The 72,089-nt window shown below is 46.7% G+C and overlaps 2 protein-coding genes across 2 annotated transcripts; both read left to right on the top strand.

The window, feature by feature from the left end:
• The first annotated feature begins 21,418 nt into the window (after nt 1-21,418).
• LOC126141536 (GA-binding protein subunit beta-2-like) lies at nt 21,419-21,805 on the top strand. The gene has a single exon (XM_049915249.1). It carries the CDS (start codon nt 21,419-21,421, stop codon nt 21,803-21,805), a length of 387 nt encoding a protein of 128 aa, XP_049771206.1.
• A 2,047-nt stretch (nt 21,806-23,852) lies between these two features.
• Nucleotides 23,853-70,689, top strand: LOC126141535 (ankyrin repeat domain-containing protein 65-like). Its single transcript, XM_049915248.1, has 3 exons — nt 23,853-24,010; nt 70,198-70,468; nt 70,549-70,689. Exons 1-3 carry the CDS (start codon nt 23,853-23,855, stop codon nt 70,687-70,689), a joined length of 570 nt encoding a protein of 189 aa, XP_049771205.1.
• The last annotated feature ends 1,400 nt before the right edge of the window (nt 70,690-72,089 follow it).

The raw sequence follows: 72,089 nt of genomic DNA, 5'->3' as shown, positions 1-72,089 counted from the left end.
GAAAAGGAGAGAAGTTTTGGAAAGACTTTTGATACCAGCAACATATACATTGCATATTTTCGTATTACAAAAGTATAAATTCGAATTGCACCGAACACACCACGTTTCTTTCCGGAGCTTTGAAATCGAGATTGCGAGACCCTTTTGGAAGCCAATGATATCTTATGCCAAGTTACTTTGCCAGCTCATGGCAGCAGATATTCAGTGCATAGGACACGTGCTGTAGTAAGCCTAGAGCGAGATAACTTACGTAGTGCGAATACACAAAGAGGAAAAGTTAATGGTTTACATAAATATACATAGAGTAGCAACAAGAAAAGCCCAGCTTTCTCATATTCTATTGGTCTCTAAGATTAATAAGCTACAAGAGAATCTAAGTTTTCACATGTAATATTGATCTTTTTTGCGTGTGTTATTCACTGGCACATTCATGTGGCGTACCTTAAGTATATGAAATTATGTAAGTGTTTGGTCTTCTGGGCTCGAAATTATTCTATGTGGTTGGTCCTCGACGTGTTCAGTTATAAACGAGAGTCAAACGCTCTGTGATTTAAGAAATTCATCCCACTTTTTCACACGTAACATGATTCATCTTCCATAAAATGAAATTTACTTTGAAAGCAACGCTTTTCAAATCACCATTCACAAAACTATACCGAGACTGTCAGAAATAGGTTCGGTTCAGCAGTTGCCAGAGAGCACCAGAAAACAGGCGTAATTGCGTGTGTGCAGCTGCACTGATATAGGAAGCTCGCATGTTTGTATGTATAAAGCATAAAGAGCTCTTACATTACGCCATAATAGAAAGATGACATCAGAGGATACTCCAAAAGCATCGGAATTCCTTAAACTGTACTAAAGTACATAATTCGGCCAAAAGTGCACATCGGTTTGTCCACATTCACAATGAAGTAGGTTCAAATGGTTCAAATGGCTCTGAGCACTATGGGACTCAACATCTTAGGTCATAAGTCCCCTAGAACTTAGAACTACTTAAACCTAACTAACCTAAGGACATCACACACACCCATGCCCGAGGCAGGATTCGAACCTGCGACCGTAGCAGTCCCGCGGTTCCGGACTGCAGCGCCAGAACCGCTAGACCACCGCGGCCGGCAATGAAGTAGGTCCCACCTGACATTAAGCTTTTCAGTGTGGTTTTTGGGACGTAAGTTTTCTTGGAGTAGCAGTACTGTACTAATCTCATGTTGATTCTTCATTATTGTGAAGATGCTGTTTGCATAGCAACTGCCATAAAGTCACCACTTATGTACAGGGTTACTCAGAAAGATGCAACAGATTTCACAGTTATTGCTTCCATAATACAAAAGACAAACACAGCTGCAGCATTCCTGGAAATAGAAATCTTCAACTTTTAATCCACTGAATGTGAGCACCATGTGTTACACAAAAAATATCAGCTGGCCGTGGTGTCCGAGCAGTTCTAGTAGCATCTATCCGGAAATGTGAAACTGCTATGGTCGCAAGTTCGAATTCTGCCTCGGGCATGGATGTGTGTGATGTCCTTGGGTTAGTTAAGTTTAAGTAGTTCTAAGTTCAAGGGACTGATGACCTCAGATGTTAAGTCTGTAGCGTTGCTCTTGGGGGACGAAAGGAAAAAGAATTATTTTTTTATTTTTTGAAAAATGTCGAAAAAGTGAATATTTTGGTGGGCCACTTGGCAACAGAATCAGGGATTGATTACACTATTATAATAACGTACGTTGAGCATTAAATACCTGAATAAGAGCAGCATATTGATGTATATATATTTGAAATCGTTCGGAAGAAACATTATCATTTTTGTGCATTTTTATAGTCGCGATGTAGTCATACCCGGATCAACACTAAGGGACCAGAAGATTTATAGACTTTAAAAGAAATGCAACACTACACAAAAAAATTGGTTCAGAAATAATAGGAAAACGATAATGTTCCTTCTGCCTCATGCTGCGTTCGGCCCATCAGCGTGATCGTAATTTCTGGTGATGAAGTAACACAAAATAATTATAATTCAAGTAAATGAGGAGATGGAAATCATCAAGGTTAATTTACTAAAATAAGTACACTTATCTTTAACACACGTTTTTTAATGCTACGTACCTTTTCATATTAAATTACAATAGATGACCATTGTGGTTAGATACTTTATACATAACAGTCAAAATGTCCTCTTGACGCTGTCTGTTCGATATCAGTTACTAGAAACTACATGTTTTCTGATTGGAAAAAATAACAATTAGCATATTCACTCAATACTTTCACATAGAATATAAAATACAGTTGCGGAACGCAGCAAGTCCGCGTCCGCCTCTCATGGAATACAAACAGTAAAAGGTGAGGCGCCAAAAACCTCATTTGTCTTGAAACAACAGAATTCTTTTTTACACCATTAATCGATACATGTACATAGAGATTTACTGGCACCGCGCAAGAACGGCAAAGATAAAGAATAATAGATTCTGTCGCTGCTATGCGATGGTTCATGTGTTTGAAAATGGTCAAACAGTAAAGGCAGGAACCAGTCATATCTTCAATAAATAAACGTGCAGTTGAGGATGCTATTCACTAATTTTACTTCCTTCGTGCAGTCATGATTCCTGGAGCAAACACAGAAATCAATTATTTTAGCTTGTGTAGGTGTTTTTCCTTCAAAAACACGTAAACATGTTTACACTGAATACAGTGACAAATTCAAACTTTTAATTCTGATTCAGTGGCAGCCTCTTACCAGATGTCGGTAACATTTACGTTGTCCTCATTACTGATCTTCCTCGTACTCATTCGGCATTGTAGTCTGATGTTTAGTATGGGCCTACTGAGTCAAGTGTGTTGTTTCCTCGTGTCTATCAACACTATTTAGTGGACAAAATTTAAATGTTATGATGACTTTTTAATGACTAAAAGTTTCCACTGGCTTAGCTCCATTCTCTCGTGCCTTATCTGAAATACCTTCCCTGCAAAGTTAAGTATATGCTGTCTTAATGTTTGTTACGTGTGCCTGTTATAGTTCAGTCTTTGGAAATACGTCACTAAAGCAATACTCAAACTAGCTCATTTATCAATGTCCTGTTCAATAATCCTGTCAGTCCAGGAATACTGGGACCTTACATTTACCTTTGGTTTGTTCTTTCTGAAGAATTTTTTGTTTGGTACACTTGGCTGCTGTTACGGAGGAAGTTGGGAAAACCAGTGTATAAACTGACAGAACGGTGGGCTGTTGAGCTCAGGCTCCCCACCAGCATCACAGGCAGCGTGTGTCGTGTAGCCACTGTGGGCAGGCCCCCGGCTGCAGTAAGCAGCCTCCACCGCAGACTGCAGGCCCACCAGCACCAGCCCCGGCACTCAGCCGCCCAGCGACCGCGGCCGCACTCCCACCGCAGCTGCCCGCCACACTCCCCCGCCACCTGGCGACTCGGCCGTCTCCCGCCTGCGGTGAGTACCATCACTGCCAACGCACGACTTCTACATTCACAGTAACTCTCAGTGCCGCATCAACCAAATGTTACACTGAAAAGATCTAATTTAGATTTTTTTAAATTTTCGATGGAAGTAGGATCACATTTGAGGAAGTGGAAAAAATGGTCAATAGATTGCAGTGCAATAAAGCGGCTGGGGTGGATGAAATTAAGTCGGAACTCATCAAATACAGTGGAATGTCAGGTCTTAAATGGCTACATAGGATAATTGAAATGGCCTGGGAGTCGGGACAGGTTCCATCACACTGGACAAAAGCAGTAATCACACCAATCTTTAAACATGGAAACAGAAAATATTGTAACAACTACAGAGGTATCTCTTTAATTAGTGTTGTGGGTAAAATCTTCTCAGGTGTTGTTGAAAGGAAAATGCGAGTATTAGTTGAGGACCAATTGGATGAAAATCAGTGTGGGTTTAGGCCTCTTAGAGGTTGTCAGGACCAGATCTTTAGCTTACGGCAAATAATGGAGAAGTGTTATGAGTGGAACAGGGAATTGTATCTATGCTTTATAGATCTAGAAAAGGCATATGACCGGGTTCCTAGGAGGAAGTTATTGTCTGTTCTACAAGATTATGGGATAGGAGGCAAACTTTTGCAAGCAATTAAAGGTCTTTACATGGATACTCAGGCAGCAGTTAGAGTTGACGGTAAATTGAGTTCATGGTTCAGAGTAGTTTCAGGGGTAAGACAAGGCTGCAACCTGTCTCCACTGTTGTTCATATTATCTATGGATCATATGTTGAAAACAATAGACTGGCTGCGTGAGATTAAGATATGTGAACACAAAATAAGCAGTCTTGCATAAGCGGATGACTTAGTTGTGATGGCAGATTCGATTGAAAATTTGCAAAGTAATATTTCAGAGCTAGATCAGAAATGTAAGGACTATGGTATGAAGATTAGCATCTCCAAAACGAAAGTAATGTCAGTGGGAAAGAAAGAACAGGTGGACGGTTTCAAGTACTTAGGGTGCATATTCTCACAGGATGGCAACATTGTGAAAGAACTGGAAGCGAGGTGTAGCAAAGTTAATGCAGTGAGCGCTCAGCTACGATCTACTCTCTTCTGCAAGAAGGAAGTCAGCACCAAGTTATCTGTGCACCGTTCAATCTTTCGACCAACTTTGTTGTATGGGAGCGAAAGCTGGGTGGATTCAGGTTACCTTATCAACAAGGTTGAGGTTACGGATATGAAAGTAGCTAGGATGATTGCAGGTACTAGTAGATGGGAACAATGGCAGGAGGATGTCCACAATGAGGAAATCAAAGGAAAACTGGGAATTAACTCTATAGATGTAGCAGTCAGGGCGAACAGGCTTAGATGTTGGGGTCATGTTACACGCAAGGGAGAAGCAACGTCACCCAAGAGACTCACGGATTCAGCAGTAGAGGGTAGGAGGAGTCGGGGCAGACCGAGGAGAAGGTACCTGGATTCGGTTAAGAATGATTTTGAAGTAATAGGTTTAACATCAGAAGAGGCACAAATGTTAGCACTGAATAGGGGATTATGGAGGAACTGTATAAGGGGGGCTATGCTCCAGACTGAACGCTGAAAGGCATAATCAGTCTTAAATGATGATGATGATGATGATAAATTTTCGATGAAGCTGAGCTTGGAGCTATCAGGAAAAATTACTTCTTCATTTAATTGGTGTGTTTAATGCCGCTGGGGCTCTTGATGGTGTTGACGTACCTTAAAAATTAGTCCTAAAAGAAGTTAGTGCACTGAAACCTTGTCTTCTCACCGACATTCAACGAAACTTACATGTCACGTGAATGTATTCTCACAAGAAACCTCTTTAGGTGTGAGGTCACAGACTGTCTTTCACTCATTTGAAAGTGTTAAAATTTTTTCCATCAGAAATGTTAACTGCTAATGACTCACCATCTTGATCAGGAGGGTGACAGAAAAATGTTTCCGTGAGGTTCAGAGATCAACCTCCTATATGACACACTTATTACACTTAACAGAATAGACATCATCGACACCCGAGAGATGTTCAGGACAGACCATTAACTTGAACCACGAGCACAAATGATAGGTCACAAAGGCAAACTGTTCAGAACATTCAGCTAAGCATCCACTCTTTTAAATGATACACCTGTAATGGTGTGATAATAACTGATGGAATTTGATGGCACGCAATGAAATGCAAAACAGTTTGTCATGGAGTTTCTCATGAAACTCGCCATCCTTGAAGGTGTACATGTATAGGCACGGAACAAACATACATCTAGAGGCTGAATTTTCCAGTGATACAAATCGTTGTATCACACACCTTTAAGGAGTGTGGTTTTTATATGCAGATCAGGAATTGAGCAAAAGACATTTTAACAAGCTGTTGGTCAGAAGCTGTGCTCATACTATAGCTGTAGTTCTTATGCCCATTTTCTCGCTCTTGCTTGCTTTCACGTAACTATTCCCTGTTATTGGAAATAAGCGACCGACGGTAGCGGTCATAGACAGTTGGCTGTGTAACAAAAATTTGTCTGACAGTGAATTGAAAGGTTTAAAAGATGCATTCATTGGGACTAGATTGACATTGCAGTTCCTTCTTAACTTGAACGTGCTCAATGTACCAGACTAGTACCTGCACGGGCATAGGACGACCAACAGTGTGACTATTCAGCATGCCATTTGAAACTGATCAGAGAAGAATGCAGCAAGACGTTATGGAATAGTGTGTCCCAACTTTCAAGTGGGAAAGTGGGTGCAATGCATATGTTGTAACGTAAATGGCATGTGAAATGTATGAATTGACTTAAGAAAATTCATTGCTCCCACCTATACAGAGATTCAAGGATTTCATAACTCAATTATCTAGAATGGTCAGCCGTAGATATGAGCAATGTGTGGATCTACTTGCAGTGGGTCCCACGGCTACCTATTGTTATCCAATTTAGTTATTCTGTTAGTGAAGCAAGGGTTCCATTGTTCTGGCCACTAAAACCGTCTGTGTTAAGTTCTCTGTGTTCCACTGCCCAGAACCCCATCAGATTCCCTTATTGGCTCAAATGGCTCTGAGCACTATGGGACTCAACTGCTGAGGTCATTAGTCCCCTAGAACTTAGAACTAGTTAAACCTAACTAACCTAAGGACATCACACACATCCATGCCCGAGGCAGGATTCGAATCTGCGACCGTAGCGGTCTCGCGGTTCCAGACTGCAGCGCCAGAACCGCGCGGCCACTTCGGCCGGCGATTCCCTTATTGATTTCGTTCTTTTCTCCTAGTTCAGTATACTGAAACACCTGTTCATTTCCATATATTGGTACGTTTGTTGCATATGTCGCGATTCTCAGCTGCCATTGACGGAAACACAATCTGCCTGTGTGCCATGCCCATCTGCATAGCCCAATAAATGTGCGAACATTCGATACATATAAACTTCTCACGTGGTGAACAGCCTCTTCACTCGCTCCACAGAATCTCTGTGGGATACTGGTAAAATAGCGACACTAGAATAACAACCCTGACTCCACAGGAGTGAAGCCCAGCTTACACTCTGATAGTGAAAGTTACTCATAGCTACTACTGGATTTTACACTAAAATTATTGATGAGGCTAAGATTAATGAGAGTAACGACAAGCTCCATTGGAATCATCACAGTGGCAGTACATGGCAAGGGTTTAACAAGATGTGAGTGCCCAGTTGTTCTTCGTAGGCTTGTGGATGCAGCTCTCAGTGCAGAGATGTCAGGCTGTGTCCGCTGGTGCCGCATGCAAACTTCCACGAGAAAATATCAACATTTGGAGCTAGCATTGTGGTGTTACAGTGAAATATCAGCAAACCCTGTGAGCAACTGTGAGCAGCATATTCCCCAGTAACTGACAAAACAATTCTCAGCCAATATGTTATACTAGTGCTGGCTGCTATTAATTGTCATTCCATTAACTGTCTGGAATTTGTGCTGTTACCCAGTGTTAGTCATGATGCAACCAATGCCTAACCAACACCTGACAGCTTCATGGATTGGACTGTTCCCTAGAAAGCATATATATGCCACGAGCCGATTTCCTTCCTTCTTCTTGCTCAAGTCTCCGAACTTTTTAAGGAGAATGATGAAATGCTTGTTTGGACATGCATGCATGTCTCAAGGAGCAGGCATTGCGACAGCTACATCTGTTATGAACGAAATAATTGATCAACAACACAGGCACTGCCTCGTTGTTTTATCTCCCCACATCAGTCAATGGCTTTCAATCAAAGTGTTCTCCCCAGTACAGAAATTGATGTGTGTATGAGTACAGTTAGTGATGCATGAATGATGACATTTTGGAAGTTTGGGTCTGGCCATGAGTTGTGCATCCATAGCGGAAGTGGCTAAGGCGAGCACTCGCGTAATGCGGGAAATCTGGGGTCGAGTCCAGGTCCGGCATGAATTGTCACTGCCAACATTCCCCTATGGACTTGAAGGCTGTCGTACTCGCATCTGCAAAAGCATTTCACGCATTTCATAATGGCTGCAGCCGCTGCAGCCGCTGCAGTGCATTTTTCTTCGGACATGCACAAATTCGCAAACGAACATTGTGTTGGTCTTCGTAACAACACAGCCACTGCAATACTGTCAATGATAATACACTGATGTGACAAAGTCATGGGATACTTCCTGAATTGTGGTGGACCTAGAATTGGCAGGGACTCAGCAAGTTGTCAGAAGTAGCCTGCAGAGATAGAGCCGTGCTGCCGCTACAGCCCTTTATAATTGCGAAAGTGTTGCCACTGACCTCTCGATTATGTCCCATAAATAGTCCATGAGATTCGTGTCAGGTGATCTGGGTGGCCAAATCATCCGCTTGAGTTGTCCAGAATGTTCTTCAAACTAGTCGCAAATACTTGTGGCCCAGTGACATGGTGCGATGCCAGTCACAAACATCCCATCATTGATTGGGCAAATGAAGTGTATATGAACTGCTCCAGATGGCCTCCCCTAAGTACCCAAACATATCGATTCCCACACAATGTTCGGTTCAGTTTAACCAGAGGACCAGTGCATTCTACATAAACACAGCCCTCACCCCTATAGAGCCAGCACAAGCTTGCATCGTGCCTCGTTGACAACCTGTGTCCATGGCTTCGTGGGATATGCGTCTCACTCAAACCCTACCGTCAGTTCTTACCAACTGAACTCTGGACTAATCTGACCAGCCCACAGTTTTCCAGTCATCTAGTGTCCAGCTGATACAGCCACGAACCCCAGAGAGGCAATGCAGGCGATGTGGCGATGTTGCGCTGTTGGCAAATACACTCGCGTCGGTCTTGTTACCATTGCCCATTAGGGCCAAATTTTGCTACACTGTCCTAATATATGTGTTCTTCATAATGTCCCACATTGATTTCTGTGGTTATTTCACACAGTGTTGGTTGTGGTTGTCAGTTAGCACTGACGACTCTATGCAAATGCCACAGCACTCGGTCATTAAGTGAAGGCAGTAGGTCACTGTGTTCTCAGTGAGGAGAGGCAGTGCCTGAAATTTGTTATTTTTGGGACACTCTTGACACTGTCGATGTCGGAATGGTTCCAAAATGGAATTTCCCATGCATCTAGCTTAGTTGCATGATGAAATGAAAATATATCATTATTGTCTCCAAAAAATATTGATATACTGTTGGAAAATGTGACACTGATATATATCATTGTATCGATATCAAAACAGCAATATCGACTGCTGATATTTCAATTTTATAGTATATTTTTCCACAAATTTTCCAAAAATATATGAAGTATTTTTTTAAATTGTAGTAGGACATAATTTTACTTTCACTGTGTGAAGGGGCCCTACCACATTTTGAGCTTTCATCATTTCCAATCTTTCTGTTTGACACTGTAAAGCAAGTACATGTGGCACAGAACAATTTCGATTGCACGGGGGGTGGTGGTTTGAATGGAGTAACAAGACTGATAAGACGAGTGGTGTTAAAACACAATTTTTGTGGCAACTAGTGTGCTACTACTTCGAATCGATATTCTTTAAAAACAGTTGCTGAAAATCGACAACAAAAATGTAAATGTCGAGAATGGTAGTTGCTGTGGGCGCAGACGTGTGAGGGGAAATGCTGACATAATTGGTGGCCAGTGCTACCAACAGTAACTGCAAATGTTTAGATTCACCATGCAATTTTGACACTACAGCTGCTAGGTCGCTGGCATTTGCGGAAATGAAAAAACAGGTAAGGCGACATGAAGTGTATCAGACAAATCCTATATATGCGACAAAACCGAACGATTGACCCATCAGACGCCTTTCATTGTGCCACTTGTATGGAGTTACCACTTTTAACGAAATGTTTATCAGCATGCGTCAACATCCAACATTTCGTTTCAATTCTCGCTCTAAAGGAGATGGGCAGGTTGCTACCTTGTTGGTGTACAGAATATGTAATAATAAATAGATACTTATACTGCTGGTTTTCGAACTGTAGATTTACAATGTGCAGCCGATATTTTGTCCACTGATAGACACAGGTGCTTCAATATATCAAGAGTCGATATAAACATTTTAATAAATATCCATATATTGGATACTCCATATTCTTAAAAATATCAACAATCCTAGTCTAGCTCTGACTGCCATTCTGCAATCAAAGTCTGCTTATTCCCGTCATGCAGCCATTAAGGCGACGGCAATGTTTGCATGCGAGTCACCTGAGTAAAAGTGACAGCCCAACCAATGCACAGCCCTTTGGTGGTAGTATCGTGCACTCAAGGTACAAATGTATATGTAGACATCGGTATCCCACGACTATCGTCAGCTCCGTGTAATACTTGACCTGTCTTTGCTTGAAGGCACACAAGTACTTTTTTTTGTTTTTGGTTTTAGGGCGCAAAACTTCTATGGTCATTAGCGCCCAGCCCGTGACTTAAGACAGTAAAAATCCGAAATTGAAAACCAGCAGCAATGGGAACAAAGTCATAAAATTGGAGAAACTAAAAGTAGAAATAATGCTTAAAAATCCACTACAGAAAGGGGGTGGTTGTCCCCAAAAAAGCTTCAAATGACTGACGTCATTTCACTGTCACTAATAAACTGGAGAACGCGGTCGGCTGAGCGCGTGTCATCTGCTAAAATCGACGATAGATCAGGCGATAGCTGTAGACGGGAGCGTAACGGATTAAAATAGGGGCATTCAATTAAAAGGTGTCTTACCGTCCACAGCTGAGAGCAGTGGGGACAGAGTGGGGGAGGATCGCCGCTTAAAAGATGTCGATGGCTAAAACGACAGTGCCCTATCCGGAGTCTAGCTAAAATCACCTCCTCCCGACGACGCGTTCGGGAGGAAGAGGTCCAAGCGCAAGGAAGGGCTTTCACTTCCCGCAATTTATTACGGGGAAGTGCCGACCAATGCGCATGCCATAAATGAGCAACTTGGCGACATAAACCGCTCCGTAGATCGGTGAAGGGAAGCGACTGAATAGCTGGCCGAGGAAGAGAGACTGCAGCCTTGGCCGCTATATCGGCCGCCTCATTCCCACAGATACCAGCGTGTCCCGGGAGCCAGAGGAACGCCACCGAGACGCCCCCCAGGTGGAGTAAGCGCAGACAGTCCTGAATCCGGTGGACCAGAGGGTGCACAGGGTAAAGAGCTTGGAGACTGAAGAGAGAGCTGAGAGAATCTGAGCAGATAACGTACTGTATCCGCTGATGGCGGCGGATATAGTGGACAGTCTGGAGAACAGCGTAAAGCTCCGCAGTATAAACCAAACACTGGTCGGGAAGCCGAAAGCGATTTGGGGTGTCGCCAACAATATAGGCACTCCCTACACCTAACGATGTTTTCGAGCCGTCGGTGTAAATAAATGTGGCGTCTGTCATTTCTGCACATAGAGCAGCAAATGCCCGACGATAAACAAGTGTAGGGGTACCATCCTTGGGAAATTGACAAAGGTCACGGAGCAGGCAGATCCGGGGACGGAGCCAAGGCGGTGCTGTACCCCAAGTTGTCAAGAAGGTTTTAGGAAAGCGGAAGGAAAGAGAATGGAGCAGTTGACGGAAGCGGACTCCCGGGGGTAGTAGGGAGGAGGAGCGGCCTGCATACCCTACATCAAAGGAGGCGTCGAAAAAAAGGTCATGGGCTGGATTAGCAGGCATGGAAGACAGATGGCTAGCATAACGACTCAGGAGGACTGCTCGCCGATTGGACAGCGGAGGTTCAGCAGTCTCAGCATAAAGGCTTTCCACAGGACTAGTGTAAAAAGCTCCAGACACTAAACGTAATCCACGGTGGTGGATAGAGTCGAGACGCCGAAGAATAGACGGCCGAGCAGAGGAGTAGACTATGCTTCCATAATCCAATTTCGAGCGCACTAAGGCGCGATAGAGGCGGAGAAGGACCACTCGGTCCGCTCCCCAGGAGGTACCATTCAGGACACGGAGGGTGTTAAGCGATCGCAGACAGCGAGCCGAAAGATAGGAAACGTGGGAGGACCAGCATAGTTTTCTGTCAAACATAAGACCCAAGAATTTAGCGACGTCTGAAAACGGAAGGTTGACAGGACCTAGATGTAAGGAGGGCGGAAGAAACTCCTTACGTCGCCAAAAATTGACACAAATGGTCTTACTGGGTGAGAAACGGAAGCCAGTTTCGATGCTCCACGAGTGGAGGCGATCGAGACATCCTTGAAGACGTCGTTCAAGAAGGCTGGTCCGTTGAGAGCTGTAGTAGATCGCAAAATCGTCCACAAAGAGGGAGCCGGAGACATCAGGAAGAAGACAATCCATAATTGGATTTATGGCAACGGCAAACAGCACAACACTCAGCACGGATCCCTGGGGTACCCCGTTTTCTTGGGAGAAAGTACGGGAGAGAGTAGTGTTCACCCGCACCCTAAAAGTGCGCTCTGCCATAAATTCACGAAGAAAAAGGGGCATCCGGCCTCGAAAGCCCCAAGAGAACAGTGTGAGGAGGATGCCTGTCCTCCAACAGGTATCGTATGCTCTCTCCAGATCAAAAAATATTGCTACCGTTTGGCATTTCCGGAGAAAATTGTTCATGATATAAGTGGAGAGAGCAACAAGATAGTCAACTGCAGAACGATGCTTCCGAAATCCGCATTGGGCTGGTGTTAAAAGACTGCGGGATTCCAGCCACCAAGCTAAACGGTAATTCACCATACGCTCCAAAACCTTACAGACACTACTCGTGAGAGAAATGGGGCGATAGCTAGAGGGGAGATGTTTGTCCTTTCCAGGTTTCGGAACGGGAACGACAACAGCTTCCCGCCACCGTCTGGGAAAGGTACTGTCGGTCCAAATTCGATTATAAAGGCGAAGGAGGTAACGCAGACTATGGGTTGATAAATGCAGCAACATTTGGACATGGATACCATCCGGTCCTGGGGCGGAGGAGCGAGAAGAAGAGAGGGCATGTTGGAGTTCCCGCATGGAGAAAACAGTATTGTAGCTTTCGTGATTTTGAGAGGAGAAAGCAAGATGTCGCACTTCCGCTGCACGTTTCTTCGGGAGAAACGCTGGCGGGTAATTGGAAGAGCTCGAAATCTCAGCAAAGTGCTGACCCAACGAGTTAGAAATTGCGACGGGGTCCACTAAGGTATCATGCGTGACAGTGAGCCCAGAGACCGGGGAGAAACTAGGCGCGCCTGAGAACCGTCGAAGCCGACTCCAAACTTCCGAGGAGGGAGTGAAGGTGTTAAATGAGCTAATAAAGAATTTCCAGCTTGCCTTCTTGCTATCGCGGATGACGCGACGGCATCGCGCACGGAGCTGCTTATAGCGGATACAATTGGCCAAAGTAGGATGGTGACGGAAAATGCGAAGAGCACGTCGCCGCTCACGTAGTGCGTCACGGCATGCCTCGTTCCACCAAGGAACTGGGGGGCGCCGGGGCAATTCGGAGGTGCGTGGTATTGAACGTTCCGCAGCTGTAAGAATAACGTCGGTAATATGTGTGACCTCATCGTCGACGCTGGGAAAGCGACGGTCATCGAATGTCGCTAGAGACGAAAAAAGTGTCCAATCGGCTTGGGCAAATTTCCAGCGTCGCGAGCGCATATATGGCAGTGGAGGCTGCAGTCTAAGGACACATGGAAAGTGGTCACTCGAGTGTGTATCATCAAGGGCGAACCATTCGAAGCACCGAGCTAGCGGAACAGTACCGACCGCAAGGTCCAAATGAGATAAATTTGTCGTGGAGGCAGACAAAAATGTGGGGACCCCAGTGTTGAGGCAAACTAGATCCGCTTGGTGGAAGACGTCTAGCAATAGAGAGCCACGTGGACAAGGATGTGGAGATCCCCAAAGCGGGTGGTGGGCACTGAAGTCTCCAACCAGCAAATAGGGGGGTGGAAGCTGACCAAGAAGATGAAGGAGATCAGCTCGTGCCATTGGTGTGGATGATGGAATGTATACAGTACAAAGAGAGAACGTGTATCCAGAAAGGGAAAGACGGACGGCGACAGCTTGGAAGGAACTGTTTAAGGGGATTGGGTGATAATGGAGAGTATCATGGAGAAGAATCATGAGTCCTCCATGGGCTGGAGTGCCTTCAACAGAGGGGAGGTCATATCGGACGGACTGAAAGTGAGGGAGAACAAAGCGGTCATGGGGACGCAGCTTTGTTTCCTGAAGACAGAAGATGACCGGCGAGTAGGATCGTAAGAGGACCGACAATTCATCCCGATTGGCTCGAATGCCGCAGATATTCCAGTGGATAATGGACATGGGGTGAACAGAAAATGGAGGAATGTGACCAAAGTTGCTGTCAACTCAAAGACTGCTCGGAGCTTGCAACCGGCAGTCTGCCGAAGGCAGAAGATCCTGATCCATAGGTTGGTCAGGAGCAGCCTCTGCCACCAGCGATCGGCCAGTTGACCGGCCACCAGCAGTGCGCCTCGGCGACACAGTAGACGGCCGAGGGCGATTTCCGCCAGGTGGTGCTGTAGAGGGGTCACGCCTTGGCGGAGAAGGGGAGGAACTGGGTTTCTTTGTAGCCTTCTTGGAAGAATGATGTTTAGATGAAGGAGGAACCGATGGTTGTGAAGTTGCGGTACGTAAAAACTCTTCACGAGTATGCTCTTTTTTCGAAGACTTGGCGTCCGACTTTTGGGCTCGAGATTTAGCAGAACCCGACGAAGGGTGAGCCACAGAGTGGGCAGGTGAAAGTGGTGAGGTTGAACGAGCGATCTTGGCGCTGGCCGATCTGACGACCGTGGCACTAAAGGTGAGGTCGCAAGTCTGCGTGGCCGCCTCCTTTGTTGGCCGAGGAGAAGCAAGGACAGTGCTGTATTTTCCTGTCTGAGGCACGGTGGGCTTGCGACTGGCGAATAATTTTCGAGCAGCAAAGGTCGACACCTTTTCCTTCACTCTGCCCCGTTTTTAAGGACGAAAAGCTCATCCAGGAAATCAATCACGAGAGGAAGCAGCGTGGTCACCCATACAGTTGATGCAGTGAGGGGATGGAGGTGGACAAGCACCCTCATGGGCATCCTTGCCACACGTAACACATTTGGCCGGATTGGAACAGGACTGGCTGGTGTGATTGAACCGCTGACACCGATAGCAACGTGTAGGGTTTTCTTTTTTTTTTTTTGTTTTAGGGCGCACAACTTCAATGGTCATTAGCGCCCTGACGACGTTAAGAATGCACCGCGTGGCACAAGTTTAAAACAACAACTAAAAGGGAAAACACGATAAAAGACAGACTGACAGGCATAGGATTAAAAAACAGCATCATCAAATGTCCTTAGTGAGGATTGTCAAATTGATAAAACGAAGAACACGAGCAGCTGCTCGTGGGTCATCCGCTAAAACGGCATCTAAAGTACATGGCAGGTTAAGATCGAGACGCAGTGCGTTAAAATCCGGACAGGACATTAAAATGTGGCGGACCGTCAGCAATTGCCCACATGGGCAGAACGGCGCCGGCGCAGACGTCAGCAGATGGCGATGGCTGAACCGGCAGTGTCCAATTCTTAACCGGGCCAAAACTACCTCCTCCCGCCGAGAAGGGCGTGAGGAGGACGTCCAAGCCACAGAAAGAGGTTTCAAGGCCCGAAGCTTGTTGTCTGTAAGTGCAGCCCAATCGGCATGCCACAGCGACACAATGCGCCGACAAATGACCCTGCTAAAATCGGACGAAGGGACACAACAAGAAGCTGTCCGAGGCTGGAGGACCGCAGCCTTGGCCGCGGCATCTGCAGCTTCGTTCCCAGGGATACCGACATGGCCAGGAACCCACATAAAGCTAACCGGAGAACCGACGTCCACCAGCTGCCGAAGAGAGCGTTGGATCCGGTGCACGAAAGGGTGAACCGGATACGGATCACTGAGGCTCTGGATGTAAAGATCAGCCTGGTAGAGGGCAAAGAGCTCAGCTGTGAAGACTGAACAATGGCCATGGAGCCGGTATTTGAAACTTTGTGCCCCGACAATAAAAGAACACTCGACCCCGCCATTGGTCTTAGAGCCATCTGTATAAATGGAAGTCATATTGATGAACTTCGAACGAAGTTCCACAAAACAGGAGTGGTAGACCGAACGTGTAGGGTTTGGGACATAAGGGCGAACGGAAATTATCTCATAGCCCGCTTTGATTTTCGATGTGAGTTGAACTTTGTCAAACGGCAAGAAGACAGTGCGGGTTGGAATGATGTTCGTGTCAACCCTTTTCATAACTCTATGAACAGCCGTTACGCCCTGGTCAGACAGGTAGTGCTGAATTTCTTCGTCAGACAATCCATCGAGGGAGCGTGTATAAACGACCCCACGCGAGGAATTTAAGGTACGGTGCGGTTCCACCCGGACAGGGAAGGTGTGGAGCAGTGAAGTACACAGTAATTTTTGTGCCTGGAGGGCACTGTGTGTTTCTAACAACAGGGTGCCATTCCGTAATCTGGAACAAGACTTTACAGGACCTGCAATTGCGTCGACACCTTTCTGAATAATGAAAGGGTTGACCATGGAGAAGTCGTGACCTTCGTCAGATCGAGAAACAACAAGGAACTGTGGCAACGATGGAAGAATCGTCTGTGGCTGAGACTCGGTGAACTTACGTTTGTGAGCAGACGTAGTGGAAGATGAGGAAACCATTGCGGAAGAATCCCCCATGATTACCAGCGTCTCCGATGGCGCGCTCCTCCCTTGTGGGGGCCCTCACTGAGGGCACTCCCGCCTTAGGTGATTGTTCACACCTCAGGTCACACCTCCCGACAAACGGACGGAGGGACCAATCGGCACTTTCGGAAGGTATCAGCTCGGGTAATCACCCCTCCCTGGGCCTGGCCGTAACAAGGGGGTACGTACGTGCCCTACCTGTCTACCCGGGGCGGGGAATTACGCGTTACCCGTCACCGGCTACGCATGGAAGTGCGTGGGTCGGCCTTCAGACACGCACAGGGAGGAAAAAAGAGAAAGGGAAAGGAAAGAAGAGGGGTCTCAAACGCTGCAGCGGAGAAAAGTGCAGAGAGAAGCGGGAAGGAAAAGAGAAGGACAGAGGAAGGACGAAAACTTGCAAGTATAGAAAGCAAGGAATTTGTAACAGTTTCGAGCGTCCGTCTCCGGACGTAGGCACAAACCGTACTCCCAGAGGGGGAGAAAGGGAAGGAAAGAGCCAGAGGTGAGGGGGGGGGGCGAAGATGGGGAAGGGGGGAGGAGGAGGAAAGAGAAGGTATGCAGCCCGGAAAGGATGGAGGGCCACATTAGCTCGGGGTCCCGTGCTCGCTACGCACGTGTCCACAAAAGAGTTGTGAACCCCCCTGGGGGCCACACAAGTGCTTGTTAATGGTGGAACACATGCTGTCAGGTCGAAATTATGAACTACTTGCCATTATAAACAGAGACAATAAACTTTGAACAAAACGTTTAACTTATTTGAAGTAACTGATGACTTTTCACCCACAAACTAAATACTTTTCTTAACAAAATGCAGTTTTAAATTTAAGTATGTACTCAAGTTGTGGACCATCCACCTCAGGCCACATGTGGAATTGCTGTTTGAGAAATAGATGAACAGAAGGGGGTCCGTTGGATGATATGCAGTTGCATTGTATGGCGGTTTGATGGCTCATATCATCTGACATAGTTGCAGTTCACTACAGAATTCATATCTCATGCAGTTCACTAAAGACTGCATATCTCAGTGCTCTCCATAGAAAGTAATAGAGGAGTGAAATCAGGGTAGCTTGCCTGCTGATGTGCTGCAGCATTCTATCCTGCCCAGAAGTCAGGAAACTTTTCATTTGGTGGTTGCTTTACAGCAGGAGAAGATTCTGGGCAATGGTCGTGTTCAGACCACATACACTGTCAGTTATCCAGTGGTACTTCATCTGGAAGAATAGGCAGAATGTTTGTAAGAACATGTCCATATGTACTTCCATTTAACCTCCCCCCCCTTTGATGAAGTAAGGTCCTATCATACCACACCATACATTCACAATTCAAGCTCGTTAGTATTGTACCTGATCAAGCCAGCATGGATTTTCAGTGTCGTGTGCAGGCACTGCGGATCAGATAGATATAATTGTATGCTATGTTCAAAATAATGTCCTCGACTGTTCCTGATGTACTGACAGACGGTAGGGATGGCATTTATGTGAATGTGGGGTGCGAATGACACTCGTCTCCCACATTCCTATCAGTACGTCCCATGTTACTGTGTGAACTGACAGGCGTCGTAGCTGGAACAGCGTCTTCAAGTGCTCTGTCAGCCACAGTCTTCGTCCTTGTCCTCTGTGTGATGCTGGAGCTCTCTGTTCGCACCGGTTACCTAATTATTCGTGCAAGGCTCTGGTGCAATGGACAATGATGAAAAGAAGACATTCCTGTTTCAACAGAATCTTTGACATCCTCGAAATAGGAAATGGAAATGTCGTGTGGCTAGGGCCTCCCGTCGGGCAGACCGTTCGCCTGGTGCAGGTCTTTCGATTTGACACCACTTCGGCGACCTGCGCATCGATGGGGATGAAACGATGAGGATTAGGACAACACAACACCCAGTCCCTGAGCGGAGAAAATCTCCGAGCCAGCCGGGAATCGAACCCGGGCCCTTAGGATTGACAGTCTGTCACGCTGACCACGCAGCTACCAGAGCGGACTTCCTCAATATAAAATTAGCATGTCTGACTTCTCATTGGTGTACATATCTGCATTCGAAGAATACTGAAGCACAATAGACTCGCATATAGACTTGGCAGTTCGTGCTAGTTCTAACAGTGCAGTCAAGTAAACAGTGAGGCTAGGCTGCACCACTGTAAGTGACCTTTCAACTATCTTTTGTTCATGATGCAGTGTTGTCTGTCAGTGGAAAGTGGAGTGAGTGAGTGAGTGAGTGAGTGAGTGAGTGAGTGAGTGAGTGAGTGAGTGAGTGAGTGAGTGAGTGAGTGAGTGAGTGAGTGAGTGAGTGAGTGAGTGAGTGAGTGAGTGAGTGAGTGAGTGAGTGAGTGAGTGAGTGAGTGAGTGAGTGAGTGAGTGAGTGAGTGAGTGAGTGAGTGAGTGAGTGAGTGAGTGAGTGAGTGAGTGAGTGAGTGAGTGAGTGAGTGAGTGAGTGAGTGAGTGAGTGAGTGAGTGAGTGAGTGAGTGAGTGAGTGAGTGAGTGAGTGAGTGAGTGAGTGAGTGAGTGAGTGAGTGAGTGAGTGAGTGAGTGAGTGAGTGAGTGAGTGAGTGAGTGAGTGAGTGAGTGAGTGAGTGAGTGAGTGAGTGAGTGAGTGAGTGAGTGAGTGAGTGAGTGAGTGAGTGAGTGAGTGAGTGCCCACTCTGCCTACCCACCTACGTCATGAGATGCTTCTGTGCGCTCTTTCAGAGTGCTGTACCACAGCGCATGTTTTAAATCAGCAGTGACCCAGTGTGGAGACATATCCTGGCAGTGTTTACTTTTATGTAAATGAGTTGACACTATCGCAATGCAGCAGATGACTGCCCACTCCTGAAATGCAACATTATGGAGTAAATTACATTAACATGGGAACAGGAATCAAAAGTCAGGGCTCCCGTATATGTTACAAATATATAACCGAATGCCTGTTCCACTGAATGTGTGTTTGTCTACAACTTCCTCCAAAATTGGCATATATATTCCGTCTGATATGATATTAAACAAAAAACACTGCAGGTATACTGGAGAATTTAAGGCTTTCCTTTGATGGGATGCGTTGAAAGCGACAATTCTTGTGACACGAGCTGTGCCCAAAAGTGACGGAAAACTTGTTTTGCGTGTTCTACAACTCATTTGCATGACTGTCATGTTGGTAAACATTGAAACACGTATCTTGTGTGGCGGCGATGGTGAGGCATTGCACAGAGTCTCTGACCAGAGAGCATATAGTCAGTTCAGGTGCGACAGAGTAATAGCGCAACACAGTTCCAGTGCTGTTGCGAGGCAGTAGTAGTTAGTAGCGAGCCGCGAGAGTATGCAGTCGGTTGCGAGTTTTCAGGGCAGTTGCATGTAAGCACTCTGTGCTAGTAGTACGCGAGAGACAGTCGGTGTTGTGTGTGAGGAGTCGGCGGGCGTCGACATGGCTCTATGGTCGAGATTCAGGACAAGGTATATTGTTAAATAAGGTAATGAAGCAGCTTTGCGCTCAGCTAATAATGTATTGTAATGGATCTTAACTGCAATTAATTTGTTCAAGAATCGCCCCAATAATAATTTTGTTTTTGTTAAACCAAGCATTTTAACAAACAATCCTTTTTTTGAAATAACATTTCCCTTGGATTTCCTTAAAGAAAAGTTTCCCTTAAATTCAAAATTATATTTGCGATGCATTTCCTCCAAGCTATGGCGAAAAATAAGAGCAGATGCAGTTTTACTGAGGTAAGAATTTGAGTTTAATCAGGGCCTAAAGATCGACATTTCGGTCTATTTGCATTTTCATTGTCACTGAGATTTCATTCATTTCTTATTAAGTTGACTTAATAATTTGAAATGACAATTATAATCGTGCTAAGTGTAACCTCCCCACAGAAAAATGTTGTCATTTTAAGAAAATTTCTCTGGGAGGTTACACTATTGTCTTTCTTCTCTCACATTTTTCTGGGGAGGTTACACTTGGCTCCATTTATAATAAAATAATTGTCTTGCGAAATTTTGTGGGGAGGTTTCAACATGTCTCAAAAGTATGTGTACACCAGGCATATAGGATATTTAGTGTGTTGTCAGATGTTGACAGGGTTATTGGTGTGTTAGTAGTAGTGGTGATTACTTGTTTAATGTAAAAGTGGTTAGTGCATTTATATTACATGTTGTTACAAGAACGGAATGAAATCCATCAAGGTTTTAGAAATATTACATACTGCTTTCGGTGACTCTACCATCAGTAAAACTAGTCTTTATGACTGATACCCACGTTTCGAAGATGATGATTACGAAAAGGTTCATAAAAGAAGACGAAACAAGTTTCACGATATGATGTTTGAGCTAACAATCAATCAAATGGTTCAAATGGCTCTGAGCACTATGGGACTTAACATCTGAGGTCATCAGTCCCCTAGAACTTAGAACTACTTAAACCTAACTAACCTAAGGACATCACACACATCCATGCCCGAGGCATGGTGGAGGTCAACCATTGGTTACCAACAGGATTCACAGGTCAAAGGAGGTGACTCTTTGGAGTGAATTAGGAGAAAGTTACAGCTCATTTAGTAATGAGATGGAGTGAACCAATTTTTAATGGGAAGTTGCTGCAGATTTGTATTGTGGGCTACTGGTAAGTATCTGTCAGCGATACGCTGATAGATCTGTATCGTAGAGGGGAGATTTCTAGATTTGTAACTTCTTGTTAAGCAGAAGTGTATTCATGACTGGTCACAGTTTTACGTCTGTGATGGTTTTTTCATTTGGTGTCTGAGTGTTTATAGCAGAGTGTAAGAGTGCTTCGGAAAGCAACCTGCACAAAACAACAGAGAGAGGGAGGAAGCTGATAGAAGCAGCCAAGGAGGGGGCGGTAGAGCAGATGTGCAGGTTGCTGGCGGCAGGAGCAGAGATGGGGGTGAGGGGCAGAGCGTGGTACAGCCGGACTGCCCTGCACTGGGCAGCAGTCTGGGGCCATGTGGGGGCAGCAAGCTGCCTCATAGGGGCCGGTGCGGAGGTTGATGCCAGGGGCAGCAGGCAGACGACGCCCCTACACTTCGCTGCAGCAAATGGCCACACGGCTCTGGTGCAGATGCTACTGGATGCATCTGCTGAGCCAAATGGCAGAGATGACTTGGGGCTTACGCCACTACACTTGGCGGCAAGGTGGGGCCAGACAGGGGTGGCGGTTGAACTGCTGCAGGTGGGAGCTGACAGGGATGGCGGGGGGAGGACCCATCTGGACCTCGCCATGCAGAACAACGAGCAGCAGCTGGTGGAAATGCTGCAACAACGCTGATGTACAGCATTACACAACACATAATTAGTTATACCATGTGTCTTAGTCATAAATAAAGAATACAAAAAAATGATCTTTTGTTCACTCATTTATACCTAATATTTCGTGCTGCATATCACTACTCCGGTAACACATGACAACTGAAACACTCAGAGATAGCTGTAAACTAACATGAGGAACCCTTATTTTGAGGATTCACTCTGTAAAATACTTCACGATAGATTTTTCAAAATCTCAACTGAAAAACACTCCATTATTAATAAACACCACCTCTCTGTCTCATCGCATACAACATATTCAAGTTACTTACAAGGATACAGACAGTACCTATCATGACTGCCTGCATTTTGAAATATGAACACCCAATCTCTTTGAAGACACTAATGGCACAATAGTGTTTATTGTCTTGGACATCATGCAGTTGCATTAACGTCTGTTGTTCGAACCAGTCCCCGACATTACCTGATTACTGGCAGCATGCATGGTGCTATGTTGCACCAGTGTAAACTGCACGATACTCTCAATCAGGCACACAGTTTTGTATGACAGTAGTTAGACTTGAACTCGGGATCTTTGCCTTTTGTGGGCAGGCGCTCCACCAACAGAGCTACCCAAGCGTGACTGATGCCTCGTCCTCAAAGCTTCACTTCTGCCAGTACTTCTGGTAGAGCACTTGCCCATGAAAGGTAAAGATCCCGAATTTGAGTCTTAGTTCGGCACACAGTTTTAATTTGCGAGGAAGTTTCATATCAGTGCACACTCTGCTGCAGAGTGGAAATCTCATTCTACTGTCATACAAGTTGTTCAGTTAGAACGTATCTTCAGTTGCGATCTCATGCTGAGTGTACTTCTATATCTGTAGTATGCAAATACTTGTTGTCTTTAATCACAATCTCACACTTGTAGCAGCACTTCCACCACACACTTCGCAACACTGTACATGGAATGTCACAGATCAGGGTGATTCGTACAGATGACATTATCATGAAAATTAAAAGAAATAAAATTCTCGACTTTTGGCCCATAAGTGAAGTAATTCCAACTGGTGTGAACCTAATAAGCGACTTATTGTTAGGTTAGTTAATTGAACAATAGATGTCTGTGTCAATGTAATTTGCATCGCGTGTCGAACTCGCATAATTTAATAGAATTTTTGAGGAACATCAGTCATTCTGTGTCAAAGCAGGTGACCATCTCTGCAGACAGCAAGCATTTCACAGTTCAGACTGTCGCACTCTCAGTAAAGGCTCTCACGTCGCTCGTCTGCTGCCACAGCGCATTAATGCTAAATGTCACCGCACTGTCCTAATGGATACGTCCGTTGTGTGTCCCACACTGATTGCTGTGGTCATTTCAGGCAGTGTTCCTTGTCTGTCAGCACTGGCAACTGCATGCAAATGGGACTGTCCTCTGTCGTTAAGTGAAGGCCATCAGGCACTACCTGGAATTCGGTTTCCTCTGTGCACTCTTGACGCTGTGGATCTTGGAATAGTGAATTCCCTAATGATTCCCGAAATGGAATGTCACATGCATCTGGGTACAATTACCATTCTGTGTTGAAACTAGTTTTGCCGTCATGGCCGTAATCACATCAAACATAAATTTCTTGGGTACAAGGAATAGTTTCACCAAACAGCTGCCCTTTCATACCCTGTGTGTGCGATACTATTGTCATTTTATATATGCATATTTCTAGTCCGTTACTTTCCTCACTTCAGTGTACAGTGTTTAATAAAAATGACGGAACAACCAGTGGGTATGTGAAAAACAAACCACACTATGACAAAGTTTTACTAGATGTTGCCTTTGACAGCAGTACTACATGATTGGTAGTTACAGAGAAGGAAGAGATAAGTGTCCTGTGTGCAGAGAAAAGGTTCTTTTAAAGCATCAAGTGATGTGAAAGACTCATAAAGTGTTGAAGTCGGAAATGAACTGGCTGAATTGAGCATGTGTGGTTGCTTTTACTATCAACAACAATTTTGTAAAATTTACATTTTAATGTGACACTGCAGCTAATGGAACAGTGCAGAATACACCAGCGGTGATGAACGAGAAGCCGTTTCCCGTGCAGGCGGCTGCAGCAGATTCACCGTGCGGCATGACGATGAGTCAGCTGTGGGTACGCGAGACAGACTCGCAGCCCACGGCCTCTGTGGTTGGGAGCCGCCAGTACTCAGGTGAGAGATCTGGAACTTTCCTTCAGTAAGTATCGGTCATCAGTGCACCTGTGGCACGGTAAGTGGTCATATGTATAACTGCTACATGATGAAATAAACAACTTATACTCAAAACTTCACACCACAATAGAAATAGAAACCGACAACACACTAAGTTTTCTGAATCTCGCCATGCAAAAAGAACAGCCCACATGACTTCACAGTATTTGGGAAACTGACAACTATGAGCATCACCATTCACAATGTGTCTAATCACAAGCAAGCAAGAGAGCTTCAGGTACATGCTCCACAGGGTAAACAGAACATCCATAAGCAAACAGGATCAGACACAGGAGCTAGACACAATAAAACATGTAGAAGAGGAAAATGGTTGCAAGCCCCGTATCATAGAGAAATCAAACCAACATTTGTAGAGAGCGCGCGCGCACACACACACACACACACACACACACACACACACACACACACAGAGAGAGAGAGAGAGAGAGAGAGAGAGAGAGAGAGAGAGAGAGAGAGAGAGAGAGAGAGAGAGAGAGAGAACAAAATTCAAATTCGTTTATAACAAATGAATGCCAACATAATTAGAAAACACAAGAACATTGTAAGAACAAAATTACACGAAGCACATGAGTGTGAGTGTGCAGTGCCTTCATAAAGCAAAAGGAGACTCAGTTACAATAGAACCTGAGTAATAACAAATATGTACGCAAAATATTTTGACACACCAAAATCACGTCGTTTAGGAATCAAGACACGTTAAGTTGCTGATAAACCTCACATTTTCAGCGTTTGTTTGCAGATTACAAGCTATCAGTCCAGGACACCATACAGATGGTCCTGCAAAAAGTGTATTATGTAAAAATCACAGAAGAAGAATAAAAATTTTCTTTAGATGTCACTTTCTTTGTAAAAAGTGAACATATTTTATGTTTCAATTAATCTGTTTCCAATAACAAAATCCCACTGAGATGGTATGGAGGTGCCGAACTATATTTGGGTACCAAGAAACAAGTGTTTTTGCATAAAAGGTGGACCAATTTCCAAAAAATTGATGTATCTTCGCCGTTTACTGTAAAAGTTATTTTCCACAGTTGCAATTTCGGCTTTGGGCACAGAAAAATATTTCATCCAGGCACATATCACAGTGAACTCCTGCCATATACGAGTTGATTTTTAGTAACTTCTTATGTTGAACAGTTTCACCAATTTAAATGTTAACTGTTTTATTGCATTCATTATTAAATGCATTATAATGGCTTCTCTGAATTTATTTCAAATGGGTTAGCTACCCTTACTCTCAAATTACACAGATTGTCTGCTTGCTTCTCAATAGGAATCCATAGTGCTACATTACAAGAACTGCTTAAGTGACTACATCAAGAGACCCATGAAGAACAAGGAGGAGGAAATGCGGTGCTTCAACCCATTAAGACTATACAGGAAATAGTTGACTGTAGCAGTCTTGGGTGGGAAGTAATGACCAGTCGTAGAGTATGGTGTGTACAATTTCTTTTGTTTAGTCATGGCTAAATTTAGGAAAATGTTCAGAGACTGGGTATCAATTGGGGGTCAGCACGTAAGAAAACGTTGGAACAAAGCTAAGGATTAAATACTTGTACAAAGAATGGGTGTGAAAAATTACAAGATGGATACGACCCAGGACAACCAGAAATCTGGGAAGAACCCGGGAATTTTTTCATCCGGTAGAAAACAGTGAAAACCCAGGAATTTTTCATTGTTTTAGTTTTCTGTTAAATTTTTGTTATTTTGACTGGTAAGAATTGATTCTCTAGCAAATAATACTGCTGTATCCTGGCACTGGAGAATAATACTGCAGAAATGAAACATAAATGAAAAAAAATAAATCTTTAGTTGCAATGAAATTATGCTATTTATAACAAGAAAACACTGTGCTCCCACAAGTCTGCAAACAGCCACTGACAAGTGGCCTTAGGGCGAAGACTATGTAATACTTAATAACAATAAACTCCTTTCTATGAGCATGATGTCACAACTGCTTACATCAGGTTCATTTGAGCAGGCCTCGAGGCGGTGTTCTGGGTTACATTTTAACCTATCATATTGGCTTATTATCTACTGAACTGTTTTTAAGACATACGAAATCTGTAGATTATACAAACCCCTGTTTTTTGGCCATTCACAGTTACATTTTTATACATTTTTAAAAATGGATATTCAGATCTTAACATAGGAGACATAAATTGCCTCCCATTGGCTAACACTGATGCTGTTTAACCTCAGCCATCAGCAGCAGTTACACAGCTGAGGTGAACACAGCTGTTCTAAGCATCTTCACTGGCAGCCCCACGTCTGACGATACGTTGTTTCAATGCACACTCTTTTTCATGTTTGCTGACTTCCCTGTGTAAATGAGAATTTTTAATTTTTACCTCTACAGAGCATTATCTGAAAATGGCCTACTTCTAGAGGTGGAAAACGGTCATATCTTTAATAAATGATTGTGTGGTCGAGACATTTTTACAAATTTTGCTTAACTGATATACCGATGTTTCCCAATAATGTTACAATTACTTCCTTCAAAATTTTTAGATAACATCAGCTGTCTGTGACTTTTGCCTTTGAGATGTAGAAGCTGATGTTACTCAGACATTGTCTTTTCAAGAAATCTTGTCTTCAGGCTGAGTGGCAACCTGAACTATATTTACATGTAATCAAACAGTAGTGACGTGTTTCCGTTTCAAATATTAATCATCATGTTAAATTACATAGGAAGATCATCTGTTGTCATATTACAAGAAACAATGATTATAAATAAAATTATATATAAAATTATGCCACATTCCCCTGTACTCCTTCTACATAGTAGAATAAATTGGCTACAAAATTGCTGGCATACGCCATACACATACCAAGGAAATGAAAGACAATTACACAAAGTAAAGTCTGTACTGTAGCAGAAGCATTCAGTGGCAAGAGCATAAGTAACACCAGTGGTGATTACACTGACTGATACATCACACTTCTGAGCATGCAACTTACGCTTTTAGGACGTTGCGTTTTAGTCATCCCATGGATCACACTTCAAGGTACCATTATGCTCCAAATGCTGCGCCCCAAAATACGGATTTTCAGGGGGTCATAATTAGTGTTCCACTGGTGACAGAGACAAGGCATGTAGTGTTTCGGATAGCCCTTAGCCTGAAGGCCATTTGTATACCAGTCAGAAGACATGTCATACTGTTGCTATCCTTCAGTACAGGGTCCAAATTTGAACACCACACACTCCTTCCAGCCCAGGCAAACTGAGGAAATCATCTGGCTATTTTGCATTAGGTGTGGCTCACGCTGGACCTTAGGTGGCTTATGAAAGCACGATTTGTTCATGGGCAGTTCCTGGGAAAGCCACAAAGGACTAAGATTTTTGTGTAGGGAAAGCACCAATTGTGGGGACAGTAATTTCTATTCATGACAGCATCTTTGCCATGTCTTCTTGAGATGACATTTTTCACTAACTTTGAAACTTAGATATCATAACAGATAATGATATCCAAAAAGAGTTCATATTTAGTGTCTATATCCACTCAAAGTATGTGTGTGTTATCCCATCTGAAGTACAAATATAGTTTTAACTGATGTAATGAACACATGGCAAGGGTTTTAGGGCCATTGCATAGGTTCTGAGGTCATGAAACTTGGTTTTACCCAGCATTTTTCCATCAATAAAACCTCTGTATAATAGGCACTTCGCACGTATATAAATAGACGGGAAGCTGTACTACAGTGCTAAAAATGGCCTCATGAGGGTTTTCACGTGTTGAAAATAACTTAAAATTACTGTTAAAAGCTTATATATAACTGGAAAAGCTGTTGATTCTGTAAATTATTACTAACAACATTTTTACGTCTTAAGACGAAAATTTCACTTGATCAAGGTATACAGAAAGAAACCTAAGTCAAATGATTTTGTGTTAACTTCATATTATGCATACTTATTTGTTGTTTATATATGCCAAAGTATGTAAATGTGCCGAAGTACGTAAGTAAACTGTCAAAATGTTGTTGACACAGAATTTGATTGATACATTGCGTACCACCTATACTTTTCACTGCTATTATCTGTGGAACCACCAACAGATACTGATTAACAGCTTTCACGGGTATGAATGTACAGCAGGGGCTCAAGAAAGTAAAAACTATGGGACATTCTAAACTATGCGGAAATATTGGTTTCAACAGAAAGTAGTTGTTATGGCATTAACATATAAATGCCATGTGGCTAGGGCCTCTCATCGGGTAGACAGTTCGTCTGGTGCAAGTCTTTCGAGCTGATGCCACTTTGGTGACTTGCATGTGGATGGGGATGAAATAATGATAAGGACTACAGAACACCCAGTCCCTGAGAGGAGGATATCCCCAACCCATCCGGGAATCAAACCCAGGCCATTAGGTATGACATTCCATTGCGCGGACCACTGAGCTACCAGGGGTGGACAGTAATGGCATTGATTTCATCGCAATGCATCAATTACATCGATAAATTGGTACATGAATTTGACGCTTGAAATGAGCGGAACGTGACATTATTGCACTTTTCGCAATACAAGAGAAAACCACACGTTGCTCGAAATCGCGATGTGATTGAAGTACTATGATACAACAAAGCTGTATTTACGTATTGCTATGTACACTAGACATCTATGTGTTTTCTAGGCCACGTACGGTCACCCACAAGATAAACGAGGGCATGGTTTACTCGTAAGTGCTTCATTGCACTTTCGATACTACTACAGTGCACATAACTGTAAGGAAATACTGGTAACCACCGACCAGGGTAAACAAAATTAATGGCTGTCAAAGGGTCACACAGAGGGATACATGCTATTTGTACATAGTTGTATACCAATTTCACAATGGTACATGCCATGTAGAGGACGTGTCACTGAACATCTTCAATAGTTCAATTGGGTTGCAGTCACTGAAGATCGTGCGACGCTTACATAAATGTAAAGTAGTACCAACAAAACACACATCATCTCTGTAATACACAAATGTACACGCGGTGTGCAGTCACGTCTCACAGCTACAATGGACGTCCAAAGCTATCACTATATCCTTGGCAACACAGCTGTGCCCACTCCGTCACTGGCACTCATGGCTATCAGTGTTTGTGATGCCATTACAGAGCATGCAGCACGAATATAGGCTGTCGTCGTGTTCGTACTTGTTGTTGGGACCTGCTGGTACACCACGTCTTTCACATTTCCCCAGAGAAAAATGTCCATGGGCGTGAGGTCCGGCGATCCTCCTGGAAATCCCTCGATACGATTGCTCTGTCCAATTCATCGATGTGGGGTGGTTAGTTTAGCTCCTACTGTCCCACTGTGGCATTATGTGCAGGGCATCCATCATGTTGGCACCACATTATTTGATGCAAATGAAGGGTAGGTCTTCCATCAGGTTTTGGAGATAAATACGCTGCATATTTTCATATTAAGTATAAATTCGAACTGCACCGAACACAGCATGTTACTTTCCAGAGCTTTGAAATCATGATTGGCTTACGTAAGGGCATCGCAATCTCATCTCATGCAACATGATCTCGGCAGCCGATGATAGATATTCAGAGAATAGGGCACACCCTGTAGTAAGCCAATAGTGAGATCACTTACATAGCGTGAATACACAGTGAGGAAAAGTTAACAGTTTACATTAATATACGTAGTGTGTCAACAAGAAAAGCCAAGCTTTCTCATATAATATTGGTCTCTAAGATTAATAAGCTACAAGAGAATCTAAGCTTTCACATGAAGTAGTGATCTTTCTTGCGTGTGTTATACTTAAGGTATTTCACACAAATGTGCCACTAAATTTGAGATAATGATGTGTCTGGTCTCCTGGGACACAAATTATTCTATATGGTTGGGCCTGAAAGAATTCAGTTCTAAACGAGAGTCAAACGCTCTGATTGAAGAAATTCATCCCACTTTCTCACACGTAACATAATTCATCTTCCATAAAGAGAAATTTACTTTGAAAGTAACGCCTCTCAAACCACCATTCGAAAAACTATCCCGTGATTGTTAGAAGTAGGTTCGATTTAGCAGCTGCCAGAGCGCGCCCGAAAACAGGCATTAATGCGCGAGTGCAGCTGCAATGACGTAGGAAGCCCGCACGTATGTATGTATGTATGTATGTATAAAGCATAAAAAGATCTTACATTACGCCATGAAAGAAACATGACATCAGAGGATACTCCAAAAGCATCGGAATTTTGTAAATTATACTGAAACTCCTAATCCAGCCTGAAGTGCACACTGATTTGTGAACATTCAAAATGAAGTAGGTCCCACATGATGTTAAACTTTTAAGTGTGGTTTTTTGGACGTAAATTTTTTTTCGAGTAGGAGTACTGTACCATCTCATGTATAGTTCTTTATAATGGCATAATACCATACATGTCAAAACATGAGAACGTTGACTTTAAATTCAGTGAACAATTGAAACTAGCCAACACTGTGGCATGAAACACTTTGGTTCAAATAAATTGATTGCCTCAGTGGGAAAGATTAATAAAGCCAAATTTCTTTAGCAAACGGAAGACGGTAACCTCATTGTTCTGCAAAGTGATTAATGCTCGACTGCTAAAATCTTTGAAATAAAATAAAATCCAGAAGACTGAAACTAATATATTTTTGCCTTCCATAATTATGTCAATGTATTTTAATTCGCTTGATAGCTCCCAGCCACAGAAAGACGTTTTATTTTCATTTGACTTGGGAGCTGTAAAAGAAGATTATACAGCAATATCACTAAACGCAAATACGGGTCACGTGGAGGCTAACCCCTCCCCACTACAACTCAGGTAACTCTGCACAATGCGCGAAGCTGGCAGCTATGGAACGTAAGAAAAAATTCTCTCATTAGCATTTTGCTGCTTGCTGCTACTGTTAATAGAGCTACCAGCCGCACTTCAGGTAGCCAGAAGAGGGGAAGCTATTGCTCATATGCAAGTCAACTGCGCATCCGCCCGCTGAGAACTGCTCAAATGAACCTGATGTAAGCAGTTGTGACGCCACACTTACAGAAAGGAGTTTATTGTTACGAAGGCCTTTGATACATTTTTGCTGTCTGCAGATACTTGTGCGTGCAACATGATTTCTTGTTGTAAATGGAGCATTTCCTTCACAGCTAAAGATTTACTTTTTTCCCTCTCGTTTATGTTTTATTGCTGCAGTATTGTTCTCCAGTAGCATTCTTCGCTAGAGAATCAATTCTTACCAGTCAAAATTAAAAAAATTTAACTGAAAACTAAAACAATGAAAAATTCGAGTTTTTCGCGGCTTCATATTGGCAGGCCCTATCCTTTGAGATACCTCCAGCAACGGCCTGCGGTTTTGGCCTGTTATGGAAGTCCACCCATGTGGTCAGTTATTCACGTGTCACAGACACCATGCTGATGAAGTGAGTCCACGGTGATCAACCCATACAACAGTGAACTTGCGTTCACTGAACTGCAGACGGGTGTGTAAAAAAGACCAATCACACACTCAACTATATTTTCGGCCGTGGCCTCTGTGCGTGCGTCTTTGTTTGATTCTGTGTGTGTCTGAAAACCAAAACATTCAGTAAGAAGTCATGCACACACGACTGGTATCGCCAGTCGCTGTGTCTACAGTCTCTTGAGAATCAGAGCCAAACAAACCACTCCTCACACCTCCCTGCCTCTTGTTGACAGCTTCTAGGCTAGCGGCAGGAAGAAGTGGCAGCACCGACTGCAAGTGAGGGGACAGGTGGGGGAGGGAGAAGCAGAAGCAGAAAGAGGGAGGGAAGCGGTGCACGTACTCAGCTGTCCCCCGCCAGTGGCTGCTTGGCACCTCAGTAAACAAACCATTTCATCTACTGGGACCAAAACAAGATATTTCCTGTGTTTATTTTTTTTTCAAATTTCCCTTATTCCCTGACATTTTCGAAATTCCCTGATTTCCACAGCTTGTGGCAACTCTGCACTGACAGTATTCCTGGTGATTTTGAACATAGTCGTTATGGAGGACTATGTACTGCCACATGATACGGGTGGTATCTATGCTGTGCAGAATACATGTCACGCTTTCAATCGAGGAATTCCCACCAGTCACCATTTGGCGAATACTTGCACGAGGCTTTATTGCAGGGATCACTACAACAACTACATCTGTTGCTTCACGTGTGAGGCCCCTGCTGCAGAACCACGTTCATGGACGGATTTGCCCCGTCACACAAAGCCTTCTGACAGTACTTGTGGAGATGTGCCATATTTGTGGCATTCTCTGTACAGTAACATCATGTCAACCATATCCTCATTTTTGAATACCATGTCAAATGCCTAGAACAGATTGACAGGTAAATTGATACCACGATTACAACTGACACCAATCACAGTGTACAGTACACCAGTGCCATGTTCCTGTACATACTTTCACAAAGAACAACCTGCATCACAGTGAGCCATCCCCACAATCTGTATGTAGATGAATACGACATGTATGAGGGGTCACTTATGTAGATATCAATGGTTGTGGCAGAATCCCTTATTACTTCCTTAGGCCCTCATGATAGCAATGTGTGTGTACATTTTGCAGCTTGCACTACAGCTGTAGCGGTTAGAAAGCTAAGTAATGACAAACTTATTTGTCCACTGTTATACAGTTATTAAATTTAATAGTTTTTGGCAGTGTTTCACACTGTTTGAGGCGAAATAACGATTTAATAAACTTTTGGAATAGTTTGCTTGCTGTGTTTTTTAGAGTTTTCTGTGCGTTTAAGTTGCTTAGTAAATTTCGTACACTAGTTTTCACCCAACGTTTCTTACTGTTTCTAGTGAAATACTTCAGTAAAATTTTCATCCGCTGTTTTAACTTCGTTTAGTGTTCCAGTAGCCTTTTGAATTTTTTGGTTTTAGCTAATAATTTTGTGAAGTTTTGTTGGTATTGGTATTAGCTGTTGTGTAGTAGTATTTATAAAAGTAGTTGCTTTCTTAGTAGGCAGAGAATTTCGAGACCTTTATTGTTAGTTCTATAAACAATTCTAGTGGTGTAACTGAACTTTGCTAATGTAGCCATATAGTTTCCCCAGTAATTGTAAAATTTTACCATGAGTGAGGAGTGTGGGTTCTGTCGTAGGTTTGTGAATAGTGGGCTACGGTGTGCGATTTGTTCAAAGTATTTTCATCGGGGGGAATGCAGTGGCGAATCCAGTGGTCATTTTAGTGAGATCCTCTCCTGGGAATGCAGAATCTGTAGTAGAAATAAGTTGATAGAGGAGCAGTTACAACACGCAAAGGAGGAACTAGATAGGTTGAGGCGGGTGAAGGGTAGTGGGGGAATGGGCACTGGCAATTGGCAAGAAGGCAGCTAGGAAGAGGAGGTATTCAGACAGTTTTACTTTGGGTATATGCAATAGATTTGACCAACTGTCAGAGTTGAGTGGAGAGGAGCCTTGTGTAGCTGTAGATTTAGGGAACATGCAGCAGTCCTCAGCAATTAGGAGGCCTAGGTTAGTCACAAAGTCATTTATTTTTATCTGTTATTACTTTTATGTTGTAATTTCGTGTACTGACACGTTCCATGGCCTTTGAGATTTGCTCCTCAATTTGGTCCTACAGAACTTGCTGTATAAATAAAAAAATTAAAAAATTAATGTAAGAACATGCACGTCAATCACATCGTGATTACGAGCAACATGCGGGTCACTCTCGCTTAGCGGGAAGTACAATAACAGCGCATTTCATGCAGCAACTATACGTTTCAATTTCTCGGAATGTAATTTATGTATTGCAATGCAACTAACGCCATTACTATTGTGATTGCTCTTGTTATTCATTGTGTATGGAATAATATGGAGTGTCCATTTAAAAAAAGTAAGTGGGTTGATACCAGTATTTCCACACCATTTAGAATGTCTCACAGAATTTACATTCGTGACTCCCTGCTTTACACTAATAGCCGGAAAAGCCGTTTGTCAGTATGTATCGTGGTTCCAGAGATATTGGCTGTGGAAACTTTAGATCCAAAGGGAAAGACTACCAGGGGAAAAATGCTCCTATCAGAGCATGAAAGGGTGAAAATATTTAACTCTTTGAAAGACTCACAGCAAAGTGGGGAACCAGCTGCCTCAGTCCTCACTGCACCTTCCTCACCAAAAATTTTGGTGTCTGGAAATGCTCAATTTTCTTTTTTTTTTTCTTTTATTTTGTGCTGAAAGAGTAGTAGAGAGAGTTACGGCAAAAGCTATGAAAGACAGTGCCAGTGGGAGAAAAAGAGAGGAGGCTAGGTGGTGGGATGGAGGTGTTAAAGTCGCAGTGAAAAATTGAGATGCATGAAGACAACAGCAATGAAACCATAAGAGATAGATATTGCTGGTCAGTGTGAGACAAAAGCAGTAGAAGTGAAAGAGAGATGGATGGACATGTCCCCAATAGGAGAAAAATGGAGAGATGACAGTGTAAATGAAAAATAGACGCGTGGAGACCTTACACATGCTTTGTGGGTCTGCATCCTAATACACACAAGTATAGGGGGACAGCACATTATGGACCGAAATTTTGAACACATGGGGATGGGAAAAAATTGTTAGAACTCCAAGTTTAACACATATATTTAGGAACGACACAACAACACATATAAGTCACAGAGTAAGTTGACCTGTGTACAAGTCGGCATTCGATTAAACACTGAGTCTCAGTCTAGCGGCCGCTGCTCGGCTGGCCGCTTAGGTGGCGCAGCTGCTGCATGGCTGGCAGACAGCGCCGCACGTAGAGGACGCACGTAACTGCGCGGCGGCACTTTGAATAATCGGCGAGTCACAACACTTTTCCCCCCTATGAAATTGTTGCACTGGTCGTGATGGAGGTGTCCTGGAGATGGCTAACATCCATAGGCGCTGTTTGACTCGCCGTAAAGTCTCGAGGAGGAGGCTTCCCGTACGGACGGAAGTGTCCCCGATGATAACGAGTCGAGATGACAGGAGACGTGGGCGATGTATCTGCGTCCGTTGGAGGAGGAGGCGAGTAGATGTACTCTGACAGTGGATGGTCCTCCGGTTCCTGCATGGGCACGTCTCCTGATGGCGTCCGGTCCGGTCTGGTGCTGGCATCGCGATGACGGTGAGAGGGCTGCGTTGTGATCCCGAGCATCAGGTAGAGCCAAAGGTGGTGTTGAGGCATTCGGAACAGGCGTTGCTGGCACCCGAGGCCGAAGCTGGTCCGATTGACGCACTGCAACACCCGTGTCCGTTTGGATTTCATACAGGCGTCTGCCACGGTGTCGTAAGATGCGGCCCGGGCTCCATTTTGGCCGCCTCCCATATCCCCGTACCCAGACGAGGTCGTCGGCGGTGAACCGGCCAAGTAAAGGCACCCACGGCCGTGAGGTGGGAGGCCGCAGAAGATGAAGTAGCGTGCGAGGCTGTCGGTCATGTAAGAGCTCAGCTGGGCTGTGATCGCCCATGGGGGTGAAACGGTAAGACGCCAGGAACTGGAGAAGTGCATCATCAGCAGCAGAAGAAGTCAGAGGTTTCCGCATCTGAGCCTTAAATGTGCGGACCAGCCGTTCAGCCTCACCGTCGGATTGTGGATGGAACGGCGGGGCCGTGACATGCGTAACGCCGTGACGAGCACAAAAATCCGCAAAGTCCGAAGAGGCAAATTGCGGACCATTATCAGTAACAAGAGTAGAGGGGAGGCCTTCCAAAGAAAAAATGCGGGCGAGAGCACTGGTGGTTGCCGCGGTGGTAGGTGACGTGCAACGGACAATGACAGGTAAGTTAGAGTAGGCGTCAACTACGAGGAGCCAATAAGTACCTAAAAAGGGTCCCGCAAAGTCAGCACGAATGCGCTCCCAGGGCTTCTCAGGCAAAGGCAACGGTGACAAAGAAGACTTCGGGGCAGCGGCCTGTGACGCACAAGGGCCGCAGGCAGCGACCGTGTGTGCTATTTCAGAGTCGATGCCAGGCCAGTACACATGACGGCGCGCCACAGATTTTGTGCGAGACACACCCCAGTGCCCCTGGTGAAGGAGGCGCAAGACCGAAGCACGCAAAGACGCAGGTACCACAACACGCGGCGAAGCAGTGTCAGTGGAGAGGAGGATAACACCATCCCTACCCGTGAGGCGGTAGCGGGTAGTAGTTCCGCAACAGATCAGAAGTCTTAGCGGACGGGTGATCTGGCCAACCCTTCTGAATACAGCGTAAAACCCGGGAGAGGGTAGGGTCAGAACCCGTAGCAGCCGCCAGCCTGTCCCCAGTGATGGGGAACCCGTCCACAACCTGCTGCTCAGCAACATCCAGGTGGAAACACAAAAGTTCGTCCCTATCGAATGCCTGATCAGGACCCATGGGAAGGTGAGACAAAGCATCAGCATTCGCATGTTGATCCGTGGGCCGGAAATGAATCTCATAATTGAAACGGGACAAGTAAAGAGCCCAACGCTGGAGGCGGTGTGCAGCCTTGTCGGGAAGTGACGTTGATGGATGAAACAAGGAAACAAGTGGTTTGTGATCCGTAACAAGATGAAATTTTCAGCCATAGAGAAAAACGCCAAACTTATGAAGAGCATAAATGATGGCCAAAGCTTCTTTATCAATTTGAGAATACTTTTGTTGGGCATCCGTGAGCGTTTTGGAGGCATAAGCGATGGGCTGTTGGTTGGTTGGTTGGTTGGTTGGTTGGTTGGTTTGGGGGATGAAAGGGACCAGACTGCTATGGTCATCGGTCCCTTTTTCCAAATACAAAGAACACCCACAGAGAATAAAAACGAGGAACAGAATAGATCACAGACGATACAGAACAAGAGAAACGGAGACAAGGACAAGACAAAACGAAACGAACTAAAACCACACAGAGAGTGACAGTGGTTGGCCGACCATAGAAATAAAAAAGGAAAAGCCAACCACTTAGAAACACATTAAAAGATCAGTTTAAAATCATAGGCCAAAGGCCAGAATCAAAACAAAAAATAAAACAGAAACACTCAGATGAAAGAATAAAAACTCCCTGCCCTAATAAAACGTAAAACTAAGGCAGCCATAACAGGGTCATCGGATAAAACGGCAGGGAGCGTATCAGGCAGCGCAAATGTCTGCCTGACCACAGCTAAAAGGGGGCAGGCCAACAGGATGTGGGCCACCGTCAAAGCCGCCCTGCAGCGACATACAGGAGGGTCCTCCCGGCGCAGTAAATAACTGTGTGTTAGCCGGGAGTGGCCAATGCGGAGCCGATAAAGGACGACTGAGTCCCTGCGGTTGGCTCGCATGGAGGACCGCCACACAGTCGTCGTCTCCTTAATGGCACGGAGTTTATTGGGTTTAATCCGATCGCGCCATTCAGCGTCCCAAAGCGCAAAAACTTTTCGGCGGAGGACTGCCCGCAAATCAGCCTCTGGGAGGCCAACATCCAGAGATGGTTTACCCGTGGCCTCTTTCGCCAGGCAGTCAACATGTTCATTGCCTGGGATACCGACATGACCGGGGGTCCACACAAAGACCACAGAGCGGCCGCAACGCGTAAGAGTATGCAGGGACTCATGGATAGCCATCACCAGACGAGAACGAGGAAAACACTGGTCGAGAGCTCGTAAACCGCCCAGGGAATCGCTACAGATAACGAAGGACTCACCTGAGCAGGAGCGGATATACTCTAGGGCTCGAAAGATGGCGACTAGCTCAGCAGTGTAAACGCTGCAGCCAGCCGCCAAGGACCGTTGTTCGGAATGGTCCCCTAGAGTTAGCGCATACCCGACACGACCAGCAACCATCGAACCGTCGGTGTAAACAATTCCAGAGCCCTGATACGTGGCCAGGATGGAATAAAAGCGGCGGCGGAAGGCCTCTGGAGGGACCGAGTCCTTCGAGCCCTGTGCCAAGTCGAGCCGAAGGCAAGGGCGAGGAACACACCACGGGGGTGTACGCAGAGGCGCCCGGAAAGGAGGTGGAACTGGGAAAAACCCAAGCCCGCAGAGAAGCTCCTTGATGCGTACGGCGATCGGACAACCCGACCGGGGCCGATGGTCTGGCAGATGGACGACTGACTGCGGGAACAGGACACGATAATTTGGATGCCCGTCAAGCTTAGAACATGGGCAGCATAAGCGGCCAGCAAACGTTGGCGCCGGAACCGCAGTGGAGGTACAACTGCCTCCACTAGTACGCTGTCCACAGGGCTGGTGCGGAAAGCACCAGTGGCAAGGCGTATCCCGCTGTGGAGAATTGGGTCCAGCACCCGTAACGCAGATGGGGATGCTGAACCATAGCCAGGCTCCCATAATCCAGACGGGACTGGATTAACGCCTGGTAGAGCCGCAACAGGGTAGAGCGGTCGGCGCCCCAGCGGGTGTGGCTCAAGCATCTCAGAGCGTTTAGATGCCGCCAACACGTCTGTTTAAGCTGCTGGATATGAGGCAGCCAAGTCAACCGGGCATCGAAAACCACCCCCAAAAACCTGTGGGTCTCCACCACAGCAAGAAGTTCGTCGGCAAGATAAAGCCGCGGCTCAGGATGGACTGTTCGGCGCCGGCAGAAATGCATAACGCGGGTCTTGGCTGCCGAAAACTGAAACCCATGCGCTACAGCCCAAGACTGCGCCTTACGGATAGCGCCCTGTAGCTGACGTTCAACAGCTGCAATGCCAGTAGAGCTGTAATAAAGGCAGAAGTCGTCAGCATACAGGGAAGCAGAGACAGAATTTCCCACGGCCGCAGCGAGCCCGTTAATGGCTATTAAAAACAGGCAGACACTTAAAACAGAACCCTGTGGCACACCGTTCTCCTGGACGTGGGTGGAACTATAGGAGGCTGCGACTTGCACGCGGAAGGTACGATACGACAGGAAATTGCGGATAAAGATCGGCAAAGGGCCCCGAAGACCCCATCCATGAAGCGTAGAAAGGATGTGATGACGCCATGTCGTATCGTACGCCTTCCGCATGTCGAAAAAGACAGCGACCAGGTGCTGACGGCGGGCAAAGGCAGTACGGATGGCCGACTCCAGGCTCACCAGATTCTCGGCGGCGGAGCGGCCTTTCCGGAACCCACCCTGAGATGGAGCCAGAAGGCCCCGAGACTCCAGTACCCAATTTAAGCGCCGGCTCACCATCCGTTCGAGAAGCTTACAAAGAACGTTGGTGAGGCTAATGGGGCGGTAGCTGTCCACCTCCAGAGGGGTCTTTCCAGGTTTCAAAACGGGGATTTTTTTTTTTGGTTGTGGTTTTAGGGCGCAAAACTGCTATGGTCATTAGCGCCCAGCCCGTGACTTAAGATAGTAAAAAACCGAAATTGAAAACCAGCAGCAATGGAAACAAACTCATAAAATTGGAGAAACTAAAAGTAGAAAGAATGCTTAAAAATCCACTACAGACAGGGGGTGGTTGTCCCCCCAAAAAAAACTTCAAATGACTGACGTCATTTCACTGTCACTAATAAACTGGAGAACGCGGTCGGCTGAGCGCGTGTCATCTGCTAAAATCGACGATAGATCAGGCGATAGCTGTAGACGGGAGCGTAACGGATTAAAATAGGGGCATTCAATTAAAAGGTGTCTGACCGTCCACGGCTGAGAGCAGTGGGGACAGAGTGGAGGAGGATCACCGCTTAAAAGATGTCTATGGCTAAAAAGACAGTGCCCTATCCGGAGTCGAGCTAAAATTACCTCCTCCCGACGACGCGTTCGGGAGGAAGAAGTCCAAGCGCAAGGAAGGGCTTTCACTTCCCGCAATTTATTACGGGGAAGTGTTGACCAATGCGCATGCCATAAATGAGCAACTTGGCGACATAAACCGCTCCGTAGATCGGTGAAGGGAAGCGACTGAATAGCTGGCCGAGGAAGAGAGACTGCAGCCTTGGCCGCCATATCGGCCGCCTCATTCCCACAGATACCAGCGTGTCCCGGGAGCCAGAGGAACGCCACCGAGACGCCCCCCAGGTGGAGCAAGCGCAGACAGTCCTGAATCCGATGGACCAGAGGGTGCACAGGGTAAAGAGCTTGGAGACTGAGGAGAGAGCTGAGAGAATCTGAGCAGATAACGTACTGTATCCGCTGATGGCGGCGGATGTAGTGGACAGCCTGGAGAACAGCGTAAAGCTCCGCAGTATAAACCGAACACTGGTCGGGAAGTCGAAAGCGATTTGGGGTGTCGCCAACAATATAGGCACTCCCTACACCTAATGATGTTTTCGAGCCGTCGGTGTAAATAAATGTGGCGTCCGTCATTTGTGCACATAGAGCAGCAAATGCCCGACGATAAACAAGTGTAGGGGTACCATCCTTGGGAAATTGACAAAGGTCACGGAGCAGGCAGATCCGGGGACGGAGCCAAGGCGGTGCTGTACCCCAAGAAGCGGCAGGAAAGAGAATGGAGCAATTGACGGAAGCGGACTCCCAGGGGTAGTAGGGAGGAGGAGCGGCCTGCATACCCTACATCAAAGGAGGCGTCGAAAAAAAGGTCATGGGCTGGATTAGCAGGCATGGAAGACAGATGGCTAGCATAACGACTCAGGAGGACTGCTCGCCGATTGGACAGCGGAGGTTCAGCAGTCTCAGCATAAAGGCTTTCCACAGGGCTAGTGTAAAAAGCTCCAGACACTAAACGTAATCCACGGTGGTGGATAGAGTCGAGACGCCGAAGAATAGACGGCCGAGCAGAGGAGTAGACTATGCTTCCGTAATCCAATTTTGAGCGCACTAAGGCGCGATAGAGGCGGAGAAGGACCACTCGGTCCGCTCCCCAGGAGGTACCATTCAGGACACGGAGGGTGTTAAGCGATCGCAGACAGCGAGCCGAAAGATAGGAAACGTGGGAGGACCAGCACAGTTTTCTGTCAAACATAAGACCCAAGAATTTAGCGACGTCTGAAAACGGAAGGTTGACAGGACCTAGATGTAAGGAGGGCGGAAGAAACTCCTTCCGTCGCCAAAAATTGACACAAACGGTCTTACTGGGTGAGAAACGGAAGCCGGTTTCGATGCTCCACGAGTGGAGGCGATCAAGACATCCTTGGAGACGTCGTTCAAGAAGGCTGGTCCGTTGAGAGCTGTAGTAGATCGCAAAATCGTCCACAAAGAGGGAGCCCGAGACATCAGGAAGGAGACAATCCATAATTGGATTTATGGCGATGGCAAACAGTACAACACTCAGCACGGATCCCTGGGGTACCCCGTTTTCTTGGGAGAAAGTACGGGAGAGAGTAGTGTTCACCCGCACCCGAAAAGTGCGCTCTGCCATAAATTCGCGAAGAAAAAGGGGCAGCCGGCCTCGAAAGCCCCAAGAGAACAGTGTGCGGAGGATGCCTGTCCTCCAACAGGTATCGTATGCTCTCTCCAGATCGAAAAATATTGCTACCGTTTGGCGTTTCCGGAGAAAATTGTTCATGATATAAGTGGAGAGAGCAACAAGATGGTCAACTGCAGACCGATGCTTCCGGAATCCGCATTGGGCTGGTGTTAAAAGACTGCGGGATTCCAGCCACCAATCTAAACGGTAATTCACCATACGCTCCAAAACCTTACAGACACTACTCGTGAGAGAAATGGGGCGATAGCTAGAGGGGAGATGTTTGTCCTTTCCAGGTTTCGGAACAGGAACGACAATAGCTTCCCGCCACCGTTTGGGAAAGGTACTGTCGGTCCAAATTCGATTATAAAGGCGAAGGAGGTAACGCAGACTAGGGGTTGATAAATGCAGCAACATTTGGACATGGATACCATCCGGTCCCGGGGCGGAGGAGCGAGAAGATGAGAGGGCATGGTAGAGTTCCCGCATGGAGAAAATAGTATTGTAGCTTTCGTGATTTTGAGAGGAGAAAGCAAGAGGTCGCACTTCCGCTGCACGTTTCTTCGGGAGAAACGCTGGCGGGTAATTTGAAGAGCTCGAAATCTCAGCAAAGTGCTGACCCAACGAGTTAGAAATTGCGACGGGGTCCACTAAGGTATCATGCGCGACAGTGAGCCCAGAGACCGGGGAGAAACTAGGCGCGCCTGAGAACCGTCGAAGCCGACTCCAAACTTCCGAGGAGGGAGTGAAGGTGTTAAATGAGCTAATAAAGAATTTCCAGCTTGCCTTCTTGCTATCGCGGATGACGCGACGGCATCGCGCACGGAGCTGCTTATAGCGGATACAATTGGCCAAAGTAGGATGGTGACGGAATATGCGAAGAGCACGTCGCCGCTCCGCTCACGTATAGCATCACGGCATGCCTCGTTCCACCAAGGAACTGGGGGGCGCCGGGGCAATTCGGAGGTGCGTGGTATTGAACGTTCCGCAGCTGTAAGGATAACGTCGGTAATATGTGTGACCTCATCGTCGACGCTGGGAAAGCGACGGTCATCGAATGTCGCGAGAGACGAAAAAAGTGTCCAATCGGCTTGGGCAAACTTCCAGCGTCGCGATCGCATATATGGCAGTTGAGGCTGCAGTCTGAGGACACATGGAAAGTGGTCACTCGAGTGTGTATCATCAAGGGCGAACCATTCAAAGCGCCGAGCTAGCGGAACAGTACCGACCGCAAGGTCCAAATGAGATAAGGTTGTCGTGAAGGCAGACAAAAATGTGGGGACCCCAGTGTTGAGGCAAACTAAATCCGCTTGGTGGAAGACGTCTAGCAATATGGAGCCACGTGGACAAGGATGTGGAGATCCCCAAAGCGGGTGGTGGGCATTGAAGTCCCCAACCAGCAAATAGGGGGGTTGAAGCTGACCAAGAAAATGAAGGAGATCAGCTCGTGCCATTGGTGTGGACGATGGAATGTATACAGTACAAAGAGAGAGCGTGTATCCGGGAAGGGAAAGACGGACGGCGACAGCTTGAAAGGAAGTGTTTAAGGGGATTAGGTGATAATGGAGAATATCATGGAGAAGAATCATGAGTCCTCCATGGGCTGGAGAGCCTGCAACAGAGGGGAGATCATATCGGACGGACTGAAAATGAGGGAGAACAAAGCGGTCATGGGGACGCAGCTTCGTTTCCTGAAGACAGAAGATGACCGGCGAGTAGGATCGTAAGAGGACCGACAATTCATCCCGATTGGCTCGAATGCCGCGGATATTCCAGTGGATAATGGACATGGGGTGAACAGAAAATGGAGGACTGTGACCAAAGTTGCTGTCAAGTCAAAGACTGCTCGGAGCTAGCGACCGACAGCATGGAATGGCAGTCAGCCGAAGGCAGAAGATCCTGATCCATAGGTTGGTCAGGAGCAGCTCCTGCCACCAGCGATCGGCCGGTTGACCGGCCACCAGCAGTGCGCCTCGGCGACACAGAAGACGGCCGAGGGCGATTTCCGCCAGGTGGTGCTGTAGATGGGACACGCCTTGGCGGAGAAGGAGAGGAACTGGGTTTCTTTGTAGCCTTCTTGGAAGAATGATGTTTAGATGGAGGAACCGATGGTTGGGAAGTTGCGGTACGTAAAAACTCTTCACGAGTATGCTCTTTTTTCGAAGACTTGGCGTCCGACTTTTGGGCTCGAGATTTAGCAGAACCCGACGAAGGGTGAGCCATAGAGTGGGCAGGCGAAAGTGGTGAGGTTGAATGAGCGATCTTTGCGCTGGCCGATCTGACGACCGTGGCACTAAAGGTGAGGTCGCAAGTCTGCGTGGCCGCCTCCTTTGTTGGCCGAGGAGAAGCAAGGACAGTGCTGTATTTTCCTGTCTGAGGCACGGTGGGCTTGCGACTGGCGAATAATAAAAGGTCGACACCTTTTCCTTCACTCTTATTTCCTGGAGGAGCTTTTCGTCCTTAAAAACGGGGCAATCTCGAGAGGAAGCGGCGTGGTCACCCATACAGTTGATGCAGCGAGGGGATGGAGGTGGACAAGCACCCTCATGGGCATCCTTGCCACACATAACACATTTGGCTGGATTGGAACAGGACTGGCTGGTGTGATTGAACCGCTGACATCGATAGCAACGCGTAGGGTTTGGGACGTAAGGGCGAACGGAAATTATCTCATAGCCAGCTTTGATTTTCGATGGGAGTTGAACTGTGTCAAATGTCAAGAAGACAGTGCGGGTTGGAATGATGTTCGTGTCAACCCGTTTCATAACTCTATGAACTGCCGTTACGCCCTGGTCAGACAGATAGTGCTGAATTTCTTCGTCAGACAATCCATCGAGGGAGCGTGTATAAACGACTCCACGCGAGGAATTTAAGATTCGGTGCGGTTCTACCCGGACAGGAAAGGTGTGGAGCAGAGAAGTACGCAGCAATTTTTGTGCCTGGAGGGCAATGTGTTTCTAACAACAGGGTGCCATTCCGTAATCTGGAACAAGACTTTACAGGACCTGCAATTGCGTCGACACCTTTCTGAATAATGAAAGGGTTGACCGTGGAGAAGTCGTGACCTTCATCAGTCCGAGAAACAACAAGGAACTGTGGCAACGATGGAAGAATCGTCTGTGGCTGAGACTCAGTATACTTACGTTTGTGAGCAGACTTAGTGGAAGGTGAGGAAACCATTGCGGAAGAATCCCCCATGATTACCGGCGTCTCCGATGGCGCGCTCCTCCCTTGTGGGGGCCCTCTCTGAGGGCACTCCCGCCTTAGGTGATTGTTCACACCTCAGGTCACACCTCCCGACAAACGGACGGAGGGACCAATCGGCATTTTCGGAAGGTATCAGCTCGGGTAATCACCCCTCCCTGGGCCTGGCCGTTACCAGGGGGTACGTACGTGTCCTACCTGTCTACCCGGGGCGGGGAATTACGCGTTACCCTGTCACCGGCTACGCACGAAGGGCGTGGGTCGGCCTTCAGACACGCACAGGGAGGAAGAAAGAGAAAGGGAAAGGAAAGAAGAGAGGTCTCAAACGCCGCAGCGGAGAAAAGGGAAAGAAGAGGTAAGGAAAAAGGGAAGGACAAAGGAAGGAAGAAGACATAAAAGCAAGAAAGGCGAAGAATGCAGTACATTTACGAGCGTCCGTCTCCGGACGTAGGCACAAACCATACTCCCAGATGGGGAGAAAGGGAAGGAAAGAGCCAGAGGTGAGGGGAGGAGGGGCGAAGATAGGGATGGGGAAGGATGCGGAATGGGAAGGTATGCAGCCCGGAAAGGAAGGAAGGCCACATTAGCTCGGGGTGCCGTGCTCGCTACGCACGTATCCACAAAAGAGTTGTGGACCCCCTGGGGGGTCAAAACGGGGATGACAACGCCTTCCCGCCATTGCGACGGAAACACCCCCTCGACCCAAAGACGGTTGTAAAGATCGAGAAGGGGCCGCTGGCAGTCCACTGAAAGGTGTTTCAGCATCTGACAGTGGATGCCATCTGGCCCAGGAGCGGTATCAGGGCAAGCAGCTAGGGCACTGCAAAATTCCCACTCACTGAATGGAGCATTGTAAGATTCTGGGAGGTTGGTGCGAAACGAAAGGCTCCGACGTTCCATCCGCTCTTTAATGGAGCGGAAGGCCTGGGGGTAATTCGCAGAAGCGGAACTCATAGCAAAATGCTCTGCTAAGCGATTGGCAATGACGTCGAAGTCAGTACAAACTGCTCCATTCAGTGAGAGCGCAGGGACGCTGGCAGGGGTCCGATAGCCGTAGACGCGTCGAATCTTGGCCCAGACCTGTGAAGGAGTGACATGGAGGCCAATGGTGGACACATACCGCTCCCAGCACTCCTTCTTGCCTTGGCGGATAAGGAGGAGGGCCCGCGCACGCAGCCGTTTGAAGGCGATAAGGTGGTCTAAGGAGGGATGTCGCTGGTGACGCTGGAGCGCCCGCCGGCGATCTTTAATCGCTTCAGCGATCTCAGGCGACCACCAAGGCACAGCCTTCCGCCGAGGGGACCCAGAAGAACGGGGAATGGCAGATTCGGCGGCAGTAACGATGCCGGTGGTGACCGATTGAACCACCGCATCAATGTCGTCATTAGAGAGAGACTCAAGAGCGGCAGTGGAGGAAAACAAGTCCCAATCAGCCTTATTCATAGCCCATCTGCTAGGGCGCCCAGAAGAGTGTCCAATGGAGTGTGCATGACGACCTGTGTGGTAGTGACCACTTTCCGATCTTTCTGTCACTACCACAGCGTCAGACGTTAAGAGGCTAGGGCTACATATTGAAAGGTCAATGGCGGAGTATGTGCCATGCGCCACACTGAAGTGTGTGAAGGCACCATCATTGAAAATCGAGAGATCGAGCTGCGACAATAAATGCTCAACGATGGCGCCTCGACCTGTTGCCACTGACCCACCCCACAGAGGGTTATGGGCGTTGAAGTCGCCCAATAGCAAGAAAGGTGGCGGCAATTGGGCTATCAGCGCAGCCAGGACATGCTGCGAGACATCACCATCCGATGGAAGGTAAAGACTGCAGACAGTAACAGCCTGTGGCGTCCACACCCGAACAGCGACAGCCTCTAAAGGTGTGTGGAGAGGGACAGACTCGCTGTGCAGAGTGTGAAGAACATAGAGGCAGACGCCACCCGACACCCTTTCATATGCTGCCCGGTTCTTATAATAACCCCGATAGCCACGGAGGGCGGGGGTTCGCATTGCTGGAAACCAAGTTTCCTGAAGAGCAATGCAGAAGAAAGGGTGAAGGCTGATAAGTTGTTGGAGCTCAGCTAGATGGTGGAAAAAACCGCCGCAGTTCCACTGGAGGATGATATTGTCCATGACTGAGAAAGGCGTGAAAGGACTGGGAAGGCAATTTACGCCGCTTGTTCACTCACTGCAACCGATTCAGTACCCGTACGAGAGGCATCCATGGCGTCTGAGGGACCAGCGAGATCAAGGTCCTCAGCGGACGCTAGAATCTCGACTGCATCCTCAGACGCAGAGCGCGAAAGGTGCGGTGGGGTTGGCGCCACCGCAAGTTCTTTGGCCTTAGAGGTCTTTCTCTTGGACTTCTCTCGCTGAACCTTGGGTTGCACCGGCTGGGAAGGCTTCACCGATTCAGTCTCCGGGACAGAGGAGGATCGTGAAGCCCTACGCCCGGCCGCTGGTGAGGATTTATGCCACTGGCGGCCGTCATCCTTCCCGCTGGTGGAACCCTGGGAAGGGAGCGTCCCAAGGGAACTCTTACGGGCGAGAGTAGCCGAAGAAGTTAGACGCTTCTCCGGCTGAGAAGCGGGGACGGACGTCCCCGACGGGTGGGAGGAGGTTGCTCCTGAGGTAGGTGGTGCAGGAGCAATCGGTTGGGTAGAGCCCCCCACAGGCAAGGGGGCAGGAGGAGTCTTACTGCTTATCGAGCTGGCTGGAAGTCTCAAAACTGATGGGGCTAGCACAGTTGTCGTAGCAGCTGCATAAGAAGATGTCATTCTCACAGGATGGAGTCTGTCATATTTCCTTTTGGCCTCAGTATAGGTCAGTCGGTCCAGGGTCTTATATTCCATAATTTTGCGCTCTTTCTTGAAGACTTTGCAGTCAGGCGAGCAAGGTGAATGGTGCTTCCCGCAGTTGACACAGATGGGAGGCGGGGCACATGGAGTATCGGGATGAGACGGGCGTCCGCAATCTCGACATGTGAGGCTGGAAGTGCAGCGGGAAGACATATGGCCGAACTTCCAGCACTTGAAGCACCGCATCGGGGGAGGGATATAGGGCCTAACGTCACATCGGTAGACCATCACCTTGACCTTTTCCGGTAACGTATCACCCTCGAAGGCCAAGATGAAGGCACCGGTAGCTATCTGATTTTCCTTCGGACCCCGATGAATGCGCCGGACGAAATGTACACCCCTGCGCTCTAAGTTGGCGCGCAGCTCGTCATCAGACTGCAAAAGAAGGTCCTTATGGTAAATAACTCCCTGAACCATATTTAAACTCTTATGCGGCGTGATCGTAACAGCAACATCCCCCAACTTGTCACAAGCAAGCAACCGTCGTGACTGGGCAGAGGATACCGTTTGGATCAGGACCGATCCAGAGCGCATTTTTGACAAGCCCTCCACCTCCCCAAACTTGTCCTCTAAATGTTCGACGAAGAACTGAGGCTTTGTGGAGAGAAAAGACTCCCCATCAGCTCTCATACAAACTAAGAATCGGGGCGAATAACTATTACCTCCATCCTGAGACTTACGCTCCTCCCACGGCGTACTTTTCAGCATTAAATTGAGCCCGAGAACGCTTAGAGACTGCTGGCGGCTGGCCGCCAGCGAGAGATGATGTACCACGCTTCATTGCGGGTCATCCGCCCTGATGCCACCTACTCCGACCAAGGGCCCTCCCCACGGGCGCCACCCAGCCGCAGCAATAGCCACCTGGCAGGATGGCCATTGCCGGGAGTCCTGATGCCCCAGGGAGACGGGCATCTACTCCTTGGCATACGTGGGGAGTTAACGGCGCAGGCATCAGTAGAGCGATCCCTGTGTTGTCAGGGGGCTACAACCAAGAGGGTACATGGCGGCCCCACCACAACGGACTGGCTACCGTGCTGGATCTTAGGTGCAAAACTGTCCAAGGTCGTCGTCGCAGTTAAAAGAAACACTGCAGAGTGCAGCGTGGGAATCGCACCCAGGGACGTATCCTCGCCCAAGAGATGGAAAACGAGCGGGACACCATTGCAACGACGAAAAAGCCGGCTAAAGGTCTCAATGCACGACGGATACAGTGCACCACGTAAGGCGCCCTTCCCCAATTGGCTCGCTCTTCGGAATAATTTAGAAAGATGGAGGTCAAACCCGAGAGGGGACCATCACATAAGGCCGAAACATGTGAGACTCCTTTTAGTCGCCTCTTACGACAGGCAGGAATACCGCGGGCCTATTCTAACCCCCAAACCCGCAAGGGGACGATGGGCTGTTCCGAACCGTCAGAAAAACGGTGCGCAAGGAGTGCACCGACACCGTATTGAGAGGCGTCTGTGGCAAGAACAAGATGTTGGCCAGGTCGATAAGTGGCCAGGCACGGGGCCTGTTTCAGCATAGTCTCTAATTTCCGGAAAGCCACGTCACATGACGCGGACCAGTGAAAAGGCACGTTTTTATGCAACAGGCGATGAAACGGCTGAGCCACCGACGCCGCAGACGGTAAAAACTTGTGATAGTATGCTATTTTCCCCAAGAAAGCCTGCAGTTCCTTAACAGATGTAGGGCGAGGAAGGGCATCGATCGCAGCGACAGCGTGTTGAAGCGGACGAATACCATCCCGAGAGAGTTTAAACCCCAAGTACGTGATAGATGCCTGAAAAAATTGTGATTTCTGAAGATTACACTTAAGACCGGCAGTCTGTAAGACATTAAAAAGTGTGCGGAGATTTTGAAGATGTTCTTCAGTGGTGGAGCCAGTGACAACAATGTTATCCATGTAATTGATACACCCAGGGACAGGGAGCAATAATTGTTCCAAGAGTCGCTGAAAGAGAGCAGGGGCGCTAGCAACCCCGAATGGCAAGCATTGGTATTGATAGAGGCCGAAAGGCGTGTTAAGGGCCAGAAACTGCCGGGAAGCAGCGTCGAGAGGAAGTTGATGATAAGCTTCTGACAGGTCAATTTTAGAAAAATACTATCCTCCAGCGAGTTTAGTGAACAGTTCTTCAGGACGGGGCATAGGGTAAGTGTCGATGAGGCATTGAGCATTTACAGTGGCTTTGAAATCGCCACAGAGACGAATATCACCATTGGGCTTAGCAACTACAACGACAGGAGAGGACCACTCACTGGAAGTGACAGGAAGCAAGACCCCTGAAGCAGTGAGACGATCCAACTCCCGTTTTACCCGATCACGAAGGGCCACAGGAATGGGCCGAGCCCGAAAAAACTTAGGCCGAGCAGTGGGTTTGAGCGTGATATGAGCTTCAAAGTCAGTCGCACGGCCTAACCCAGGAGAAAAACGGGACGAAAATGTAGTCGACAAGGAATCCATTTGAGCATAAGGAATAGCGTCAGAGACAATATTGACAGTCATCTATGGGGAACCCAAAAACGCGAAAGGCATCGAAACCAAAAAGATTTTCTGCGTTGCTCTGGTCGACCACAAATGTGGGAACAGTGCGAACGACGGATTTGTAAGATACCTCAGCATTAAACTGTTCCAAGAGAGAAATCTTCTGTTTATTGTACGTCCGTAATTGCCGAGTGACAGGGGACAGGAGTGGAGAACCCAGCTGAAGATACGTCTGAGAATTAATTATAGTGGCGGCAGAACCGGTATCCACTTGCATGCGAACATCTCGACCAAGGATTTGGACAGTGTGGAATAACTTCCCTGAAAGGAAAGAAGTGCAATTGACAGACAACACAGAATCAGAATCAGCGTCATGTTCATGAACATCATGTATGCGGTCAGATTTACAAACGGAAGACACATGACTTTTCTTTTTGCAATTGTGACACACAGCCCAACGTTGGCGACAATCCTCACGTGAATGTTTCGTAAAACACAACGGACATGAAGGAAGTTGCCGGGGATTTTGCTGCAGTTTCTTAGTGGGTTGTTTACGGCTAGGCCGAGGCTGCGCGTGGGCGCGCACTGCGGCCACGTCGGCCGGCGGGGACGCGCCGCACGCGTCGTCAACAGCGCACAGAGGTTGTATTTCCCCGACATCACCCCACGCCTCTATTTGCGCCCCAGCGGCGCGAGAAATTTCAAAAGACTGCGCAATGGAGAGAACTTCATCTAGAGTCGGATTCGCCAACTGAAGGGCACGTTGCCGAACTTCTTTGTCGGGCGCCGACCGGATAATAGCATCCCGGACCATGGAATCGGCATAGGATTCTTTGTGAACGTCAGTAACAAATTGACACTTTCGACTGAGGCCGTGAAGTTCAGCAGCCCAAGCGCGATAGGATTGATTCGGTTGTTTTTGACAACGATAAAAGGCAACACGAGAGGCTACCACATGCGTTTGCTTTTGAAAATAGACAGAAGTGAGCACATTTCAGCGAAGGACAAAGACGCAGGATCCTTCAAAGGAGCCAATTGCGATAACAACCGATACATTTCAGGTGAAATCCAGGAAAGGAACAGAGACTTACGTGGTTGTTCGTCCGTGACATGAAATGCCAAGAAGTGCTGTCGAAGACGTTTTTCATAATCAGACCAGTCTTCCGCCGTCTCGTCGTAAGGTGGAAAAGGACGTACAGCCAACGACGAGAAACGCCCCGCATTTGATGCGACGAAATCGCGAATCGCCGCTGTTAGAAGCGTTTGCTGTTCAAGGATATTTTGCAAGAGTTGCTCGACAGTAGCCATGGAACCCTGTGAGCCAACGGTGAAAAGGAGAGATCCACTACCTCGTCGCCAATTGTTAGAACTTCAAGTTTAACACATATATGTGTTGTCGTGTCGTTCCTAAATATAAGTCACAGAGTAAGTGGACCTGTGTACAAGTCGGCATTCGATTAAACACTGAGTCTCAGTCTAGCGGCCGCTGCTCGGCTGGCCGCTTAGGTGGCGCAGCTGCCGCATGGCTGGCAGACAGCGCCGCACGTAGAGGACGTGCGTAATTGCGCGGCGGCACTTTGAATAATCGGCGAGTCACAACAAAAATAACATTGACGCCACAGCATTTTTGAGCTGTTGCAGTTAGGTGGAGACAGTGGCATTGAAAAAGAAAGAAAGGGAGACAGTGTAAGTAAGAGAGGGTTTCCATTTATCGCTGAGAGAGGAGAGAGAGAGAGAGAGAGAGAGAGAGAGAGAGAGATTTTTTTTTTTTTTTTGTGGTTTTAGGGCGCACAACTTCAATGGTCATTAGCGCCCTGACTACTCTAAAAATGCACCGCGAGCCACAAGTTGACAACAACAACTAAAAGGAAAAACACAATAAAAGACAGACTGACAGGCATAGGATTAAAAAACTTCATCAAATGTCCTTAGCGAGGTGTGTCAAATTGATAAAACAAAGAACACGAGCAGCTGCTCGTGGGTCATCCGCTAAAATGTCATCGAAAGTATTAGGCAGGTTAAGATCGAGGCGCAGTTGGTTAAGATCGGGACAGGACATTAAAATGTGTCTAACCGTCAGCAAGTGCCCACATGGGCAGAACGGCGCCGGCGCAGCCGTCAGCAGATGGCGATGGCTGAACCGGCAGTGTCCAATCCTTAACCTTGCTAAAACGACCTCCTCCCGCCGAGAAGGGCGTGAGGACGACGTCCAAGCCACGGGAAGAGGTTTTAAGGCCCGAAGCTTGTTGTCGGTAAGTGCAGCCCAATCGGCATGCCACAGCGACACAACGCGCCGACAAATGACCCTGCTAAAATCGGACGAAGGGACACAACAAGAAGCTGTCCGAGGCTGGAGGACCGCAGCCTTGGCCGCGGCATCTGCAGCTTCGTTCCCAGGGATACCGACATGGCCAGGAACCCACATAAAGCTAACCGGCGGACCGACGTCCACCAGCCGCTGAAGAGAGCGTTGGATCCGGTGTACGAAAGGGTGAACCACGTATGGATCACTGAGGCTCTGGATGGCGCTCAGGGAATCTGAGCAGATGACATAAGCAGAATGTCGGTGGCGGCAGATGTAAAGAACAGCCTGGTAGAGGGCAAAGAGCTCAGCTGTGAAGACCGAACAATGGTCATGGAGCCGGTATTGGAAACTTTGTGCCCCGACTATAAAGGAACACCCAACCCCGTCATTGGTCTTAGAGCCATCTGTATAAATGAAAGTCATGGTGATGAACTTCGAACGAAGTTCCAAAAAACGGGAGTGGTAGACCGAACTGGGGGTGACCTCTTTTGGGAGCGAGCTGAGGTCAAGGTGGCGTGTGGCTCTCGCCCACTCGAAAGGTTGCAGGGAGTGAAAAATTAAGGTGTTGAAGGAGGCGACGAAAGCGAACTCCAGGGGGTAGCAGGGCAGAGACATACAACCTATATTGACGGTCAAGAGAGTCGTCAAAAAAGGAACGATAAGACGGATGGTCGGGCATTGACAGTAGCCGACAGGCATACCGACAAAGCAGTATATCGCGCCGGTAGGTGAGTGGCAATTCGCCAGCGTCAGCATGAAGACTCTCTACGGGACTGGTATAAAATGCTCCGATCGCAAGTCGTAAACCCCGATGTTGTATGGAGTTGAGGCGGCGTAAGATGGATGGCCGTGCAGAGGAGTATACGAAGCTCCCATAATCCAGCTTGGAGCGGACGATCGACCGATATAGACGAAGTAGGACGGTTCGATCCGCTCCCCACGACATACCACTGAGAACACGGAGGACATTTAAAGAACGGGTACAACGGGCGGCCAAATATGACACATGCGGAGACCAGCTAAGTTTCCTGTCAAAGGTAAGGCCTAAAAATTTGGTTGTCTCCACGATTGGGAGAGCAACGGGACCAAGTCGTAAGCGCCAGAAGTTAATACAGACCGTCTTCTCGGCAGAAAAACGGAAGCCATTGGCGACACTCCAGGAGTAAAGACGGTCAAGAGAACGCTGAAGACAGCGCTCCAGGACACGTGTACGCTGCGCGCTGCAATAGATGGTAAAATCGTCCACAAAAAGAGAGCCTGATACATCAGCTGGGAGGCAATCCATTATTGGATTGATCGCGATGGCGAACAGAGCGACGCTCAAAACTGAGCCCTGTGGCACCCCATTCTCCTGGCGAAAGGTGTCGGACAGGACAGAACCCACACGTACCCTGAACTGTCGATCCATTAAAAAGGAACGAATAAAAAGAGGGAGGCGACCGCGAAGGCCCCATGTATGCATGGTGCGGAGAATGCCCGCCCTCCAACAGGTGTCGTAAGCCTTCTCTAAATCAAAGAACACAGCCGCGGTCGGGCGCTTCCGCAAGAAGTTATTCATAATGAAGGTCGACAAGGTAACCAGATGGTCAACAGCAGAGCGGCGCCTACGAAATCCACATTGGACATTGGTAAGTAGGCGTCGAGACTCAAGCAGCCAAACCAATCGAGAGTTAACCATTCGCTCCATCACTTTACAGACACAGCTGGTAAGTGAGATAGGTCGATAACTGGAAGGCAAGTGCTTGTCCTTCCCCGGCTTAGGAATCGGGACAACAATAGACTCGCGCCAGCATGCGGGAACATGTCCCTCAATCCAGATGCGATTGTATGTACGAAGAAGAAAACCTTTACCCGCAGGAGAAAGGTTCTTCAGCATCTGAATATGAATAGAATCAGGCCCTGGAGCGGAGGACCGTGATCGGCCAAGTGCGGTTTCGAGTTCCCGCATGGTGAATGGGGCATTATAACTTTCACAATTCGAGGAGCGGAAGTCAGGTGGCCTAGCCTCCTCTGCCTGTTTGCGGGGGAGGAAGGTAGGGTGGTAATGAGCGGAGCTCGAAACCTCGGCGAAAAAGCGGCCGAAGGCATTGGAGACAGCCTCAGGGGCCACAAGGACTTCATTCGCGACCTTCAAGCCAGAAACTGGGGAGTGGACCTTAGTGCCAGATAGCCGGCGCAGGCTACCCCAGACAACAGAAGGAGTAAAACTGTTGAAGGTGCTTGTGAAAGCAGCCCAGCTGGCTCTCTTGCTTTCGTTAATAATACGACGACACTGAGCACGTAATCGTTTATAATTAATACAATTCGCCACTATAGGGTGGCGTTTAAAGGTGCGTAAAGCACGTCGACGAGCACGTAAAGCGTCTCTACATGCTGCGGTCCACCAGGGGACCGGTACGCGACGTGGAGAAGAAGTAGGGTGAGGGATGGAATATTCAGCAGCAGCGAGAATGACTTCCGTGAGGTGTGCGACCTGACGATCGCAGCTTGTGAAGGTTTGATCCTGAAAGGTCGCCCTGGAAGAAAAGAGCCCCCAGTCTGCCTTGGAGATGGTCCAACTAGAGGAGCACGGAGAGGGAGTATGCTGCAGGAGATGGATAACACACGGGAAGTGGTCGCTCGAATAAGTATAAGCAAGTGCATACCACTCAAACCGGCGTGCAAGTTGGGGAGTACATATAGAGAGGTCTAAATGGGAATAGGTATGAGATGTGTCCGAAAGAAAAGTAGGGGCGCCAGTATTAAGGCAGACAAGATTGAGCTGGTTGAAAAGGTCTGCTAACAAGGAGCCCCTCGGGCAGGAGGCTGGAGAACCCCAAAGGGGATGGTGGGCATTGAAGTCTCCAGTTAACAAAAACGGTGCAGGTAGCTGAGCAATAAGTTGCATCATGTCTGCCCTGGTAACGGCAGATGACGAGGGAGTGTAAACGGTACAAAAGGAAAACGTAAAAGTGGGGAGAGTAATGCGGATGGCGACTGCCTGCAGGCCGGTGTGCAACGTGATGGGATCGTAGTAAATATCATCCCGGACCAGCAACATAACCCCTCCATGAGCTGGGATACCTACCACAGGGGGTAGGTCAAAACGCACAGAGATGTAGTGTGCCAAGGCAATTTGATCGCATGGGCGTAGCTTCGTTTCCTGGAGGGCTACGACGAGCGGACGATGCAAGCGGAGCAGCAACTTCAAGTCCTCTCGGTTGGAGCGAATGCTGCGAATATTCCAGTTAATAAGTGCCATCGTAAGAAAAGGAAGATGAGAGAAGGGGTCACCTCGAAGGCCGCTTAGGGCCTGGCTTCGAGCGAGCACTGCCGCCGCTATCAGTAGGCGGACAGTCATCGTCCATTGGGTCTATAGGGTCATCGGCCATCTCGGGAGGATGGCCGGGAGGGGGAGCTTCCTCCGCCGGTGAACGGCCAGATGTACGGCTACCGGCGATGCGGCCAGGCGAAACGGATGACGGCCTGGGGCGGCAACCGCTGGGTGGCGCAGGAGAAGAGATGCGCCGTGGCGGAGAAGGAGAACTGTGCTTCCTATGCGCCTTTTTGGAAGGACGTTTGGTGGAAGTACCGGTCGAAGCCTAGGAGGTCGAGGGACAGAGGAAGTCTGCACGGGATGGTTCCTTCTTGAAGGACCGTGCATCTGACTTCGGGGTCTTCGACTTAGCAGAAGCTGAGGAAGTGGCTGGTGTCTGTGGTGTGATGGGAGGAAGAGGAGACGTCGACCGCGCGATCTTAGCACTGGCCGAACGGACGACCGTGGTGCTGAAGGTCAGATCGCATGTCTGGGTTGCGACCTCCCGGGTAGTCCGAGGAGAGGCGAGGACAGTACTATATTTCCCCGCTGGGAGCAGCGTGGGCTTCCTACTACCAATAGCTTGCGAGCAGCCGAGGTGGACACTTTCTCTTTGACACGAATTTCTTGGATGCAACGTTCGTCCTTATAGACAGGACAGTCGCGGGAGGATGCGGCATGGTCACCCTGACAGTTCACACAATGAGGAGACGGAGGTGGACAGTCACCCTCATGGGCATCCCTGCCACAAGTGACACATTTAGCCGCATTGGAACAAGACTGTCGAGTGTGATTGAAACGCTGACACTGGTAGCAGCGCATAGGTGTCGGGACATAGGGGCGAACAGAAATAACCTCGTAGCCCGCCTTGATGCGCGATGGCAGCTTAACACTATCGAAGGTCAAGAAGAGTGTCCGGGTCGGTACAAGGTCGTTGTTGACCTTTTTCATGACCCGATCGACAAACGTCACGCCCTGCTCAGCGAGGAAAGATTGAATTCGTCTCGTGGTGTAGTGTATACTAGCTCCCTCGACGGATTGACTGACGAGGAGCTTCAAAGTTCGGTGGGCCTCCACCCGGACAGGGAACGTGTACAGGAGGGTGGCCCGAAGCAGTTTTTGTGCCTGAAAGGCACTCTCAGTTTCGAGTAATAAGGTGCCGTTACGCAACCTGGTACAAGATTTGACAGATCCGGCTATGGCATCAACGCCCTTCTGAATAACAAAAGGGTTGACAGAGGAAAAATCCTTTCCGTCCTCAGTGCGAGAAACTACGAGGAACTGTGGGGCAGGCGGTAGTACTTTTGTCACTGTTGGCTGGTCACGTTTCCGTTTTTGGGTCGAAGTCGAAAGCGATGGAGTAGAATCCATTGCGGAGGAATCCCCCATGATTGCCAGCGTCTCCGATGGCGCGCTCCTTCCTTGTGGGGACCCTCTCAGAGGGCACTCCCGCCTTAGGTGAATGTTTACACCTCAGGTCACACCTCCCGAGAAACAGACGGAGGGACCAATCGGCATGGTCAGAAGGTATCAGCTCAGGCAATCACCCCTCCCCGGGCCTGGCCTTTACCAGGGGGTACGCGCGTGCCTTACATGTCTACCCAGGGCGGGGACTTACGCGTTACCCCGTCACCGGCTACGCGTGCGAACGCGTGGGTCGGCCTTCAGGCACGCACAGGGAGGAAGGAAGAAGAGGAAAAAGAAGAGAGGGAGAAAGAGGACAGACTGTCTCAAACGCCGAGGCGGAGACCAGAGAAGGCAAGGAGAAGAAGGCAATGAGAAGGCAAGGAGAAAAAGGCAATGAGAAGGCAAGGAGAAAAAGGCAATGAGAAGGCAAGGAGAAAAAGGCAATGAGAAGGCAAGGAGAAAAAGGCAATGAGAAGGCAAGGAGAAAAAGGCAATGAGAAGGCAAGGAGAAAAAGGCAATGAGAAGGCAAGGAGAAAAAGGCAATGAGAAGGCAAGGAGAAAAAGGCAATGAGAAGGCAAGGAGAAAAAGGCAATGAGAAGGCAAGGAGAAAAAGGCAATGAGAAGGCAAGGAGAAAAAGGCAATGAGAAGGCAAGGAGAAAAAGGCAATGAGAAGGCAAGGAGAAAAAGGCAATGAGAAGGCAAGGAGAAAAAGGCAATGACAAGGCAAGGAGAAAAAGGCAATGAGAAGGCAAGGAGAAAAAGGCAATGAAAAGGCAAGGAGAAAAAGGCAATGAAAAGGCAAGGAGAAAAAGGCAATGAGAAGGCAAGGAGAAAAAGGCAATGAGAAGGCAAGGAGAAAAAGGCAATGAGAAGGCAAGGAGAAAAAGGCAATGAGAAGGCAAGGAGAAAAAGGCAATGAGAAGGCAAGGAGAAAAAGGCAATGAGAAGGCAAGGAGAAAAAGGCAATGAGAAGGCAAGGAGAAAAAGGCAATGAGAAGGCAAGGAGAAAAAGGCAATGAGAAGGCAAGGAGAAAAAGGCAATGAGAAGGCAAGGAGAAAAAGGCAATGAGAAGGCAAGGAGAAGTCAAGGGAAAGAGTAAGGAAGACAGTGAGGTGGAGAAGAGCAAAGAAAGGGACCAACAAAAGGAAGGAAGAAACGAGAAGTGAAAAACCAAAAAGACCACGATTATAGGTCGTGAAACCGTCCGTCTCCGGACGCAGGCGCTAACTACCCCCGTGAGGGGGATGGACTTCTTTTAGTCGCCTCTTACGACAGGCAGGAATACCTCGGGCCTATTCTAATCCCCGGACCCGCAGGGGGAGAGAGAGGGAGAGGGAGAGAGAGAGAGAGAGAGAGAGAGAGAGAGAGAGAGAGAGAGAGATATGGGCAGTGGCAGTGGGAGTGTGCATGAATATCTTCGCGTGATAAAAATTTTGGTACGTAAAGCAGAATGAGGGCTCAAGCAGCTAGTTCTCCATTTTTCTGCACGAGTCCTTCAAAGAGCAATATTTTCACCCTTTTGTGCTCCGACAAGAACATCTTTCCCCTTTTGTCTTTCAGTCCAATCACAATTACTGACTGAACACTTCCCAGTTGTGTCAGTACCTCAAGGATGCTTGTGAAAGCTGGGGCTACCGGAAGTCAGGTTGCTGTCGTGTGCACAGGAGCAACTGTCAGTTCCAAGTGTCGTCTCGGTTGCTGAATGTGTACTGTGAGATGTGAATGTGGGACTGAACTAGGCATGGTGACATGCTTCACTACAACTAGAAGTTACAACAGGTTATCATGTACGACATTGCAATGTGTGGATGTATTGCTGCCCTGTGTTCTGTGCAAGCTACAGCAGTGTAAGAGTACAGTGACAGGAGGATGAAGAAATAAACAATTCCTACTGAATGATCTCCTACCTTGATGTCACTGACACACAACAGACCATATTCAGGGAGCACACACACACTCCATGCAATTCAGCTAGTCACCCACCTATTTGCACATTACAAAGTTGTGGTAGGAATAATAGAACTAAATAATAAGCAAACTCCAGATCCAGAATGGATGCATTCACAGATACTCCAAAGACTAGCATCACAGATCACCCTATACTTACCAGAATTAATATATGATTCCTTAAAGCTAGGCACGCTATTTACAGTTTGGGGAACCATAATTGTAGGAATCATCCAGAAAATGCAGGCAAACTTTCCTCAAAAACCAGAATGGCTAAGGTGCACAAGCTACTGTACAGCTGCCTCCAGGCTTCGAGTGCTTCGGGGCCTCGGCCCACAAGATGTTGGTCTTAATGAAAGGAAAGCAACAGTTGATGTAGTTAATGAAGCTCCGGAAATTGTCAAAAACATGCAAAACAAAGATGCCACAGCCATCGCGAAAGATGCCACAGCCATCGCGAAAGATATTGCGTATGCTTTCGACAAACTCTGAAACTAGCAAATACTGCAGGGCATCAGACAACTCTAGGTGCTACAATCCTTAGACTATTGCAGGTATGCAGTAGTAGAATGGTTTGTGGGCATGTAACAAGAACAACGTTATACTATTGTATATATAACAATTTTTTCTTCTGATTTTGGTAAATTAGTGTAATCGATATTCAGTTTTCATTTCTTTTCTTTTCATGTCATTGTGTGGAGGAAACTATAAACAAATTTCGATGTGAATATTAATGTTTATGTCAAATTGCAAGCAATATTATAACAAAATGGAAATGTAAGAAATGTTGAAACTGTTGTAAGATGTAAAAGTTGTACTTGTGCGTATGGTCCATACGTAGGCAATGTATTGGGATATGTGGAATGCAAAACCTTTGGTGAATACCCTGTCTGTAGGGGAGCGGTAAAAGGCGGATGGCAGGCGAGCGCGGGAAAATGCACACAGGCGCTGCACGGCATAACGGGCTCAGCAGTAGTAGTCTGAGTTGGGCTTTGATCTGAGCAACACGTTCTGGATCGAGGAGGCTCTCCTGGAAAACGTGATTTCGTTGAGCCTCGGATGTGCCGTTTCCGACGACTATACAGTATGGCAAAATTCCATAGGCACGAAATGGAAAAATATTGCGACGCTATGAAGAAGTAAAATGCCGATGCATCAAGAGCCATAGCTGTGATTGTATGTGTGCTCTGCGCCTCACCATTTCGCCGCCCGCCAGCCGCCACATCGATACGAACAGGTTGAAACATTTAGTACTGTATTCATGTTGACCAGTGTTACTTTTGTTCCTGACTGGTCAATAACAACTTAACTTTTACCAGAACTGTCCTATCATTTAATTATCATCACTAACCTAGACAGGGTCCCTTCTACATGTTGTGCAATCCGAGTGTCCCGAAATGAAGGTTTAAAGTTTATGTCAATAATAATTATCTGCAGACCTATCTATGTTAGAATGATGTTTAAAGAACTTTGTTGTTAATGAAAATACAGGCAAATAATATAGGTCTGACAAAGTTGGAAGATAATTTTGAAATTGGTTTAGTAATGAAGTTTAGTCAATTTGAGACAAAAATAATGGTAGTTAAATAAGCAAGAAATAAGACAAAAAGAGTTGAAACTCATATATTGGAAATCTTGAGTGCTTAACGATTCCATAATGAAAATTTTCAGTACAGTGATCATAACAATTTCAGGGTTCCCTTCCCCCCTTTTTTTTCTTGAATATTCATTTAAATTCTGAAGTGTACTGAACTGATTTGACCAGCAAAGTTAAAGTAAATATAAAACTAAAATTTATTAGTGTTTTACCTTTTTCAAAATTGACGTTGTATGAATGTTTCGAAAGTACTATTTCTAGGGTAACCTATGCCCGATTTTAACCAGATCAGTAGACAGTACGGAGTTTTTAGTCAACATTATGGCTTGTTCATATTAGTAAAGAAAGTGAAATCACTAGTTCAGTAGATTTTCGTGTTCTAAAATTTACCATATTATGCAGTGTTATTGCGTGATGTTTTGTCTGAACGTACTTCAACTTGTACTGGGAAGAAACTCAGTTAATAATACGGTCGCCAGCCTAATTAGGCATTATCAATTTGGTAGCATCTGCTGTGTTGTTTCTTGCCAGTTTTAACGTGTAGTTGCACTTCAGACTTGCTTGACGTATCATTGTTGTTACTGAGTGGGTGAAAGTCTGATTTTGCCTCCATTCAGGTACACGCGGTCAACATATATACCAAAATCCTTTCTTATAAGGTGAAGCCCGTCAACTTACCACAGTTCAGGCTTTAATACGTATCGTGCGCAGTAGCGTAGTGTTACAGGCACTTTTCAACCTGTGCGTAGGCACACTGAGTAATTTGAACCAAGAGAACAGCTGCTAGATGAAGGCAGAGGAGTGGCCTGTTTAGACTGTCAGCTGTGTTTTCGGCATCACCACAGTGGTAACACTGTGTGTGGGGATCAGAACAAACCCAACTGATATTACTACCACATATTGGGCAGCAATGTACCGGTTAAAGTTGATTAAACTAGACTAGACCATGTTGAACTAATCAACTGTGCATCCACTAACCAGTACCAACTTAAACTCTGAAAAATGGAGACCTGGGAAGGTGATTAAAATGCAGGCAATAAGGAGCAACAAGTCTGTATATTTCTCCCCACATCTCACACGAGGTTAAGAATCAAACATGTCGATCTGAGCTCTGGCACACTGCACTTCTAAACTGGAAGCTGACATTACCACAAGCACTTCAGCTGCATGAGTATCCAGAGACAATGTTTCACATTTAAAAAATTAGGAATGCCTTAACACACAGACCTATTCTGCAGGAATTAAAGAAATTTCAGATACCACTGACAGGTACACAATGTAAAAACCGAACATTAAATATATGAAGCCATGACCTCAATCAATAGAAGCAGCTAACCAAATTGGGAGACTAAATTTCTAATACAACGTATCAAGAATCCCTACACACTGTGCCATAATGGTTTTTTTTGTGGTTTTAGGGCGCACAACTTCAATGGTCATTAGTGCCCTGACTACTCTAAGAATGCACCGCGAGGCACAAGTTGACAACAACAACTAAAAGGGAAAACACGATAAAAGACAGACAGGCATAGGATTAAAAAACAACATCATCATATGTCCTTAGCGAGGTTTGTCAAATTGATAAAACAAAGAACACGAGCAGCTGCTCGTGGGTCATCCGCTAAAATGGCATCGAAAGTACTTGTCAGGTTAAGATCCAGGCCCAGTGTGTTAAAACCTGGACAGGACATTAAAATGTGTCGAACCGTCAGCAATTGCCCACATGGGCAGAACGGCGCCGGCGCAGCCGTCAGCAGATGGCGATGGCTGAACCGGCAGTGTCCAATTCTTAACCGGGCCAAAACTACCTCCTCCCGCCGAGAAGGGCGTGAGGAGGACGTCCAAGCCACGGGAAGAGGTTTTAAGGCCCGAAGCTTGTTGGCTGTAAGGGCAGCCCAATCGGCATGCCACAGCGACACGACGCGCCGACAAATAACCCTGCTAAAATCTGACGAAGGGACACAACAAGAAGCTGTCCGAGGCTGGAGGACCGCAGCCTTGGCCGCGGCATCTGCAGCTTCGTTCCCAGGGATACCGACATGGCCAGGAACCCACATAAAGCTAACCGGAGAACCGACGTCCACCAGCTGCTGAAGAGAGCGTTGGATCCGGTGCACGAAAGGGTGAACCAGGTACGGATCACTGAGGCTCTGGATGGCGCTCAGGGAATCTGAGCAGATGACATAAGCAGAATGTCGGTGGCGGCAGATGTAAAGAACAGCCTGGTAGAGGGCAAAGAGCTCAGCTGTGAAGACCGAACAATGGCCATGGAGCCGGTATTTGAAACTGTGTGCCCCGACAATAAAGGAACACCCAACCCCGTCATTGGTCTTAGAGCCATCTGTATAAATGAAAGTCCTGTTGATGAACTTCGAACGAAGTTCCAAAAAACGGGAGTGGTAGACCGAACCGGGGGTGACCTCTTTCGAGAGCGAGCTGAGGTCAAGGTGAACGCGGACCTGAGCCTGGAGCCAAGGTGGCGTGTGGCTCTCCCCACTCTAAAGGTTGCAGGGAGTGAAAAATTAAGGTGTTTAAGGAGGCGACGAAAGCGAACTCCAGGGGGTAGCAGGGCAGAGACATACAACCTGTATTGACGGTCAAGAGAGTCGTCAAAAAAGGAACGATAAGACGGATGGTCGGGCATTGACAGTAGCCGACAGGCATACTGACAAAGCAGTATATCGCGCCGGTAGGTGAGTGGCAATTCGCCAGCGTCAGCATGAAGACTCTCTACGGGACTGGTATAAAATGCTCCGATCGCAAGTCGTAAACCCCGATGTTGTATGGAGTTGAGGCGGAGTGAGATGGATGGCCATGCAGAGGAGTATACGAAGCTCCCATAATCCAGCATGGAGCGGACGATCGACTGATATAGGCGAAGTAGGACGGTTCGATCCGCTCCCCACGACATACCACTGAGAACACGGCATTGCGACAGCTACATCTGTTATGAACGAAATAATTGATCAACAACACAGGCACTGCCTCATTGTTTTATCTCCCCACATCAGTCAATGGCTTTCAATCAAAGTGTTCTCCCCAGTACAGAAATTGATGTGTGTATGAGTACAGTTAGTGATGCATGAATGATGACATTTTGGAAGTTTTGGTCTGGCCATGAGTTGTGCATGCATAGGGAAAGTGGCTAAGGCGAGCACTCGCGTAATGCGGGAAATCTGGGGTCGAGTCCAGGTCCGGCATGAATTGTCACTGCCAACATTCTCTTATGGACTTTACGGCTGTCGTACTCGCATCTGCAAAAGCATTTCACGCATTTCATAATGGCTGCAGCCGCTGCAGTGCATTTTTCTTTGGACATGCACAAATTCACAAACGAACATTGTGTTGGTCTTCGTAACAACACAGCCACTGCAATACTGTCAATGATAATACACTGATGTGACAAAGTCATGGGATACTTCCTGAATTATGGTGGACCTAGACATGGCAGGGACTCAGCAAGTTGTCAGAAGTAGCCTGCAGAAATGGAGCCGTGCTGCCGCTACAGCCCTTTATAATTGCGAAAGTGTTGCCACTGACCTCTCGATTATGTCCCATAAATAGTCCATGAGATTCATGTCAGGTGATCTGGGTGGCCAAATCATCCGCTTGAGTTGTCCAGAATGTTCTTCAAACCAGTCGCAAATACTTGTGGCCCAGTGACATGGTGCAATGCCAGTCACAAACATCCCATCATTGTTTGGGCAAATGAAGTGTACATGAATTGCTCCAGATGGCCTCCCCTAAGTACCCGAACATATCGATTCCCACACAATGTTCGGTTCAGTTTAACCAGAGGACCAGTGCATTCTACATAAACACAGCCCTCACCCCTATAGAGCCAGCACAAGCTTGCATCGTGCCTCGTTGACAACCTGTGTCCATGGCTTCGTGGGATATGCGTCTCACTCAAACCCTACCGTCAGTTCTTACCAACTGAACTCTGGACTAATCTGACCAGCCCACAGTTTTCCAGTCATCTAGTGTCCAGCTGATACAGCCACGAACCCCAGAGAGGCAATGCAGGCGATGTTGCGCTGTTGGCAAATACACTCGCGTCGGTCTTGTTACCATTGCCCATTGGGGCCAAATTTTGCCACACTGTCCTAATATATGTGTTCTTCATAATGTCCCACATTGATTTCTGTGGTTATTTCACACAGTGTTGGTTGTGGTTGGTTGTGGTTGTCAGTTAGCACTGACGACTCTATGCAAATGCCACAGCACTCTGTCATTAAGTGAAGGCAGTAGGTCACTGTGTTCTCAGTGAGCAGAGGCAGTGCCTGAAATTTGTTATTTTTGGGACACTCTTGACACTGTCGATGTCGGAATGGTTCCAAAATGGAATTTCCCGTGCATCTAGCTTAGTTGCATGATGAAATGAAAATATATCATTATTGTCTCCAAAAAATATTGATATACTGTTGGAAAATGTGACATTGATATATATCATTGTATCGATATCAAAACAGCAATATCGACTGCTGATATTTCAATTTTATAGTATATTTTTCCACAAATTTTCCAAAAATATATGAAGTATTTTTTTAAATTGTAGTAGGACATAATTTTACTTTCACTGTGTGAAGGGGCCCTACCACATTTTGAGCTTTCATCATTTCCAGTCTTTCTGTTTGACACTGTAAAGCAAGTATATGTGGCACAGAACAATTTCGATTCCACTGGGGGTGGTGGTTTGAATGGAGTAACAAGACTGATAAGAAACAGAACACCAGTGGTGTTAAAACACAATTTTTGTGGCAACTAGTGTGCTACTTCTTCGAATCGATATTCTTTAAAAACAGTTGCTGAAAATCGACAACAAAAATGTAAATGTCGAGAATGGTAGTTGCAGTGGGCGCAGACGTGTGAGGGGAAATGCTGACATAATTGGTGGCCAGCGCTACCAACAGTAACTGCAAATCAGTAATTAAAACTTCCGGGCTAAGAGGCCGTGGTCCAATAATAGAAATACTGCAAATGTTTAGATTCACCATGCAATTTTGACACTACAGCTGCTAGGTCGCTGGCATTTGCGGAAATGAAAAAACAGGTAAGGCGACATGAAGTGTATCAGACAAATCCTATATATGCGACAAAACCGAACGATTGACCCATCAGACGCCTTTCATTGTGCCACTTGTGTGGAGTTACCACTTCTAACGAAGTGTTTATCGGCATGCGTGAACATCCAACATTTCGTTTCAATTCTCGCTCTAAAGGAGATGGGCAGGTTGCTACCTTGTTGGTGTACAGAATATGTAGTAATAAATAGATACTTCTACAGCTCGAAAACCAGCAGTATATTTACAATGTGTAGCCGATATTTTTATAGACAGGAGTGCCCCAATATTTTGTCCACTGATAGACACAGGTGCTTCAATATATCAAGAGTCGATTTAAACATTTTAATAAATATCCATATATTGGATACTCCATATCCTTAAAAATATCAACAATCCTAGTCCAGCTCTGACTGCCACTCTGCAATCAAAGTCTGCATATTCCCGTCATGCAGCCATTAAGGCGACGGCAATGTTTGCATGCGAGTCACCTGAGTAAAAGTGACAGCCCAACCAATGCACAGCCCTTTTGTACCTTGAGTGCACGATACTACCACCATTTGTAGACATCGGTATCCCACGACAATCGTCAGCTCCGTGTAATACTTGACCTGTCTTTGCTTGAAGGCACACAAGTGCTTGTTAATCGTGAAACACATACTGTCAGGTCGAAATTATAAACTACTTGCCATTATAAACAGAGACAATAAACTGTAAATAAGTTAAACGTTTTGTTCAAAGTAACTGATGACTTTTCACCCACAAACTAAATACTTTTCTTAACAAAATGCAGTTTTAAATTTAAGTATGTACTCAAGTTGTGGACCATCCACCTCAGGCCACATGTGGAATTGCTGTTTGAGAAATAGATGAACAGAAGGAGGTCCATTGGATGATATGCAGTTGCATTGTATGGCGGTTCGATGGCTCATATCATCTGACATAGTTGCAGTTCACTACAGACTGCATATCTCATGCAGTTCACTACAGACTTCATTTCTCAGTGCTCTCCATAGAAAGTAATAGAGGTGAAATCAGGGTAGCTTGCCTGCTGATGTGCTGCAGCATTCCATCCTGCCCAGAAGTCAGGAAACTTTTCATTTGGTGGTTGCTTTACAGCAGGAGAAGATTCTGGGCAATGGTCGTGTTCAGACCACATACACTGTCAGTTATCCAGTGGTACTTCATCTGGAAGAATGGGCAGAATGTTTGTAAGAACATGTTCATATGTACTTCCATTTAACCTTCCCCCTTTGATGAAGTAAGGTCCTATCATACCACACCATACATTCACAATTCAACGTCATTAGTATTGTACCTGATCAAGCCAGCATGGATTTTCAGTGTCGTGTGCAGGCACTGCGGATCAGATAGATATAATTGTATGCTATGTTCTAAATAATGTCCTCGACTGTCCCTGATGTACTGACAGACGGTAGGGATGGCATTTATGTGAATATGGGGTGCGAATGACACTCGTCTCCCACATTCCTATCAGTACGTCCCATGTTACTGTGTGAACTGACAGGCGTCGTAGCTGGAACAGCGTCTTCAAGTGCTCTGTCAGCCACAGTCTTCGTCCTTGTCCTCTGTGTGATGCTGGAGCTCTCTGTTCGCACCGGTGACCTAATTATTCGTGCAAGGCTCTGGCGCAATGGACAATGATGAAAAGAAGACATTCCTGTTTCAACAGAATTTCTTTGACATCCTCGATATAGGAAATGGAAATGTTGTGTGGCTAGGGCCTCCCGTCGGACAGACCGTTCGCCTGGTGCAGGTCTTTCGATTTGACACCACTTCGGCGACCTGCGCGTCGATGGGGATGAAACGATGAGGATTAGGACAACACAACACCCAGTCCCTGAGCGGAGAAAATCTCCGACCCAGCCGGGAATCGAACCCGGGCCCTTAGGATTGACAGTCTGTCACGCTGACCACGCAGCTATCGGAGCGGACTTCCTCAATATAAAATTAGCATGTCTGACTTCTCATTGGTGTACATATCTGCATTCGAAGAATACTGAAGCGCAAAAGCCTCGCATATAGACTTGGCAGTTTGTGCTAGTTCTACAGTGCAGTCAAGTAAACAGTCAGGCTAGGCTGCACCACTGTAAGTGACCTTTCAACTATCTTTTGTTCATGATGCAGTGTTGTCTGTCAGGTGAGTGAGTGAGTGAGTGAGTGAGTGAGTGAGTGAGTGAGTGAGTGAGTGAGTGAGTGAGTGAGTGAGTGAGTGAGTGAGTGAGTGAGTGAGTGAGTGAGTGAGTGAGTGAGTGAGTGAGTGAGTGAGTGAGTGAGTGAGTGAGTGAGTGAGTGAGTGAGTGAGTGAGTGAGTGAGTGAGTGAGTGAGTGAGTGAGTGAGTGAGTGAGTGAGTGAGTGAGTGAGTGAGTGAGTGAGTGAGTGAGTGAGTGAGTGAGTGAGTGAGTGAGTGAGTGAGTGAGTGAGTGAGTGAGTGAGTGAGTGAGTGAGTGAGTGAGTGAGTGAGTGAGTGAGTGAGTGAGTGAGTGAGTGAGTGAGTGAGTGAGTGAGTGAGTGAGTGAGTGAGTGAGTGAGTGAGTGAGTGAGTGAGTGAGTGAGTGAGTGAGTGAGTGAGTGAGTGAGTGAGTGAGTGAGTGAGTGAGTGAGTGAGTGAGTGAGTGAGTGAGTGAGTGAGTGAGTGAGTGAGTGAGTGAGTGAGTGAGTGAGTGAGAGTGCCCACTCTGCCTACCCACCTACGTCATGAGATGCTTCTGTGCGCTCTTTCAAAGTGCTGTACCACAGCACATGTTTTAAATCAGCAGTGACCCAGTGTGGAGACACATCCTGGCAGTGTTTACTGCTATGTAAATGAGTTGACACTATCGCAATGCAGCAGACGACTGCCCATTCCTGAAATGCAACATTATGGAGTAAATTACATTAACATGGGAACAGGAATCAAAAGTCAGGGCTCCCGTATATGTTACAAATATAAAACCGAATGCCTGTTCCACTGAATGTGTGTGTCTACAACTTCCTCCATAATTGGCATATATATTCCGTCTGATATGATATTAAACAAAAAACACTGCAGGTATACTGGAGAATTTAAGGCTTTCCTTTGATGGGATGCGTTGAAACGCGACAATTCTTGTGACACGAGTTGTGCTCAAAAGTGACGGAAAACTTGTTCTGCGTGTTGTACAACTCATTTGCATGACTTTGTCAAGTTGGTAAACATGTCTCTAAAGTATGTGTACACCAGGCATATAGGATATTTAGTGTGTTGTCAGATGTTGACAGGGTTATTGGTGTGTTAGTAGTAGTGGTGATTATTTGTTTAATGTAAAAGCGGTTAGTGCATTTATATTACATGTTGTTACAAGAACGGAATGAAATCCATCAAGGTTTTATAAATATTACATACTGCTTTTGGTGACTCTACCATCAGTAAAACTAGTCTTTATGACTGATACACATGTTTCGAAGATGATGATTACGAAAACGTTCATAAAAGAAGACGAAACAGGTCAAACATCATATCGTGAAACTTAACAATCAATCAAATGGTTCAAATGGCTCTGAGCACTATGGGACTTAACATCTGAGGTCATCAGTCCCCTAGAACTTAGAACTACTTAAACCTAACTAACCTAAGGACATCACACACATCCATGCCCGAGGCAGGATTCGAACCTGCGACCGTAGTAGTCGCGCGGTTCCGGACTGAAGCGCTTAGAACCGCTCGGCCACCGCGGCCGGCTAACAATCAATCGTCTGTGACAATATTCCAGATGGCCAACAACAGTCAAAAGTGAATGTCATGTTTCTCACAGTGTTCTTAGATTTCAACAGTTTAGTGCACCATGACTTCCTGTCACAAGGTGAAATGGTCAGCAAGCAGTACAACTTTAAAACTCATCGCCAGTGGCCTGAAGAAAAAAAAAACCTCCAGATTTGTTGTGGAACAAACATCTCTGCATTGTGATAATGCACCTGCTTACAATTCGTTGCGTGTTCTTGCACGTTTGGCTACAAACCATACTGTAGTCATGCCCTTGGCACCACGATCATCCCGTGTGAAATTTTGTTCCGAAAAATTAAGACAAACCTTAAAGGCCTGTCTTTTTCATACACAGATCATATTCGAAACACATCCCTGAGAGATAAGGGTTATCTCATAGAAAATTCCAGAATTGTTTCAGTAACTGGTTCAAACACTGGAATAAATGTATAACATGTAATGGGAAATATTTTGATGAAGACATTGATGTAGACTAATACATAAACCCAGTAATAGATCCAATATTCACCGCTGTCGCTTTCAATAATGTTGTCAGTGTTGGCACCTACGTTTTGTTGACAGGCTATGACATTGTATTTCAGTACTTAGGAAGAAAACACAAGTAACTAATCACATTTCTAAGTATCAGAAGGGATTGCTGCCAACAGAAGTTAGCGTTAGAGTTGTATTCGTGTGGAGGTCAACCATTGGTTACCAACAGGATTCACAGGTCAAAGGAGGTGACTCTTTGGAGTGAATTAGGAGAAAGTTACAGCTCATTTGGTAATGAGATGGAGTGAACCAATTTTTAATGGGAAGTTGCTGCAGATTTGTATTGTGGGCTACTGGTAAGTATCTGTCAGCGATACGCTGATAGATCTGTATCGTAGAGGGGAGATTTCTAGATTTGTAACTTCTTGTTAAGCAGAAGTGTATTCATGACTGGTCACAGTTTTACGTCTGTGATGGTTTTTTCATTTGGTGTCGAGTGTTTATAGCAGAGTGTAAGAGTGTTGTTTTGTGCAGGTTGCTTTCCGAAGCAGAGAGAGGGAGGAGGCTGATAGAAGCAGCCAAGGAGGGGGCGGTAGAGCAGATGTGCAGGTTGCTGGCGGCAGGAGCGGAGATGGGGGTGAGGGACAGAGCGTGGTACAGCCGGACTGTCCTGCACTGGGCAGCAGTCTGGGGCCATGTGGGGGCAGCAAGCTGCCTCATAGGGGCCGGTGCGGAGGTTGACGCCAGGGGCAGCAGGCAGACGACGCCCCTACACTTCGCTGCAGCAAATGGCCACACGGCTCTGGTGCAGATGCTACTGGATGCATCTGCTGAGCCAAATGGCAGAGATGACTTGGGGCTTACGCCACTGCACTTGGCGGCAAGGGGGGCCAGACAGGGGTGGCGGTTGAACTGCTGCAGGCGGGAGCTGTCAGTGTGGCCAGGGATGGCGAGGGGAGGACCCCTCTGGACCTCGCCATGCAGAACAACGAGCAGCAGCTGGTGGAAATGCTGCAACAACGCTGATGTACAGCATTACACAAAACATAATTAGTTATACCACGTGTCTTAGTCATAAATAAAGAATACAAAAAAATGATCTTTTGTTCACTCATTTATACCTAACATTTCGTGCTGCATATCACTACTCCGGTAACACATGACAACTGCAACAATCAGAGATAGCTGTAAACTAACATGAGGAACCCTTATTTTGAGGATTCACTCTGTAAAATACTTCGATAGATTTTTCAAAATCTCAACAACTGAAAAACACTCCATTATTAATAAACACCACCTCTGTCTCATCACATACAACATATTCAAGTTACTTACAAGGATACAGACAGTACCTATCATGACTGCCTGCATTTTGAAATATGAACACAGAGAAGAGGTTCTTTTAAAGCATCAAGTGATGTGAAAGACTCAAAGTGTTTAAGTCGGAAATGAACTGGCTGAATTGAGCATGTGTGGTTGCTTTTACTATCTTTCTTTCATAACACAAATCCATTTCCAACAGTTTCTACAATTTTTATCCAATACTCTAAAACGCAGTACTTTTACAGTACAAGCAGAAATTTTTTCAGGGAGGGGGGCATAATGTATCACTTTTGAGATATCATGCCTCCAGAACTCTCCACGAAATGATCGATGTCGACTCAGTATTTGTATTTATTATGGGTAAATTACTTTGATACTTACAAGACGGGCTTGACTCAATTACCTTCTTCGAAGTAAACCTTTGTGTTATTAATAGGATTCTGGACACAACACTTTTCTGAAGTTGACGATCTATCGTTTTATCATTCTATGATAGCATTCAACATGTGTTCAAGAAAATGACCAATAAGTTAGGAAATAAAACTGCAATATATTTAGAAAACATTTTTATCAAGTACCAGTAACAATAGTGAAAATGAAAAAATTGAAGTATTAAACGATTAGAAATGAGAATAGTATTTGTTATAAGGAAAATGAATCAGTCAAAGAGCCTTTGAGTAATCTTTCAGGAAAGTGATAAAGCAGAAAATAAATTTTAAGGCATAGTGGAATGCACAAGGCATTCTGTTACAACATTGCTCCAGAAAGCGCTACATTTAGCTACTGCTGATTCATTACGAAACCCGTGACGCAGACTTCGGTTCCACGACAGCGGTTAAATGCCTCATACGCAACTCCACAGCAATATTTCAAAGAAGGCAGTAAAGGAAGTCGACATGGCAGACGAGAGGCTACTTTCATTTCAGTCTTTTGATGATCCAAGGTAAAATGGCAAGTTTATTGTTGCGGAAGGCAGACCGACTTACAACTGAACGAAGCCCGCGCTCCATAACCGAATGCCTGGTGTCACATTTTTTACGGAGAATATGACGACTTCTACAACATTATTTCAGTGGTACAGGCTGGCGCATGAAAAATCGGCC

This window comes from Schistocerca cancellata, unplaced genomic scaffold (genome assembly GCF_023864275.1).
Source record: "Schistocerca cancellata isolate TAMUIC-IGC-003103 unplaced genomic scaffold, iqSchCanc2.1 HiC_scaffold_717, whole genome shotgun sequence".
NCBI lineage: Eukaryota > Metazoa > Arthropoda > Insecta > Orthoptera > Acrididae > Schistocerca > Schistocerca cancellata.
The sequence above is the reverse complement of the archived record's forward strand: the minus strand, read 5'-3'. Positions and strand labels throughout refer to the sequence as shown.

What these genes read in the sequence shown, in the direction of transcription:
- LOC126141536 (XM_049915249.1), top strand. Translation starts at nt 21,419, where the DNA reads ATGGGGGTGAGGGGCAGAGCGTGGTACAGCCGGACTGCCCTGCACTGG.
- LOC126141535 (XM_049915248.1), top strand. Translation starts at nt 23,853, where the DNA reads ATGAACGAGAAGCCGTTTCCCGTGCAGGCGGCTGCAGCAGATTCACCG. An exon ending in AGATCTGGAACTTTCCTTCA is followed by an intron (nt 24,011 to 70,197) that starts GTAAGTATCGGT and finishes TGTTTTGTGCAG; the next exon opens with GTTGCTTTCCGAAGCAGAGA. An exon ending in CAAATGGCCACACGGCTCTG is followed by an intron (nt 70,469 to 70,548) that starts GTGCAGATGCTA and finishes CTTGGCGGCAAG; the next exon opens with GGGGGCCAGACAGGGGTGGC.